Source organism: Phyllobates terribilis, unplaced genomic scaffold (assembly GCF_046119375.1).
Source record: "Phyllobates terribilis strain yellow unplaced genomic scaffold, ASM4611937v1 Scaffold_3__8_contigs__length_932513732, whole genome shotgun sequence".
In the NCBI taxonomy this organism is placed as follows: domain Eukaryota; kingdom Metazoa; phylum Chordata; class Amphibia; order Anura; family Dendrobatidae; genus Phyllobates; species Phyllobates terribilis.
In genome coordinates, this window is record NW_027362763.1 from 119916745 (window position 1) to 119988833 (window position 72089).

The following is a 72089-nucleotide window of genomic DNA, read 5'->3' on the forward strand; positions in this document are numbered from 1 at the left end:
CAACACCCGGGACGGTCACTATGAATACCGCGTGATGCCCTTTGGTCTCTGTAATGCCCCAGCCGTCTTCCAGGAGCTGGTTAACGACATCTTCCGTGATCTCTTGTATTCTTGCGTAGTGGTGTACCTGGATGATATCTTGGTCTTCTCTCCGGATCTGCCCACACACCGGAGGAATGTTCGTCAGGTTCTGCTAAGGCTCCGGCAGAATCGTCTCTACGCAAGACTTGAGAAATGTCTCTTCGAACAGACTTCCCTTCCGTTCCTGGGATATATTATCTCCGAGACTGGTCTTCGGATGGACCCCGAGAAGTTTTCTGCCGTCTTAAAATGGCCCCGGCCAGAGGCGTTGAAGGCGATTCAGCGATTCCTGGGCTTCGCAAATTATTACCGCCTCTTCATCCCTCATTTCTCCTTTCGGACTGCTCCCATCTCCACGCTCACCCGTAAGGGAGCAAATCCCAAGGAATGGACTTCCGAAGCGGAGGAGGCCTTCGTCTCCCTAAAACAAGCTTTCTCCTCCGCCCCTGTGCTGCACCGTCCGGATTGCAACAAGCAGTTCTTCCTGGAGGTTGATGGTTCCTCCTCCGGAGCCGGAGCGGTGCTCACCCAGAAATCCCCATCCGGGAGAATGGTAACCTGTGGCTTCTTCTCCAAGCTCTTCTCCTCATCGAGCGCAACTACTCCATAGGAGATCGTGAGCTGCTTGCCATCAAATTGGCGCTGGAGGAGTGGCGCTACCTGCTGGAAGGGGCTCTGCACCCGGTGATCATCTACACAGATCACAAAAACCTGGCCTCTTTACAAAACGCCCAGAGACTCAATCCGCGTCAGGCCCGGTGGTCTCTGTTCTTTGCCAGTAAGTGTAGGGATAGTCCAGGCGTAAAGGAAAATAAAGTGGCAAATCTACTGTATTACTGAAGCTAGAAACGGAGGGTGCTGTGCCTGATACTGCGTGTGCCAATCGGATGTCCTTGAACTGTCCAGTAAACTTTTGTTGGTTAAAATGAATTGGATATGCACTGAGTTGTGTACGGCTGTTCCTAAATATGTATTTAGTGCCCCAAAGTCGTAGTCTATATGCCTTTAAGATGTAGCAGAGCCAGCAGCTGCCTGATTATGTTTGCACAATGTTAATATTTTAGTTTGCAGATAATGTACACCAGAATTCAGTACATACACACGTGGTCAAAATTGTTGATACTCCTCATTTAATGAAAGAAAAACCCACAATGGTCACAGAAATAACTTGAATCTGACAAAAATAATAATAAATTAAAAATCTATGAAAATGAACAAAATGAAAGTCAGTCATTGCTTTTTAACCCTGCTTCCACAGAATTTTAAAAAAAATGAAACTCATGAAATAGACCTGGACAGAAATGATGGTACCCCTGAAAATAATGTGACAAAAGGGACATGATAAATCAAGTTGTTTCCACTAATTAGCATCACATGTGTCTACAATCTTGTAATCAGTTAGTGGGCCTGTATATAGGGCTACAGATACTCACTGTGCTGTTTGCTGACATGGTGTGTACCACACTCAACATGGACCAGAGGAAGCAAAGGAAAGAGTTGTCTCAGGAGATTAGAAACAAAATTAGAGACAAGCATGTTAAGGGTAAAGGTTATAAGACCATCTCCAAGCAGCTTGATGTTCCTGTGACTACAGTTGCACATATTATTCAGAAATGTAAGATCCATGGGAGTGTAGCCAACCTCCCTGGACATAGCCGCAGGAGGAAAATTGATGACAAATCAAAGAGACGGATAATACGAATGGTAACAAAAGAGCCCAGGATAACTTCTAAAGAGATTAAAGGTGAACTTCAAGCTCAAGGAACATCAGTGTCAGATCGCACCATCCGTCGTTGTTTGATCCAAAGTGGACTTCATGGGAGACGACCAAGGAGAACACCATTGTTGAAAAAAAGTCATAAAAAAGCCAGACTGGAATTTCCCAAACTACATGTTGTCAAGCCACAAAGCCTCTGGGAGAATGTCCTATGGAATGATGAGACAAAAATGGAAGTTTTTGACAAGGCACATCAGCTCTATGTTCACAGACGGAAAAATGAAGCATATCAAGAAAAGAACACTGTCCCTACTGTGAAACATGGAGGAGGCTCTGTTATGTTCTGGGGATGGTTTGCTGCATTTGGCACAGGGTGTCTTGAATCTGTGCAGGGTACAATGAAATCTCAAGACTATCAAGGGATTCTAGAGAGAAATTTGCTGCTCAGTGTCAGAAAGCTTGGTCTCAGTCGCAGGTCATGGGTCTTACAACAGGATAATGACCCAAAACACACAGCTAAAAACACCCAAGAATGGCTAAGAGGAAAACATTGGACTATTCTGAAGTGGCCTTCTATGAGCCCTGACCTAAATCCTATTGAGCATCTTTGGAAAGAGCTGAAACACGCCGTCTGGAAAAGGCAACCTTCAAACACGAGACAACTGGAGCAGTTTGCTCATGAGGAGTGGGCCAAAATACCTGTCGAGAGGTACAGAAGTCTCATTGACAGTTACAGGAATCGTTTGATTGCAGTGATTGCCTCAAAAGGTTGTTCAACAAAATATTAAGTTAAGAAGAACCATCATTTCTGTCCAGGCCGATTTCATGAGTTTATTTTTTTTTAAATTCTGTGGAAGCAGAGTTGGAAAGCAATGTCTGACTTTCATTTGTTCATTTCAAAGATTTTAGTTTATTATTACTAATAACTGACTAATTTCAATCTGTCTTGGAGTTTCCTATAGCTTGTAACATGTCATAGATATAATTACATATATCTTTTCCTCCATGCACTTGCACTTTAGTCTATTTACATGTACGCACGTTCCATATACTTGTTGTGTATTACAGTATTTGGCATTATATGGATATACTATGTATACTGTATATCCATTTGATGTATCGTCACTCATTTTATTATTCCTGCACTTTCTTTACTTTTCTATCATTAATAAATAGGTTTTCCTATAATTCAGTCTCACTCCTGTGCACTTATTTTTTATTATACTTTATTTTTTATTAATTATTTTTTCACTTTCAATATGGGACTTCTAGCACTTATATATCAATATGGTGATCTAATATTTTTATTTGTGTATTCTTCTGAGTGTACATCCTCCTTTTTCCCCTCATTAATAGTATAATTGCCAGACCTGAAATACCAAGCACTTTCCACCTATTGTGTCCCCCATTTCCTTGTAGATTGTAAGCTTGCGAGCAGGGACCTCACTCCTGATGTAACTGTTTAAACTGTCTTACCTTGTATTGAATTTATTGTTTGTATATGTCCCCGCTTAATTGTAAAGTGCTGCGGAATATGTTGGCGCTATATAAATAAAAATTATTATTATTATTATTATTATGTCCACTTTATCACTGGGGTTCTGTTTATATAATATAACTTCTATTTTTTTATCCCCAGTTGGTTATTAATTATCTAATGATTTGCACTGTTTTCATTCTCATACACCTTTCTATGATTATATCAAGGTACGACCATCATGACACTTCCTTGCTTCCTTTATGACTGAAGTATTGATTAATGGCTCTATGCTGGGGAGATCTTATGATGTGCTTATCCTTACTTGGATTTGGTGCATCTCTTTCCATACTGCGATAAGCTTTCCCGTGGTGTGCGCTTTCGGTTGCAGGCCGAATTAGGTTGCCGTGATGACGTGTCCTCCAACGTCACTTCTCCCCTCCTCCCGGGCTGACGCGTCGGCCGGTGGGCGGGGCCTGGTGACATGGTACGCTGCTGCTGCGGCTTCTGGAAGCGCCGATGCAGCCACACGTGAGTACACTGAGCACGGCCCAATATAAGGGAGCTTCCCTGCCCCCTATGTATCCTTCCCCCCGAAGAAGCGGCACGTAAAACGCGCGTTGGGGTTGTCCTTTTTCTCACAGTCACCAGGTTGTATTGCTTCTTCCCTCCACTCCCTATATACCTGCCGTGTTATGATGTCTTATGTTTGCTTTATGCTGAATGGATCTCTCTTGACACTACAGTCTATATTGCATTTTAATCAGAACTCAGCTATATGTCTTCTCGTCATAACTCCTGGTCTTCCTAGGGTTTTTGTGGAAGTGTTACCATATTGAGTTTTAATTTTTTTTGCTTCAAGGTTATATACAGCACTATCTGTGGACTCTGTTTCCTCATATATATTGCATGTGACGCGCCCCCTGGGCCAGTGCTGTTAGGGATACCCGGAGCCGGATCAGATGGGGGTTGTAGTCTCCGAGTGGCTGTGACCCGGTCCGTGCCCAGGGTGTCAAACTCAGTGTGTGGCAGTCCTACAGATGTTATTAGAGTTCTTTGTGTCGACTACGCCACCCGTTGATTTGCGGTCAAAAGGCCGCCGCTGCAGCAGGGTCCACTGAGGCTGGTGATGTGTGTGCAGCTTAGGTAGTATAACCCCCAACGGGAGGGGTATAGCCTCAGGGGGTCAGCCGTGGAGGATGGTGGTTGTGAAGGTGCAGCAAGGAGACTCAGAGGCATAAAATGCAGTTCCAGGGTTTTACTTACTGGTGTTGCTCGGGTCACTGTGTACAGCAGTGACCACCCGAGCCGTACTGCGTCCACCAGGTCCTGGACTCGGTCAACTCCCAGGCAACTCCGGAGTGTGGTCCTGAGCTCCTTTCTGTCTCTCCCTTCTTCTGGCCGTTCCCACCAGGGATCCACCTAAGTCCGGCTCCCTCGGGCCTCTTGTTGGTCAAGCCTCCTCTGGGCTCCCTGACCCTATTCTTGGTCTGCCTTCCGGGTGGATTTAGTGGGTGATCGTGGCAGATCCTGCCCACGACCTCCGGTTCCTGGCTAAGGTGTGCTGTAGCCTCTGCCAGCTTGGGATCCGGTACCCTGTTGCCGACCCTTCACCCTATTAGCTCTCTTATGGGCTCTTGGGTTCCCTCTGCGCCTCTGGGTCTCTCTCTCTTCTCCTCTGCTCTGCTTCTCAGGTTACACTCTGACAGACTGACGTCTCACAGACTGACAACTGACTGACTGACTGACCCTGATCTAAGATGGTGCCCACCTTAAATACTCCCTCTATGTGTGAGCTCAGGTGACCAGCACCCAATGAGCTCCTAACTTTACCCAGGCTGCTCCCCCTATCTGCCCCTACACTACTGGGATGTTCCACCCCCCTCCCACTCCAGCCAGGAACAGACACTGTCGTACCTGCACATTTCTCTAGTGGGAGTACCATCGGTCTGTTCCCCGGAAATGGGATGTGTGTAGTGCATGCAGCCTACTAGCTCAGTTCCACACTCCATCCTTACCCGGGAGTGGAATATCACACCTCTGGGTTGAGGTGCAATACCCCTGTAGCAGCCGAATCCTCAGGGTGCTACATTCCCCCCTGGTAAATCACAGCACGTCCTCGGGCTGTAAAATATAAACATCCAAAACAAACAATTTTTTTTCATAAACATAAACATAGAAAACATCATATAGATATATCAGCAATAAACTTTTCATATAAATAACATTCTTGTTTCTGGTTCCTCCGGTCACGGTGCAACTTGTGACCGGGTAAAGTGCGACAGTCTCTTTTGGAAGAAAACAGTTTCCTATAAAACCGGTAGGGGGCGCTTTAGGAAGCGCAACTATATACAAGGGGAATATGGCCGCTCTCAGTCCTCGGCCAGGTATTAGGAAAGGAATGACCGCTCTCAGTCCTCGGTCAGTGGGAATAGGGACACACAGGTTTCAGTTCAATTTGCTGGTCCCAACGGGGACTATATTTTAACTAGAACAGTTCTTCTACCCTGACGGGTAACTATGTACAGTCTCTCTCTACCGTACTTCAACGACGGCGTCCTCCTGCTCTTTCTTGTTGGTTGGTTTCAGTTTCAGACCCGTCCGGGTCCTCTTGCTCCTCCTCACACCGCAGCTCCTCCTCCGTCAGGCGATGCACATGGAGGGCGTAGGGTCCTTTGGCACACTTGTGCCGGGTGAAGGTGACCTCGTCCCCTACATACAGGTCACGACCTCTGTGTCCCTCCGGCAGATGGCTTTCTACGTCTCTGCGGGTCACAAAGACGTCGCCGGGGGTATGATGGTCTCTAATGAAGCCCCACCCATGCTGCATGTTGAATTTTATCACAGTCCCGGTGGAAGGGGGACCATGAGCTGCACGGGGATTCCTCCTGGTCCGGCTCTTCTGCTCCGCGCTCCTTATCTGCGCTTGCTGTTCCCGGACCCGCCTCTCTCTCCGCTCCCTCTCGAAGACCTCGAGCTGCTGCCGGCAGCACTCTGCACGCTCCGCTGCTGCCGCCCGAGTCTCCTGAGTGAACCCCATGAGGTCTTCTCCAGTGGGGTCCCACTCGAACTGTGCCTCCTCCAGCGGGGGCGAGGTCCTCCTTGCGGGCTTCGGAACCGGAATCAGGGGTTCATCTAGGGGTCTCTCTTTCCGGAGTCGGGGATGGTGAAACTCCGGTGGCCATATGAAGGGCTGCCCATCCGGGCACGTATGCTGGGCGAACAGGTCCTCACCCAGGTGCGGTACTTTAGGTGCTATGGGCGCTGTGGTGGTAGCGGCGCCCGGGTTGACCAGGCCTTGCGACCAGGCTTGGGGCACGCTAAAGAAAAAGGGCACCGTAAGAACGGCGGCGCCCGTGGTTACTCGGCCCTGCGGCCAGGCCGGTGGCTCCGCGGAGGTAGGGGGCGCTGTTGGAATTGCGGCGCCCGGAGGTACTAGGCCTTGCGACCAGGCCGGTGGTATTTCCTGCTTGGCCACGCTCGAGGTCGAGGCGTGTGACGTCACAGGGGTCGCGGCCGCGGTTTCCGGTTGAGGCCTAGTCGGCGGCGGTGACGATGCAGCGACGGGCACGGCAGGGGGAATTTCGGGCTCTGCGACGGGGAGCTGGGGCAGGCACGCGGTTTCCCGGCTCGGGGTAGAGACGTCCCCTTTACCTGCCTCCGTCCGTTCGGCTCCCTTCTCGGCGCCGTCTCCGGCCTTGAGTCCTCCTGCACCATCCTCAGAGGCGGTCTGTCTCCTCGTCTCGGGTGGCGTGCTCCGCTGACGGGTTTCGGTCTGCTGGGCCATCTCTCGGCTCCACTCCGCCAACGTCTCTCGCTGCACCCGGGCCATCCTCCGTGCGAGGCCCTCCAACGCGGTCTGTGCACACTCCCGGTCTCGGGGGAGCTGTGTTAGGATCTCCAGCAGGCCTTCTGGAGTGGCGACCTGCAACAGGCTCCTGACCACTGGGTCGGTGCTGCCTGACTCTCCCTCCATCTCCGGGTAGGCTCTCTCTGGACTCTCTTCCAGACGTCTTGTCTCCGGGTGCGCTCTCTCCAGACTGCTCCAGGCGACACCCATCTTTGCTCTCTTGTTCTGTCTCCGCCCACATTGAGGGTGGTCCCGGGGCAACTTAGTGATTGTCAGTTCCAGGGGCAGTTCTCTCACGCTGATGGACACTTCCAGCATCACAGTCTCTGTTGGTGGGCGCGGTTTCCGCTTTTGGCGCCATTCTTCGACCTGGCCCACGATGGGAGGTGGCCTCTTGCCACCCTCTGGCACGCCCATAATGGCGTCCGCTCTTCCAAGGCGGGAAATCTTTGGAAATGGCGGGAATCGTCTCCCAGTGGCGGGAAACTCCATGGATGGCGGGAAAAAGCTGCAAATGGCGGACAACCGGCGGGAAACGACCTGTGATGGGGCCCGATGGCGGGGACCCTCCGGAACCGGCAGGAGACTTCTTTTTGAGGTAACGGTGTACTTTTCTTCAGGCACGCAGTACCCGGTTGTTGCGGGCACGTTATCCTGCCGACTACGCCAAAGTTGACGTGCCCCCTGGGCCAGTGCTGTTAGGGATACCCGGAGCCGGATCAGATGGGGGTTGTAGTCTCCGAGTGGCTGTGACCCGGTCCGTGCCCAGGGTGTCAAACTCAGTGTGTGGCAGTCCTACAGATGTTATTAGAGTTCTTTGTGTCGACTACGCCACCCGTTGATTTGCGGTCAAAAGGCCACCGCTGCAGCAGGGTCCACTGAGGCTGGTGATGTGTGTGCAGCTTAGGTAGTATAACCCCCAACGGGAGGGGTATAGCCTCAGGGGGTCAGCCGTGGAGGATGGTGGTTGTGAAGGTGCAGCAAGGAGACTCAGAGGCATAAAATGCAGTTCCAGGGTTTTACTTACTGGTGTTGCTCGGGTCACTGTGTACAGCAGTGACCACCCGAGCCGTACTGCGTCCACCAGGTCCTGGACTCGGTCAACTCCCAGGCAACTCCGGAGTGTGGTCCTGAGCTCCTTTCTGTCTCTCCCTTCTTCTGGCCGTTCCCACCAGGGATCCACCTAAGTCCGGCTCCCTCGGGCCTCTTGTTGGTCAAGCCTCCTCTGGGCTCCCTGACCCTATTCTTGGTCTGCCTTCCGGGTGGATTTAGTGGGTGATCGTGGCAGATCCTGCCCACGACCTCCGGTTCCTGGCTAAGGTGTGCTGTAGCCTCTGCCAGCTTGGGATCCGGTACCCTGTTGCCGACCCTTCACCCTATTAGCTCTCTTATGGGCTCTTGGGGTCCCCTCTGCGCCTCTGGGTCTCTCTCTCTTCTCCTCTGCTCTGCTTCTCAGGTTACACTCTGACAGACTGACGTCTCACAGACTGACAACTGACTGACTGACTGACCCTGATCTAAGATGGTGCCCACCTTAAATACTCCCTCTATGTGTGAGCTCAGGTGACCAGCACCCAATGAGCTCCTAACTTTACTCAGGCTGCTCCCCCTATCTGCCCCTACACTACTGGGATGTTCCACCCCCCTCCCACTCCAGCCAGGAACAGACACTGTCGTACCTGCACATTTCTCTAGTGGGAGTACCATCGGTCTGTTCCCCGGAAATGGGATGTGTGTAGTGCATGCAGCCTACTAGCTCAGTTCCACACTCCATCCTTACCCGGGAGTGGAATATCACACCTCTGGGTTGAGGTGCAATACCCCTGTAGCAGCCGAATCCTCAGGGTGCTACACATGCAACACTTTATAGCCTCTACTGATAGTTTATTCTCTTGACAGGTTTTCATACCGTTGAGTTTATTTGGGTCCTCACTATCACTAATTGCTATATTATTATTATTTTTTCTATTTCATGTGATACTTTACAGATTTTTTCTGATTGATTGGATAGGCCTTCTATGCCTTTATATTATCCTTGTATGTGCTGATACCTATTACCTCGCTCATACTCTCGGTCATACTCCCAACCTACAGACTGTGGGATCCTTCTATTTACTTCTCCTTTTTTAGTACTGTGTTTTTTACTGACTGTTTTAATGAATTGAAATAAATATTGATTTTATTGGCATCTATTCTTCATTTATTTTGATTGGATTGCTTTAAGACTGAAGTATTGCATTTAATAGGCCCCTTTACGCCTTTGGATTAAAATGTGATATGTTGCAGTTGTGCAAAGTACTTATGCAAAAGACATGTAAATTATACTTGTGACGAATGCAAACAGTAAATTTAGCACCGTGAACCTTATTTACCATTTTATATAGAAAAACTATTTATTTATTTATTTTTTTAAATATATTTACATACAGTTTGATGTGACTAGTAATAGTTTACAGTTATACAAAGATTATTTTTTATGTGCAAAGGTGCAATATGCATGAATATTGCAATAAGGTCATGTAACATTTTTTGATACAATAAAAATTAAGTTTTGATTTCATTTTTCATTTGTTTATGAACAACCATGTTCACATACAGTATAATAATGCAACAGGTATTCAAATAAAACACTTAAATTAGCTAAAAATCAAGACTTTAATATGTCCGGTCAAAAATGACCAGAACATTATAAGTGTATAGTAGACCCGAACAGAACAGCAGGGTTAAGTCAAAACAATTTGAGCAACTCGGAATTTGTTTTACATTTTTTAGACTTTTTAAGTTTGTGGAAGCAGTGGCACAGAGAACGCGGACTCAGTGGTGCAATAAAACAAGTGGTTTATTAACTATTTACAAAATTATTAAATTATATATCAATGACAATACAGACAGTGTAGAGCGATCTCTGCGCTCTCTCTCTGTCTCTTGCTTGTGGTCACCGTCTGGCCCTGTTTCTGGGCCTGTTTATCTGAACGATGCCCTATAAAATATCAAACGTAGCGCTACAGCACTAACAAGTATGACACCAATAGCTTAGCTGTCGACTAGATATCCTTGATTTTCCCTGACACAGGTAACCACTGTCTGTTACGCTCACTAAACCTTGCGTGGCTCAGTTATACTCCTACTGAGCTTCACACCAAGAACATGTGCTGAGTACAATTACCACTGTAACATCAATATTCACATAAAGTATATGCAACATACATCGTTGTACAGGGTCGGACTGGGGTGTCTGGGGCCCACAGGGAGAACTGACTCTAGGGGCCCACCTACAGCCATATGCAAATATCTGTTATCCGCTATCCCTGTTATAGTGGAGCATTGACTGGCGGCTCCTGCACATCTACTGTGCGACACTAACTGGGATGTAGAATTACGGTAGTTTGCATTAAAGGGGTTCTTTGGTTAAAACAAGTTATCACCGATCCATGGGATCCACAGGATCGGTGATCACTTATTGATCGTTTGGGTCCGAACATTGGAAAACGCGCCTATCAGAAGAATGGGGAAGTTTCATCCCTGACAGGACACTTATCCCCATTTTAAAATGCAGCTTCCAAAAAAGAGCAGCGCTCACAGTCACTGAGGGAATGAATGGATCAGTGGTCACATCTCACCAGTGACATTATACACAGGAGCTCTGTATATAGTGCACAGGTAATACAGTGGTCACCAGTGACATTATACACAGGAGCTCTGTATATAGTGTACAGATAATACAGTGGTCACCAGTGACATTATACACAGGAGCTCTGTATATAGTGTACAGGTAATACAGTGGTCACCAGTGACATTATACACAGGAGCTCTGTATATAGTGTATAGTGTACAGGTAATACAGGGATCACCAGTGACATTATACACAGGAGCTCTGTATATAGTGTACAGTGTACAGGTAATACAGTGACCACCAGTGACATTATACACTGGAGCTCAGTATATAGTGTCAGTGTACAGGTAATACAGGGTTCACCAGTGACATTATACACAGGAGTTCCGTATATAGTGTCAGTGTACAGGTAATACAGTGATCACCAGTGACATTATACACTGGAGCTCTGTATTTAGTGTACAGGTATTACAGTGGTCACCAGTGACATTATACACAGGAGCTCTGTATATAGTGTACAAGTAATACAGTGGTCACCGGTGACATTATACACAGGAGCTCTGTATATAGTGTACAGGTAATACAGTGATCACCAGTGATATTATACACAGGAGCTCAGTATATAGTGTACAAGTAATACAGTGGTCACCAGTGACATTATACACAGGAGCTCTGTATATAGTGTACAGGTAATACAGTGGTCACCAGTGACATTATACACAGGAGCTCTGTATATAGTGTACAGATAATACAGTGGTCACCAGTGACATTATACACAGGAGCTCTGTATATAGTGTACAGGTAATACAGTGGTCACCAGTGACATTATGCACAGGAGCTCTGTACATAGTGTATAGTGTACAGGTAATACAGTTGTCACCAGTGACATTATACACAGGAGCTCTGTATATAGTGTACAGGTAATACAGTGGTCACCAGTGACATTATACACAGGAGCTCTGTACATAGTGTATAGTGTAAGGTAATACAGTGATCACCAGTGACATTATACACAGGAGCTCTGTATATAGTGCACAGGTAATACAGTGGTCACCAGTGACATTATACACAGGAGCTCTGTATATAGTGTACAGATAATACAGTGGTCACCAGTGACATTATACACAGGAGCTCTGTATATAGTGTACAGGTAATACAGTGGTCACCAGTGACATTATACACAGGAGCTCTGTATATAGTGTATAGTGTACAGGTAATACAGGGATCACCAGTGACATTATACACAAGAGCTCTGTATATAGTGTCAGTGTACAGGTAATACAGTGGTCACCAGTGACATACACAGAAGCTCTGTATATTGTGTATACATAATACAGTGATCACCAGTGACATACACAGGAGTTCTGTATATACTATACACACACGTGGTCAGAATTGTTGGTACCCCTCATTTAATGAAAGAAAAACCCACAATGGTCACAGAAATAACTTGAATCTGACAAAAGCAATAATAAATTAAAAATCTATGAAAATGAACAAATGAAAGTCAGACATTGCTTTTCTGCTTCCACTGAATTTTAAAAAAAATTAAACTCATGAAATAGGCCTGGACAGAAATGATGGTACCCCTGAAAATAATGTGACAAAAGGGACATGTTAAATCAAGTTGTGTCCACTAATTAGCATCACAGGTGTCTACAATCTTGTAATCAGTCAGTGGGCTTGTATATAGGGCTACAGATACTCACTGTGTTGTTTGGTGACATGGTGTGTACCACACTCAACATGGACCAGAGGAAGCAAAGGAAAGAGTTGTTTCAGGAGATTAGAAAGAAAATTATAGAAAAGGACGTTAAAAGGTAAAGGTTATAAGACCATCTCCAAGCAGCTTGATGTTCCTGTGACTACAGGTGCACATATTATTCAGAAATTTAAGATCCATGGGACTGTAGCCAACCTCCCTGGACGTGGCCGCAGGAGGAAAATTGATGACAAATCAAAGAGACGGATAATATGAATGGTAACAAAAGAGTCCAGGAAAACTTCTAAAGAGATTAAAGGTGAACTTCAAGCTCAAGGAACATCAGTGTCAGATCGTACTATCCACCGTTGTTTGATCCAAAGTGAACTTCATGTAAGACGACCAAGGAGAACACCATTGTTGAAAAAAAAAATAATAAAAAAGCCAGACTGGAATTTGCCAAACTACATGTTGACAAGCCACAAAGCTTCTGGGAGAATGTACTATGGACAGATGAGACAAAAATGGAAGTTTTTGGCAAGGCACATCAGCTCTATGTTCACAGATGGAAAAATGAAGCATATCAAGAAAAGAACACTGTCCCTACTGTGAAACATGGGGGAGGCTGTTATGTTCTGGGGCTGCTTTGCTGCATCTGGCACTACCAAAGGGATTCTAGAGAGAAATGTGCTGCCCAGTGTCAGAAAGCTTGGTCTCAGTCGCAGGTCATGGATCTTGCAACAGGATAATGACCCAAAACACACAGCTAAAAACACCCAAGAATGGCTAAGAGGAAAACATTGGACTATTCTGAAGTGGCCTTCTATGAGCCCTGACCTAAATCCTATGGAGCATCTTTGGAAAGAGCTGAAACATGCCGTCTGGAGAAGGCAACCTTCACACACAAGACAACTGGAGCAGTTTGCTCATGAGGAGTGGGCCAAAATAGCTGTCGAGAGGTGCAGAAGTCTCATTGACAGTTACAGGAATGGTTTGATTGCAGTGATTGCCTCAAAAGGTTGTTCAACAAAATATTAAGTTAAGAAGAACCATCATTTCTGTCCAGGCCTATTTCATGAGGTTAATTTTTTTTAAAATTCTGTGGAAGCAGAAAAGCAATGTCTGACTTTGATTTGTTCATTTTCAAAAATTAGTAATTTATCAGATTCAAGTTATTTCTGTGACCATTGTGGGTTTTTCTTTCATTAAACGAGGGGTACCAACAATTTTGACCACGTGTGTAGTGTAAGTGTACATGTAATACACTGACTCACCAGTGATGTCTCTAGGTGAAGTCCTTCATCTTCGCTTTTCTTCTTCATCTGGCACAGACAGCCATCACTTCTTCCAGCCAGGAATCATCTCTGCAGAAAATAACACACAGTTATCAATAACTGATCTCTTCTAGAGAATATTCCCACTTTTCCCCCGACTTCTACACTACACCAGTTGAAGAAAAAAAGCAACATAGTGCCGTCCTGCACAGTAACAGGACCCCTCTTTTGTCCCATCCCATGGAAAACAATTTCCTAAAAAGTAAATTATATTACAGAAGTAATAATGTAATAATAATAATTGGAATCTAAAGTAATAATGTTCCCCACTGGTCACCATAAACTAATAAAGTATGTTCCTCAATCTGGCTCCCAAACAGTAATTAAGTCCCTTGTCTAGCCAGGCACCCCCATATGTCCCTTCTGGCCACCATTTGTCTAGTGTGACCCCTCCATATATTTATCCTAGCACACGTGTATCGAGCCTGCCCCCTCCTATATACCCATCCTAGCCCCCCCATGTGGCCAGTCTGCCCTCCCCACATATCCATCCTTGCCTCCATGTTTCCAGCCTGCGCCCCCATATATCCCACCCATATATCCTCCATGTGTCCAGCCTGCCCTCTACATACACATCCTGGCCTCCATGTGTCCAGCCTCCCCCCCTCATAAATCCATACTGTCCTTACCCCCTGCATATATCCATCCTGACACCCCCCATATATCCAGCGTGCCCCTCCATATATTTATGCTAGCCCATGTGTATCGAGCCCGCCCCCCCCACGTATTCATCCTAGCCCCCCATGTGTCCAGTCTGTCCCCCCCCAATATATCCATCCTGGCCTCCATGTTTTCAGCCTGCCCCCCCATATATCCATCCTGGCCTCCATGAGTCCAGCCTGCCCCCCCCCCATATATCCTTCCTGGCCTCCATGAGTCCAGCCTGCCCCCCCATATATCCATCCTGCCCCCCATATATCCATCCTGGCCTCCATGTGTCCAGCCTGCCCACCCCCCTTTGCCTGGGTCCAGCCAGGGTTCCCCCTTGTGTGTCCAGCCAGGGCCCCCCCTTGTGTGTCCAGCCAGGGCTCCCCCTTGTGTGTCCAGCCAGGGCTCCCCCTTGTGTGTCCAGCCAGGGCTCTCCCCCCTTGTGAGTCCAGCCAGGGCTCCCCCCCTTGTGTGTCCAGCCAGGGCTCCCCCTTGTGTGTCCAGCCAGGGCTCCCCCCCTTGTGAGTCCAGCCAGGGCTCCCCCCCTTGTGTGTCCAGCCGGGCCCCCCTTGCGTGTCCAGCCAGGGTTCCCCCTTGTGTGTCCAGCCAGGGACCCCGTTGCGTATCCAGCCAGGGCTCCCCCCTCCTGTGTCCAGCTTGGCCCCCCCCTCATGTGTCCAGCTTGGCCCCCCCTCGTGTGTCCAGCCAGGGTTCCCCCTTGTGTGTCCAGCCAAGGCTCCCCCTCGTGTGTCCAGCCAGGGTTCCCCCCTTGTGTGTCCCGCCAGGGTTCCCCCCTTGTGTGTCCCGCCAGGGTTCCCCCTTGTGTGTCCAGCCAGGGTTCCCCCCTTGTGTGTCCAGTCAGCTACCCCCTTGTGTGTCCAGCCAGGCTACCCCCTTGTGTGTCCAGCCAGGGTTCCCCCCTTGTGTGTACATCCAGGACCACCGCTTTTGTGTCCAGTTGGCTCCCCCCTTGTGTGTCCAGCCAGCCTACCCCCTTGTATGTCCAGCTGGGCTCGCCTTGTGTGTCCAGCCAGGGTTGCCCCTTGTGTGTCCAGGGAGGGTTCCCCCCCTGTGTGTCCAGCCAGGCTGTCCCCTTGTGTGTCTGTCCAGCTGGGCCCCCCCTTGTGTGTCTGTCCAGCTGGGCCCCCCCTTGTGTGTCTGTCCAGCTGGGCCCCCCCTTGTGTGTCCAGCTGGGCCCCCCCTTGTGTGTCCAGCTGGCCCCCGCCTTGTGTGTCCAGCCAGTGGGTCCAGACCATTACACACACACACACACACACACCTCTTACCTTCCTGAGCTCCCGTGCGGTGTCCTCCTTCTCCTGAGTTGCGTGCCTCCTTCACAGCAGGCGCATGACGATGACGTCATACACCTACCGGCGAAGGGAGACACGCAGCTTCAGCTGCTTCACTGGGACGTGCGCCGCGGTGGTTCAGGTAATGAACGCTGCGTGCGCGCGTCCCTGCATACACTGTGCCTGCGCTTTTAAAGGGCCCGTGCCCCTTAAAACCGCAGGATTTTTTTTTGTTCTCTTCTCCCCCCTCTACTCTGCAGCAGGGGGCGGGGCCCACCGGGAAATTTCCCAGTATCCCGCCAGCCCAGACCGACCCTGTCGTTGTATGAATATTGGTATAAATGCACACTAATCTATAATAGTTAAAGATAGACTGGACTGTCAGCCAATGGTGTCTGGGTCGAATCAGTATGGGCCTCCGTCAACCTGCTCTATTTTCCCATGGCAGTCGCCGCCCCAGACCCTAACAGGAGCCCACACTACACTTTCCTGCAAGGATGAAAGTCTCACACTGTGGGCCATAGTCAATTTCTTCTACCACAGACCTTCTGTCCTTGCCTCCAATTTCCAGAGAGAGACAACTCATGCTCCCTTCTGCTCACATAACCGAATTTCTGTCCTTCCAATTGGGTCTACGCTCACACGACCGAATTTCCATTTCTGCAATCGGGTCTGTGCTATCTGCTATCTTTAGCCTCGACAATCAGGATCTCCTAGCCTCTGTAAGTGACTCGCCCAGGGTGATGGGGATGACTCGGTACCCGGGCCTTTCGCCTGACCTTCGGGATGTCACGGTGGTCGGCTCCCGGGCCCGTACTCTGGGGTCAGCTTTTAAAAAGGGATTGGTTTGTTTATTAGTTTTATTAAAGTTCGTGACGCCACCTGTGGTTTCTGGTGAGATTCACCAGCGCTGCGGCAGTCCACTGAGGCCGGTGATAAGGCAGCTTAGATGGTATCGCTTCCCACAGGTGGAGCAGGGCCTCAGGGCAGCGTAGGAGGGGGGATGCAGGGCAGGCGAGACAAATCCAGGTCAGAGCAAGAACAGGGACGGACACGATAGTCACTTCAGTACCTTTTACTGGTGGAAATTCAGACACATCCCAGAGCACTGTAGGGTGAAGGGTGCATATCAGAATCCTCCCCAATGAGCGGGTGTAGGGCCTCCTGTTTCTTGCCTCTGCGTAGTAAGTTTCTGACCTGCCTGGAGCTAGGCCTATCTTTGTCTCTGTCCTGCGCTGGCTGACCTTGTGGTAGGGCCTTTTCTTGGAATACACGCTCCCAGCTTACGGGGCCTATGTGTCTCCTGGCTCTGTTACGTATCAGCACTTTAGCGATCCTGGGACCTGTAGTTCTCCAGGGATTCCGGTTATACCTTACTGGGTCATAGAGATCCCGGTAAGCTCGGATCCGGTGTCCGGTAATGCTTCGGGGTGAGCTAGTTAAGCTCCTTTGCCCCCTATGTACTAACTTCTCCACTCGCCTTCGGCCTTCTCGGGCCCTCACTAGGCTATACACACTAACGGCAGCTTGCCACGCTTCACCGATCTTATGGCGCCAGCACACCTAAGCTCACTATTCAGAGCTACAACTGAGTCTGGACTGTGCTCCACTGCAGGAACTCTCTCAACAGACTTGACTAGGCTGAGCTCAACTCTGTATTCAGGTCTGTGCTTGCTGAACTCTCCAGAGGAACTGAACTGCCTGGCTCCACCTTCCCTTTTTATATCCGTAACGGGCTCCCTCTGCTGGTCTGAGGTGGAAGGTGGAGATGTGTGAATGTTTATGGGGGCCTCTTATGGAGGATTCCATCAATGCACTCTTCCAGGATCTGTGATACCAAGCGCAGCTGGGCGTCACATTCCCCCCTAGCAAAGCTTAGCACTCCCGGTACATTTTATAACAATAAGAAACATTAACAATCTTCCCTCTATGGGAGGCACCAAGCTTAAACGTTGCATAATAATATCAACAAATACAAAGTGTCCTCAGAATTCAAGTCTCTTGTGGTGAGGTTCCCAAACAGGATGTCCATCTCACAGAGTAGAGTACTTGGTGGTTTGAGGGACCTGTCCCAAACCCTCAACGTAGGCCCTGGGGTGGCTGCAGGGCATGGAGATCCCGAGTTGGACCTCCAATAGAGCCACTCCAGACAGGTTTTCCTTCGGTGGTCACCTAAAGGGGCACTCCTGGGAGCGCAATTATATACAATAAATAGTTTTTGGGCTGCACACAGTCCTCAGCCACGAAGTTCTTTATGCAAACAATAAAGGAATTAATCAGGTAAAGTGTCCATGTCACTTGAACTGTTCAATAATAAAGCAAAGCACAAAATAATATACATTAGTACAGTACATTACAATTTAATACCCCAGGGGTAACTATCTACATTTGTCAGAGGTTAGCTATCTTACTGCTTGTACCTGAGAGGGGGTTTACCTCGCGTGCTACGTGTTGATCTGCGTAGTGCGGTGGTCTGTGAGGTATCAATGTCTGTACTATCAATTACCCTACCAGTTCTACGTGTGACTATGTTGTAAAACTGCCTTAACCTCTCTCTGGAACTGGTAAGTCTACCATTGGCTGGGCCTTCTTGCTCTACTCCTGCCGGGGATCCTTCGTCCGGGGATTCTTCTTGAGCTGGCTCTTGTGCGGCACTAGGCTCTTCTGCAGCACTTACAGGTTCAACTTGCTGTGGAGGGTCTTCTGGTTGTTGAAAGAATTGGAGTATTGGAAAGATTACTGCTCCTCCTAGTTGGGGCCAATCTGCTGGGAAGTCTCCTAAGTCAGTATGGATTACTGCTTCTTTAGGCTCCTCCTGGATAATGAAAGGCACTTCTTCTTGGGGTTTCAGTAGATTTGGACATAACTTTAGATGGTCCCTGGATACTGTGGCAGTTGTCCTTCCTCCATCTCGACTAATTATGCAGGTCTTCTTATTATCAAATCTTGACTTCAGCACAGTGTAGGGTTCTTTCTCTCACTGGTCATCAAGTTTGTGGTTCCTTCTTTTCCTTTTCAATACTATTTCACCAGGTGTGAAAGGCTCTGCGGGTGCACGTTTATTGTAGTGGGCCTCTTGCTTATCCCTCACCCAGGTGAGACTGTCCTCGACACAGGCTTGTACCCTTCTGTACTGCTCTTGTCTGGTCATGTCCCAGTCCTCAGTGGTCACATCCGCTTCTGGTTCTACTACACCAAGCTCCAGATCCATAGGCAACTTCCCAGGTCTTGCACGCATAAGATATGCCGGAGTACAATTGGTGGAACTCACGGGTATGTGGTTGTACAGATCCACTAGGTCAGGTAGTAGGTCTGGCCACTGATTTCTCTCCTCAAGTGGTATGATCTTCAGCAGGTCGATGATGATGTTGTTCATCTTTTCACAGAAACCGTTGGTTTGTGGGTGGTACGGTGTAGTTCTTATCTTTTTACACCCGTACAGATGGCACAACTCCTTAAACAATTCAGCCTCAAAGGCCGGGCCTTGGTCCATCAGCACCTGCTCAGGGTATCCATGGAGTCCGCAGAAACACGCCTGGAAGGTCTTTGCTGCTGTCTCCGCCGTCAGGTCCTTGACGGGGGCGACCACCAGGAACCTAGAGTAGTGATCCACCATGGTCAGGGCGTAGGAGTACCCTGACCTGCTGGGTGACAACTTGACATGGTCCAGGGCCACGATCTCCAGGGGTCGAATCGTCTTGATGGGTTGCAGGGGTGCCTTCTGGCTGCTGTAGTCTTTTCTTCTGAGGCCACAGGGTCCACAGTCTTGGCACCACCGCTCAATGGAGCTGCGCATTACTACCCAGTAGAATCGACACTTCAGCAGGGTCTCTAGCTTTTTCCAGCCAAAGTGTCCCGCCTAATCGTGGTAGGCCTCCAACACCATTTCTTGCGGCCCGCCCGGTATTTAATTGTAAATTGGTAATTTGGCAGCTGAGCCATCCATCGTTGTTCCAGTGCTCCTAGCTTGGCTGTTTCAAGATGGGTCAAAGGGTTGCTTTCAGTGAAGGCAGTGAACTTGCTGGAGGCCAGGTAGTGCTTAAATCTTTCAGTGATGGCCCAGACCAAGACCAGGAACTCCAAATTGAAGCTGCTATAGTTCTCTGGGTTCCTCTCGGTCGGGCGGAGCTTCCTGCTTGCGTATGCGATTAACTTCTCCTGGCCATTCTGCTTCTGACTTAAGACAGCTCCCAGCCCTTCGTTGCTGGCATCTGTATACAGCAGGAACGGTTGGCTGTAGTCAGGGTAGGCTAGGATCTCATCGCCTGTCAGGATCTCCTTCATCTCCTGAAATGACTCGACTTGCTCCTTACCCCAGTGGAATGGGGGATTTCTGCCTTTGGGGGACTGCCCTACCAGGAGGTCTTGCAGAGGGGCTGCTTTCTTAGTATAGTCTTTTACAAACCTCTGGTAGTATCCTACTAGTCCCAGGAACTGATGCACCTCCTTGAGGTTCTTCGGCTCCGGCCACTTCTGGATGGCAGCGATCTTCTCCGGGTCTGGTGCTACCCCTTCCGGACTGACAATGTGCCCCAGGTACTGTACCTTTCTCTTGAGCAGGTGGCACTTTGAGGGCTTCAGCTTCATCCCATACCGGGACAGTGAATCAAATACCTCTGCCAGGTGTTTCAAGTGGTCCTCGTACGTTCTGGAGTACACTATCACGTCATCCAGGTATAGTAACACAGTCTCGAAGTTGCGGTGTCCCAGGCAGCACTCCATCAATCTCTGGAACGTTCCAGGGGCATTGCAGAATCCAAACGGCATACTGTTGAACTCGCAGAGTCCCATCGGGGTTGTAAAGGCCGTCTTCTCCCGATCCTCCTCAGCCACAGCTACTTGCCAGTACCCACTAGTGAGGTCAAGGGTGGAAAAGTAATTTGCAGACTTTAAGGCAGCTAGGGACTCCTCTATGTGTGGTAAAGGGTATGCATCTTTATGTGTAATGCGATTTACTTGTCGGTAATCTACACACATTCTCATGCTCCCATCCTTTTTCCTAACTAGCACTAGGGGAGCTGCCCAGGGACTACAACTATCCCTTATTACCCCCGCCATTCTCATGTCGTGCCACATTTCCTTAGCCTTATGGTAGTGAGCTGGTGGTATAGGCCTGTAACGTTCATTGATTGGGGCATGGTCGCCTGTGGGGATATGATGTTGAACCCCCTTAATCCTCCCGAAGTCAAGTGGATGTTTACTGAACACCTGCGAGTATTCTTGAACCACCCGGTGTACACCCTGTTTTTGATGGGCAGAAGTGGTGTCTGTCCCAACATGGAGCTGTTGACACCAATCCTCCACCTGGGTTGCAGGGTCATTATCCTCCACTTCATCTGGTGAGGCTAAGGACTCCGCCTTGTGAATACAATTGTTATTTACAGCATGTAATTTGGCAACAGTGGCATAACGTGGCAATCTGACCTCATCTTCCCCACAGTTGAGAAGACGGACGGGCACCCTCCCATTGCGTACATCTACCACTCCTCTGGTGGTTAAGAGCGTGGGTCTGTGCTCGGAGCAAAGGGGTTCTACTACCGCCTGGTAGCTCTGTCCTCTAAGACCTATAGCAGCTCTACACCAGATGAGCATTTCACTCATTGGGGGGACGACAATGGGTGTGGGGTCCGTTACACGCACATTACCAATTTCACCTTCCGCTAACCTTACTTGCTGTTGGTACATCAGGACTCGGATCTCCTTCTGCAGCGCCCTCCTCTGTCCTGGTCTGGCAGTGTCAGCTATCTGTTGGAGCAAGAACACAACCTCTCCCAAACAGTTACCAACAATGTTTGCTTCGGGGTGAGCTAGTTAAGCTCCTCTGCACCCTATGTACTAACTTCTGCACTCGCCTTCTGCCTTCTCGGGCCCTCACTAGGCTATACACACTAACGGCAGCTTGCCGCGCTTCACCGATCTTATGGCGCCGGCACACCTAAGCTCACTATTCAGAGCTACAACTGAGTCTGGACTGTGCTCCACTGCAGGAACTCTCTCAACAGACTTGACTAGGCTGAGCTCAACTCTGTATTCAGGTCTGTACTTGCTGAACTCTCCAGAGGAACTGAACTGCCTGGCTCCACCTTCCCTTTTTATATCCCTAACGGGCTCCATCTGCTGGTCTGAGGTGGAAGGTGGAGATGTGTGAATGTTTATGGGGGCCTCTTGTGGAGGATTCCATCAATGCACTCTTCCAGGATCTGTGATACCAAGCGCAGCTGGGCGTCACATAAGGACTCTGCACCCCTTGCTTAATCCACATCCAATATTGATCTTGTGTTTCTGGACACACTCATCACCTACGTCAGGCCTAGCTACCACAGGTGACTTGTTACAAGTCGGGGCGACGACTGACTTCCTGGCCTGACCCCTGTGGCTTTTGTATTTTTCTGCTGCAGATCACATGTCCCCTGTGTACCTAGCTCTGCTTTCCTCTCATTCAGCCTGCCTTCTGTCCTTTGGTTCCAATACCCTTTCAGGGTCCTACACCTATATTCCTGATCACTACATGGCAGCATCTGCCCACAAATACCTTACAGCTCATTTCTATTATATGAATCACTCACTCTCCTTACATTCCTCCTCTCTTTAAGCTCATCAGTACTTGGATGAGAAAGGTTACTTATGCTCTAGATGCTCCTTGGCGGTGGTCTCAGAGTCACCAATATCCAAACACACTCCTGTGTCTGCTGTATTACATACTGCCATATGAAATCATCTTCCGCATACCTCCTGGGTGAAACACCAGTGTTGGTACATTCAGATCTGTGAGGTCCCTCCTGACCTGTCTCTTCTGGGACACTGAGGCCCTGAAACACTCTTCCTGTGATTTTGACCTCTACCCTACCCTCTAAGCTAGCCCCGGTCATTCTCTCTTCATCAGACACACATATCGGTAGCATGTAAGGGTGCCGCACTCTCTCTGGTGCGACGTCTTCTCCTTTCGGGGTGTACTCTCCTTGTCACTCGATGAGGAACAGCCTCCGATGCGTAGTCCAATTTTCCCCAAGGGTGCTTCACTTGAACCAAAACTCGATTCCCCAGCTGTAATGGTGCCTCCTGCACAGGAGTTACTACAGGATGCCTTTTCCCTTGGGGCTTCTGTACAATCTTAAGTCTCAGTGTTTCTAACCGCTGTTGGTGTTCCCACACCAAAGTTGTGGTGTTTATCTACGTACTATCTTCCTCTGGATCAAGCTCTAGCTCAGTAACCTTACGGCTGTTACGTCCAAACAGCAACGTGTAAGGCGTGTACCCTGTCGTAGCATGAACCCGGTTACTGTACACCCAGACCAGTTCTGGTACAAATTCAGGCCATTTAATTTTCCTGTGTCACGGTGTAGGGGAATGCTGGTGAGGAAATAGCAGATACGGGCTGGGTGAGCAGGGAAAACTAATCTGTCCCTAGACTGGGAACCCTGAATAGCCCTGACCCCAAAAGTATCTCTGATGGTGAGAAGGTTCGGGTCTCCACCCTAAGCCCTAACTCCTCCACAAGCCCTGCGCTAATTCCCCAAACCTCCCTCCGCAGAACAAAGGTACAGCAATCTCAAAGGAAAGGACTTCAGCAGCACAAACGAACAGCACTGCACAGCACGGCTTCCAGGTATAGAGTGAAACTCTATCAGCTGCACCACCTGGTGGAAGGCGAGGCTACTTAAAGGCTAAGGGGAGGAGACACACAGAAACTCACATCCACCAGGACATGGCAATAGAATTGGCATGAACCCATGCAGTACAAGAGGGAATTTCACAGTTTAAGTTACAGCGGCATCTAGAATAGACCGCAGACACACAGCGCTAGACAGCGTGTGACATCCTGTCATCTTCCTGTTGTCCTCCACAATTCTCAGAATGTAGATAAAGTTCTGTTGAAACGTTCACAGTCCCCATTTCTCTATGGGTGGTAGGGTGTAGTTCTGGAATTCTCAATGTTGTACAGTTGGTGCAATTCATCCATGACTTTTCCATGAAAACAGGCTCCCATCTCAGAGTGAATTCTTTTTGGACACCCGTATACGCAGATGAAGTCATGACAGATGGCACAGGCTGCTGACTCGGCTTTTTGATTCCCGGTGGAAGTCATGACTGCTAACTTATTAAAATGATCCATCATCACCAGACAGTACAGACAACCATTATCGGAGTGGCTGATCTTGAGATAGTCCACCATCAGCACTTCCAAAGGGAAAGAAAACCTCTTCACCTATATAGATGCTCTGTGTTTAGGGGGTTTAGTCATCTCACCCTGATGGGATTTCCGGTAATCTTCTTTCACCACTCGATTTACTTGTAGCCAATACAGAAGCCGTTGTAGCCAGTGGAAAGTTCTCTCTGTTCTGAAATGGGTATCACTCTCATGGACTTCCTTCTTCACTATGGGCTTCATTCCTTGTGAAATCATTAGCAGATTACAATGAGGCAATCTGGGCTACCGCCTAGGGCCAAAGGCACCTGGGGTCCTTTGGCCATATTGTCCTCATTATAATGGTTTTTTTCACCACTGTCGGCAGTGGACATCTCCGGAGAGGGAGCTTTCCTAAAGCTCAGCTGCCAGCAACTCACAATGGTTTGCTGGCATCTACAAGGCTATGTGTGTATGTGCTCTTAGGAATAACAGAAGCTTTGGTCCTTTCCTCCACTTTTGGCTGAGATTTAGAGGATTAATCGGATACATAGAACCGCTGTTCTCCACTTTGGAATCCAACCCTTCAGATATATGGTATATGATGTATAGTATTGATATACCAAAAATATCAGTAATAATCAATTAAATTCTAAAAGACATTAATCAATTTAAAATTTGTATTTATTTAGTTTAATTAAATCTGGCATGGAAGGATGAAGACGTGTTCTTGGAGAAGCCTTCAACTTTAGCAGGTGTTTCTTGCTGGTCAGGAGGCCACGAGTAGATGGTTCAAATCCTTCCATACAGGTACAGCATTGATGGTGGACATGCTGTAGTTTCTTCAGGGCGCTAGATGTGGGGGTTTTCTGTCCTCGAGATGTCTAAGGTGCCCTGGTGACAGCAGGCAAAAATGCAGCTTCCTCTGACAGTGCGAGCAGCCCTGGATAATCCACGCCGGCAGAATGATATCATCCGGCGGAAGATGGAACCTATGAGAAAAGATGTAAAACTAATGTAAGTAATGGGACTCCATATTAGAGGGTCCTACTGTGGTGTCACTGTGGGAGAACATTAGAGGAATCTCATCACACAGAGGGCAGGGATCATTGTCAGTCATCATACATGTGACAATCCCACCACTGACAGATAACATCTGCTCCACATGACTTCTTCTCACTGACATCATACAACAGGGAGATTATTGTCACACTTACCTCGCCTACTTTCCCCCTCTTCTACTTTCTCTGTTTTTTCTTGTCTTCTCAGTTTTAGAAAATATTTTCTTTTCTTCTGAACTGGAGATTCTAATCAAAAAGTCAGAAAAAAATATTAATTATAAACTTCTAAAATATTTTCTTTGTATCTATATAGAGTTATGCAATTGATTAATATGCACCTGTAGCATATCTGTGTGCCGCCATGTGGTGACTCCCCAAGGAAATATGTCCCCTTATTATCATGACATACTTGCAGCAAGCCACTGTGTTATCATATAATCAGTTAGATTAAACTTCAGTGTAACTTTCAAGAGCACCCATCACCAGATCAAAAGTTTCTGAGATTCACTCTTATCTTATGTCTGCTGCTCCCCTGAGTATTCTGATATTTGTTTTGCTAAAATCCACCCTATGGTTTTTTCCATGAGGGTGTGGCTCACAATTTTATATTGCAGAGCAACCTAAAGACACGCCCCAGAGGATCCTGTGAGCACCACCCTCTTGGAAAAGACCATAAACATTAGCACTAAATAAGACCCATAACTCAAAAAACTGAATACTCAGGGGAGCAACGGGAATAAAGTAAGTAATTTTTGAAGCCTTCATGTGCTGATTCACATTATAATTTTGGATTATAGGCTATAATTGGATGGCCTATAAACCTGTACATACCTGACAATGAGGACGAGGATGACTCGTTGTTTTTAGCAGTGAAACACTGATTGTCTCCATTAGTTTTGGAAGAGGAAGACTCTTTCTGCCTGTTTGGTAGAAGAAAGACCAGTAAATTAAAAGTAAAAACAATAGAAAAAATGAAGAACACCTGTTTGTGAGGCCAATTAGGACAACATAGAGGGGATACCCTGCCCACGGCCTCAACTAGTAATATTGGCCTGTCATGAGCTGCAAATGAATGGCTGGTCACAATGATCAGCTGTTATTGCAGTGTTATCACAAGCCAGACGCACAGAGATCAGCAATCATGGGGTGGTGGATGCTGGATTTAGATTTGTGTTACTCGTGTCTTGTATTTGGTTCTGAACATACATCAAAACTAAATCTCATAATAATAATAATCTACTCACATGTCTGAGTGTTTTTCACTGTTCTCTTGGGAACACTGTGGAGGTGACATAGGCTCTACATTGGTCATCATCCCGGTATTGGTGATATTTAGCTAAAACACACAGAGAAAAATAAATTGATTTATTTTTAAGCATTTTTGTAATTATAGGTTTTAGACATACTATTAGCCACATACTTACTTTACAAAACCTTTGATAAGATGATACAAAGTTTTTTATTTCTGGCCAGTCATTGTCCTCTCTTGTGTCCGCCTCATCTGAATTCATGTGTCTGCTACAGCGAGCTACAAAGTACAAGTGTTATCAGAGATAATTAGTATAAGACCAGGTCAGACATTCACCCTGTTATCACTAATAATGATGAGAACTTATCTTCACATAAAATGAAAGACAAGACACACAGCAGTTTTCTGCAGATGACGTCTCATTTTACTTACTGATAAAGTAGCGGGTGTCCTCATCTGACTTTAGCTCAGGAACGAACAGGGGCTTCTGACTTAGAAGGTTGTCAAAGTCTAAGTGATGCAGAAATGGATGCATTTTGATCTCATTTGCTCCTCCTGGAAAAGGAAGACAAGAAAGAATGTGATAGAGTCATTTTTAGAGAAACTGCTCCATATCGGTACAGTTTATGTTAACCTGAACTGAAGATGTAACAGCAGACATGAAGGAAATGTACTGAAAGTCACAGCATGAAAAATGGGGAATGGATAAGTAGGTAGATTACTGAACCTCATGGACACAACCATTTGTCTGGTCACAGACGTGTAATAAGTCATAATACTATTATAATATTACCTGTCCCAAGTCTATCTGCTGGATCTTTTCTGAGCAGCTGAGTGATGATGTCCCGAGCATCAGGTGGAGTAGAGTATTTATGATATGTCAAAATTAATTTATCTGTTATATAGAAACAAATATTACAGGAAATGAAACGTTTTCATTTATTTTTATAAAAAATGTCCTTAATAAGGCTAGAAATTAAACCAGAAAACCAATGAAACCAAATAACAGTGACATCACAAGCATTCAGATTATTTTACTTACCCTCAAGGACACTGCGTAAAATATCTCTTTTTAAAGCCCCTTTAAATGGTGTACATCCATAAAGAAATTTATGTAGAGTGATCCCTACTGACCACCAATCAACGGGCCTTCCATAGCCTTTCCTTTGGATAATTTCTGGGGCCATGTAACTAGGGGTGCCAAAAGTCTGGAAACCAACAGAAGAATGAGATGATAATCAATAAATATAATTGCGTCAAATAACAACAGTGCAAACGTTTTATAGAGAAATTGTCAGAGAAAGAGAAAGAGATGAAATCTGTAAAGTACAAGACCTTGTAAGTAAAGCCTACCTCTTCATCAAGGAACTCGCTGGTGATGTCTTCAGTTGAAGCCTTGTAGATATCTGAGCTTGGTCTCATGAGGCCGAGTTTTGAAACCCCAAAATCGGTGACCTTAATATGTCCTGTTGATGATATCAGGAGGCTGTGAAAGAAAGAAATGGTGTCAGACCCAAGTAATTACCCATAGACTGTATAAAAACTATAATTTTTTTTCCCCTTTATTATACTACTGGGGTCACTTACTTGCCAGGCTTCAGGTCTCTGTGCACCACACCATAACTGTGCAGGTATTCCACAGCAAGTACCGTTTCCGCAATGTACATACGGGCCAGGGGGATTGGTAAAGGACCCCTGCGCTTTATAAGACTGGCACAGTCTCCTCCTATCGGAGAAAGCAAATATGAGAGGTGAGGGTTTGTTTCAATGTAAATTACACATGATGAGGGTGAATATGAAATAAGTGGAAATATTGGGACAAGATGGCCTATATAGAGATATACTGTGTAATGTAGAGCGTATACTGTATACTATATGTTGCCATCCATGTGGGCACATTATGGTCATATATAGGTGCTAGGACTAAACAGACGTGGGCTGGATATTGATACAATGGATGTGTCCTACCTGGTACATACTCCATGACCATACACAGATGAAGTTTAGTAGGGAAAGAGCAGAACATGGAGGCCACAAAGGGACAATCAGCGAATGCTGAGATGTCCCTCTCCAGAAAGGCCAATTCAAGTCTCTTTGGCTTTTTCAGGTTCTCCTTGTCCATTGTCTTCATAGCACAAATCTGGTTTGTGTCTTTATGGCGCACTAAGTGGACGGCCCTGGAGAGGAAGAAAATCCATGATTTATTACAAATTCTTATTAACAGTCCATCTATAGACCTCATCAAATGATCTCCTGTACTAATGGTTAATACTAGATGTGAGGCCATCACTATAAATCCATGTCTAGAAATGCATAAAATAATACTCCATAAATGATTATCAATGGAGGGTCCACATCCACGTCACATCCTAACTGACCTGACAGATAGATGTGGACAGTGATGTGGTCTCCTAATTTCTCTATGGGAATATTACATGGGCAGGACACCGAGGCATCATCATAAGGAGCCCTGGGAAATAAATATTATACCAAAGTAAAGCTCACCCAAAGGCTCCACTGCTGATCAGTTTGATCTGTTTATAGTCGCTCTTACAAGGATTTCTCTCTGGGTTCAATGATCCGATCAAGGCCTAAAAAGGAATAAGAAATGACATTAAGACAGAAAATGCAGGAGAATAAAAGCTCAAGATGCAGGAACGTCTCCCTTCTATATTATGTCCCCACTGATTACACTGTAGAGAACGTAATACAAGCCGGACCCACCACAGACCCCATTATATTATAAAGGGAAATCCCCCATACACATAAATCAATACTGCAGGGAAGGATAAGGGACATCACACAGAGGGGGCAGGAAGAATAACGCCATTATCACACATAATATGTCTGATCTACATGACGAACAGTGATATCCCATTGTCATATGGGATATAATATGGGATGTATAATTCACACCTGTCATCTAATGATATACAGACGTCCCTCTGATACTTACACTGGCAGATTCCTGGATGATTTCTGGTGTCTCACATATTCCACCATCAGTATTTGCCGGCACAGTTATTCCTAAAATAATGAAGAAACGTTATTTATTAAATGTCTATATCAGCACTTAATAACCAAAAGAAAAGGAAGTAAAAAAGTCAAATATCAAAAAACATAACAAATTTTATTGATTAATCAGAACAATTCATGATAAAAAAAATAATAAGAGAATGTGAGACACAGAGAACGCTCTCTCTTTCAAACCAAGAACAACTGATCAAAATCACTTCAAAACCTATTCATAATGGTATTCATACAAGTTTGTGTCTGTTTAGAATGTAGAAGATATAGGAACAATCTGTAGTCCTCAAAATTAATAAGACAAATAAAAAAGAGAAACCTGCACAGTCTGGGAGGGTGGGAAGCAAGACCCCGACATGTGTTTCGCATAGGCTTCTTCCAAGGGGTATTGAAGAAGTTTTGCGTAGGCTTCTTCCAGCGGGTGTGTAAGAAGCCTACATGAAACGCGCATCAGGGGCTCACTCCCCACCCTCCCAGACCATGCAGGTTTCTCCTATTTATTTGTTTATTTATTTATACAGAGGATGAAGAATAAATCAACATATTCTTTGCCGTTCTCAATAACGAAATATTTGAATGTAAAATATTAGATGATCGTTTTACCTTCTATCAGATCGGAGTTTGGCCCTGGCTGACTATTATCAGGGTCAGCAACATTTAGGTTTTGCCCCTCTGCGGAGTCGCCTTTTGATGTTTCCTGATGGATATAAGATATACAATTAATATAACATTTCTCAAACACTAGATTACCATATATATAAAGCAGGAAGGATTAAACCTGGATTTACTTGACAAGTTCAGTATTGGACGGACAATTCACGGCCGCTCTATCAAGTAAATTTACATTAATATTTAAGCGACTTGTATCTACAACTGTTCTCTAATAACTTCTATCAGAACTGCAGCATTTACAAGGAGGAAGATTGTGATGATCGAGTGAGACAGAGGTAGAAATACAAGCTCCGCACCGCTGAGTACAGACTGTCACCACAGAGGATGGAGCCGCAGAGACAGGCTGCCATAAAATATCCTGTGTCTGCCTGGAGCGGAGAGAGGAAGGCCTCTACCATCATAAATCTGACCTTCTGCTATATGACTGGTAATCTGGAGAAGATCAGACAACAAGGACATGAGATGTAGAAGATGATGGATCCTTACCAGACGCTCCAGTGAGTAGGCCGGATACTCCAGTACAAGCAGGACATTTTGGGCCAGCTGTTTGAAAAAGGCCAATTCTCCACTTTGGGATTTTTCTTCAGCCTATAAAGATGAAAATAAACAAGAAATGAAAATAATCAATAAAATTCATGAACATATATGGTATTGCCACGTTTGTTAAAGTCTGATCTGTTAAGATAGGTGTTTATTAATTGTGTTAATTAATTCCCTAACACCGAGAAAAAAAATCAAAACGCTAGATTTACAGGTTTTTTTGCTCACCTCACTTCACTAAAAAAATGTAATAATAAGTAATTAAAGCACCGTATGTACACAAAAATGATATCAATAAAAACCTGAGTTCACTGCGCAAAAAAAGGCTTTACTTAGTTATATCAACAGAAAAATTACAATGTTATGGGTCTCTGAATATAGTGACACAAAGAACCATTTCATCTCAATTGGAATTTTTTTCACCTTGTTTCAATACAATGTATGGTAAATAGGATGGAGCCATTGAAAGCTGCAATTCATCCCAAAAAAACAAGCCCTCACATGTCTATGCCAATGGAGAAATAACAAAGTTATGGCTCTTGAAAGAAAGTGAGGAAAAAATGAGAGCAGAAAAATGAAAAATTCTGTGGTCCATAAAGGGTTAACCAATCCTATTCCCTCCTCCCCCCGCATCCAGGACCTTCCCACCCCTAATTCAACTAACCCTTTAGATCCCACCCTCTCCTTTGTCATGTAGCCTGATTGCCCTGTTTTGACTCCAGGCTATTCTTATCTGGGTATTTGGCACAGGTTAAACTTAAACTTGTATTCCATTATTATTTTCCATTATTATTATATATAATTTGTGCAGATTGTCTGCTACTTACCTGGTGTACTAATGTCCAGATGTTCTGCTGTAAATGCTCAAGATATTCTGAGCTTATACAACCTTGGTGGTATTTGGTCAGGCAATCTCTCACAAGCTCCATAACCAGCCGGTAAGTGAAGCTGAGGACGCCATCGGGTAGTGGTAGCACAAAGTTAGGGTCATAGGTGGTAAGAATCCCCTGGAGTAGTGCTAACACCTGAAGTCTGTCTGGAGGAATTCCAGACATTTCAAGTAATCCAAGCGCGGTTAGTATATGACTAGCTATATGGCTTATCACACCAACAGCAATGACACCGGAATGTCAAAGTGACAACAGGAGTGTAAACACTTGTAGAAGTAGTGATGGTTAATTGTGATGTCATAATGGAATCTTGTGTTCTAATCTTAAAGGGGCATCTTACCTTATAAGGAAGTTGCCTTGCAACCCTTAAGTAGGGAAAAATATAGGCTCAGCATCAGTATCTGTTATACACAATAAAAATTATAGCGTTTTGTATCAATAAGAAATTCCGATTCCAGCGCTAACAGAAATATCTTTCTGTGGGAACAGGGCATGTGGGGCTGGGGCTGCATCCAACCCTGGCATATGAAGCACGCTGGCCCATGTTGCTCTGCCACAACCACTTCCAAAGATGGGGGTCTTTATTACAAATATGACCCTGCCTACCAATGGAGAAAATCAAAATTTACTACTCCCAATAATTCCAGTTTTTAAAGTTGGCAAAATAGGTCTCTTTATAATATTAATAGTAACCTCTTGACCCTCCTTATAATAATAATAGCGCCCATCTGGTTCTCCTGATAATATTAAAGGGAATCTGACAGTGGCATCAACCCTCATAAGCCATCTATATGGGCATTTAGGTCATAGAACGTTGAAGAAACCGATACCTTGATATCTGCCATCTGATGTCTTATTCCACAGAAATCCACATTTTCTTTTATATGTAAATGAGCTGTTAAGATCTATGGGCCGGACATAGATCTCCCTGAGAATCTGCATCCAGAGATTATTTTCAATGGAACAGGTAGTTATCAGTGGGAGACATGTACATCAGGAGAGTAGACGGTCAGTCATTACATGTGTCACACTGGAAATGACTCTTTTCATTTATAATAAGCCCTGGATGCAGATTCTCAGGGAGATCTATGTCCGGCCCATAGATCTTAACAGCTCATTTACATATTAAGAAAAAAAGTAAATTTCTCTGGATTAAGACATTCATCAAATAGTGGCTATCAAGGCATCACTCTATTCAACTTTCTCTGACCTGCATCTTTATGTAGACGGCTTATGAGGGTTGATCTTACTGACAGTTTCCCTTTAATAGTGTGGCTCGGACCTCCTTATAATAATAGTGCCCCTTATGGGCCTCCTTATAATAATGATAATAATGGTGACTACCTGTTCTTTTTTATTAAATTAAAAATAATAATGCTCCGTCAGGCCTCTTTATAATAGTAATATTAATGATAAAAATATTAGATGACCCCACACGGTTTAGGGAAAGTGTCACTGAATGCAGAAGCCGGGTCTAAGCTCCTAATAAACACTACCCACCTCCTGCCCTGCTGTGTTATCACAGGCTTTATTCCCCTTCAAGCCTAAGCAGCAGAATTCCGGTATCTCCTCTTACTGCTCCATTTCACCTGCTGTCAGTAATGCAAAGTGCCTGGGCCCTGTTTTAAAGCCTCTTGCTAACCCCCTCCCACCATGTATCTATAGCATCGGCGTCTCTGCCCCCTGCTGGCGTAGCGCACATGTACATACCGTATCATACGTGTACGTTACGGTAAGCTCGGACCAATGAGAGGAAGCATCCGGCTCTCAATCAGAGGAAGTATCCGGCACCCAATCAGAGGGACAGCTGTAACATCACGTGCCAACATTAGCTGCTGGTCTGAGATTGGCTGGCGGCTGCTTCCTGTGATTGGGCGGAGCTTACAGTAATGTACGGGACGCTACATGTAGGGTACAGCAGCGGAGAGAGACCGGCGGTCGGGCGGAATCCAGCGTGGAGCCACAGAGCACCGATGAGTGTGTGTGTTCTGGCGGGTCTGGCAGTGGCATGGGGTTATTTGGTGGTGGCAGCGTGTTTGGTGGATCCAGCGGCGACCCCAGGAGCGGCTCTGACAATGGCGGCGTCTCTGGCGGTGTGTCCGGCTGTGCTTGGAGCAGCGTTTGCAGTGGCGGGTGCAGCCAGGGTGTCCTGTGCCATCTTGGGACACTCATGTGCTTCCTGCCGGGCACGGCCGCGGTGCCTTATGGGATTCGTTCACTTCGCAAACTGCCAATTATGTAAGTACATAGCCTCCCATTGCTTAGTGTTCTTGACTGTCTTTGTGGGCACACTCTCCTCCGTAGTGTAAAAACAAGGCAGCAGCGCAAGTGCGAATGCTCGCTGGGTTATGTCATCATCTTTGCCAGTGATGGTGCATCGGAGACCAGAGCTGTGGAGTCAAAGTCGGAGTCGTGGAGCCTGAGTCGGTGCCAATTTTGGTGGAGTCGGTATAAAAAGGACTGACTCAGACTCCAAAAATATATAATAAATTGGGTACGGTAGTGCAATGCAATATTTGCAAATTATTATGTTCTACATATCTTGATTATTATAGCAATGATTAAAAGGCTTATGTTCACATGATGCTACAATAAATGTATCACCTAAACATCAGCAATGTATGAAGGAGTCAGAGTCATGGAAATTGAGGAGTCAGTGGTTTGGCTTACCGACTCCACAGCCCTGGAGACAGCCAGGCAAGTGTCGCTGCTGCAGTTGTGTGTGCCTTTCCCAGAATTTCGCGCAGTATCCTAGATGCCAAATTGCAGCATCTGTATCCAGGATCGTGCATCTACCTAATAATGCATGTTGCAGCAGCCTCCAAGATGCATTATCAGTAGGAATAGATATATTCAGATGCTGAATATGGACAAATATTTTCAATTAACACTACCCCACCACTATACTAGAGAAGCAAACAAAACCATCTCAAACTTTTATTTAAAACATTTTATTTACTGGAAAAAGTAATGAGGCAGAGGGCAAAAACATTTAATACAAAAAAAAATAAATTCATATATGTACTCTTTTAAAAACAAAGGAAAGAAATTCTGCATTAATGAGCCTTGTCATTTATTCATAACTCTGTCAATCTTGCACCAATGCCATCCAGACATGACATCCACATTTGGAAATCTCAATCCCCTTTTTTTGCCAAGAAACATCTAAAGGAGTTATTCAAGTCTCCAACGCTTGGTTACCTAAATAGAAAAAAATAAATAATATAATATATATATATATATTAGATGGTGGCCCGCTTCTAACGCATCGGGTATTCTAGAATATATATGTAGGCTGCTGGGGTGTATATAGAGGCTGCTGGAGTATATATAGAGGCTGCTGCCGCTGGGCTGTATATAGAGGCTGCTGGGGTGTATATAGCGGCTGCTGGGCTGTATATAGAGGCTGCTGCTGCTGGGGTGTACTGACCAGAAAATGTGACTGCCTCAGCCAATCACAGACCATAGTTAACCGGATTTACCCAAAGTCCATTTTCCCTAATATGGGTAAATCCAGTTAATTTGTAGCATATAGCACAGTGGGTAACCGAAGTCCATTTTTCCCTAATCTGGTGAACAACTGCAGTATATGATACTACTTAACCGTTTTTACTCAAAATGAAGGGACTTTGTCGTTTTTTAGACCCTGGGTCACTGCCCCCCCGTGCTGGATCTGCCCCCGCAGTGTTCGCTTTCTACCCTCCATCCCACGTGCTGGCTCTTATGCAGCGGGTGAGAGCGGGCAGAGTAGGCGTGAGTGGGTAGAGCAGAGTGAGGGTAGTAGCAGAGAGCGGGGGGACAGTGGGAGACAGGAGAACACAAAGGGAGACAGTAGAGCACAATGGGGTCAGTGGAACACAGCGGCGGAGAGCAGAGAAGGGGTCAGTGGAGCATAGCAAGCAAAGCAGGGTACAGCGGAGTACAGCAGGGGACATTAGAGCAGAGAAGGGGTCAGCGGAGCAGAGTGGGGGACAGCAAAACAGAGAAGGGTTCAGCAGAGCTCAGCGGGGGTTAGCAGAGAAGGGTCAGTGGAGCACAGCGGGGGACTGCAGAGCAGAGAAGGGGTAAGCAGAGCATAATGGGAGACAGCAGAGCACAGTGGGGGACAGCAGAGTAGAGAAGGGGTCAGTGGAGCACAGCGGGGAAAAAGCGGAGCAGAGAAGGGTCAGTGGAGCACAGCGGGGGACACCAGAGGAGGGGTTAGCAGACCACAGAGGGGGACAGCGGAGCAGAAAAGGGGTCAGCGGAGCATAGCTGGGGACAGCGCAGCACAGTGGGGGATAGCGAAGCAGAGAAGGGTCAGTGGAGCACAGTAGGAACAGAGAAGGTCAGTAGAGCAGAGAAGGGGTGTGTGTGTGTGTATATACACATGCGGTGTGTGTATATGTGTTCCCTCACCCGACATCGCCGCAGCGCTGCCTGCACCCACCTCCGTGTAGCCACAGCCTCTAGGAAAGACCGCGGCTTGCGGCCTGTGCACGGAGGTGGCTGCAGGCAGCGCAGTGGCGATGTCGGGCGAAGGGGAATGGGGGAAGGGTCCCAGCGACGGCAGGTCCAGGCGGCGGGTGGGTTCCACTTCTGGTGAGCGTGGTTCAATTCTCGCGGCAACTCGCGGCTGGACTGCGCCTGTCCCTGATTGGTTCTGGCCGGCCGGGATTGGTTCAGCGACGCGGGATTTCGGTTACGGAAGTGGAACCACAAGGCAATTATATAGTGAACACACATTTCACATACAGTGACAGAACTACCCAACTCTGAGACCTTATTGTTCCCACACAGCCTGTCCTTGGGTGGCTCCGTCTGAGATAAGGTGTTATATTCAGCTAGGATACATTTTAAAAAGATTTCTCTCTCCAGTCAGGGTGATGAAGGACTGTATCCCTTATCTGCATTATACACCACAGGGAACCCTGGTTTTACAGATTTCTGCTGCCTTCACCATAGCCCATAGGAGACATAATATATTACCTTATTGTATGATTAGACACTAAAGGCCCCGTCACACTAAGCGATATCGCTAGCGAGATCGCTGCTGTGTCACGGTTTTGGTGACTCACCAGCGATGTCGCTATGTGTGACACTTTGCAGCGATCAGGCCCCTGCTGTGAGGTCGCTGATCGTTGCAAAGTGTCCTGGACCATTTTTTGGTCGTTGGCCTCCTGCTGGCCAGCACACATCGCTGTGTGTGACCAGCGGGACCAACGATCTGGCTGGTAACCATGGTAAATATCGGGTTACTAGGGGCACGCGCGCACTTAGTAACCCGCTGTTTACCATAGATACCACTCTGCTACAGTGAGCGGAGGCTCCAGCGCACCGTAGCAGAGTGGTATCCATGGTAAACAGCGGGTTACTAGGGGCACACGCGCACTTAGTAACCCGAAGTTTACCATAGTTACCAGCCTGCTCCTGCTTAAGCAGCAGGCTGGGAACGGGAGCAGGACATCGTGGAACGATTCTTTCCACGATATCGCTGCTCCCCTCATCGCTGGTGAGCCTGCCTGTTTGACAGCTCACCAGCGATGTATTAGCGATGCAGCAACGATCCCTGACAGGTCGTATCGTTGTCGGGATCGCTGCTGCATCGCTTAGTGTGACGGGGCCTTAACATGTCCCTGTGGACATTACAGCTGTGTTAAAAAAACAAACAAAAAAATGAGATAAGGCGACACTCTCACCCTTCCTGGGGATGGATGGCACAGTGAGCACCATTTATGGCCTCCCTCCAGGCAGGAGCAGAACCTGCAGGGGGGGCGAGTATAGGAGCAGTGAAAAAAGAAAAAAAACATCACATGGACTGTGAATGCCAGTTTGAAAAAAGAAATATGAAGCATTTCCCACCTTTGGTCCCTAGAGGGAGGGCTTACAATGTTTCTAGTTTGAAAGAAAAAAAAATGTGATGCTTCTCCCCTTTTGGTCTTTAGAGGGGGGCTTGCAATGTTAAAAATTTATAGCACACCCCCTGTAACTGATGAACTATAAATTCAGTGGCCTGAACACAGAGCATTGTCAGAAGGTTCCGGTAAATCCAGGTAACTGCTAGCATAGTACACAGCAAGGCAATCTGATAAACCACTATCCACTAGAGAATGAAATCCACCCAATGTACAGAGTCACTGCTGCCCCAAGAAAGATTGAAGAAAACAACCAGCGTGTATTTGTTGTTTTAGGAAATAGGCTGTGAGACTTTTTTTTTTTTTTACAGGCTAGGTTTTATTTTTACATGGTGTTTTTTAATACAGATCCCATGGTGTTGTGGATCCGCCGGCTGCTGGGCGTAAGTATGTACCTTACCTACCAGTGTCTTACATCTGCCAATATGTATAACATTTTTTATTCACTTCTGGGTGTCTATGGGTAAATTACCTTACTTGATGCAATACGCAGTCACACTGTGACAGTGATACCACATGGAACGGTGTGAAGTCTACCATTTTGTCATGTCTGCAGCTTTTTGAGCGCTTTATGAATGTGTAAGGCCGTATTCCCTTTGACAGTAGTTGCACGGTGCATCACCAGTCTTATACTGCTTTTTTTAGAACATATACCACGAGGACATACCTGACCTGCCCAGTTTGCTCTAAAGTATCAGAGCGACTGGACAAACATCTACACGGAGTGTGCATGACCCAGAATTCTGCCGAGGAGAGGAAAGCCGCTACTGCTGATGCAAGGGCCAGAGTTAGAAAATCACATCCAAAGGGACAAGCATAGACGAGGAGGACATTATGTCTCTTCAAACATTGGCCAACGTAATCCCTTTCCTTGAGGATAGAGGGTTCCTCATAGTCCGGAAGCCAACTGCGGCCAGGTAGGCTCCACTTTTTCCTATCAATCTTTTGGCTATATCACATGACTTTGTATGTTTAATATATTAGTGTTGAATGATCTGATCGGCCCAACTTCAGGATGGATCAGGCGCTTTTTTGGCTGACTGGGTTTAAGGTTAGGGCCAATCACCGATTGTCGGTCAGATTGGGTCGATGCTTTTGACCCCATCTAACCCAGGATGGCTCATCACCATTTGATATGCATGTCCGTTAATCAGGTGGCTTTTTATAAATTTACAGTACTGTCCAATGTGAGGAGCAGACTGCAGGTGCCAGCAGCACTGCCCCTGCGGTGGAATATGAAGTGGTCCAGGAGAGCGAGATGTCCGAGAGTGTGTAAGTGTCTGCCAGTCAGCCAGTCTGTGTCAGTCAGTCTGCGTCAGTCAGTCTGTCTGTCTAACTCACACATAATGCTTTCTTTCCTCGCAGTGCCAGTGCCGTGCATCCCTCTGCTCAGTCAACTCAAGAATCTCCTTCAAGAGAAGAAGACTACCAGAGATCGCCTGTACAGAGAGTTTATTGCTTAGTCTTTTCATTAGGATACACCCAGCATTCAGTTATCCGGTGAACCACTGCACCATATGCTACTACTTAACCGGAATTACTCAAAATGAAGGGACTTTGTCGTTTTTTAGACCCAGGGTCACTCCCACTGTCAGAGGTGCGGGCATTCAGGTGTCTGATGCCCGTCCCAGCTGGCCAGGGGAGATACCACCACCAGCAGCCGCGTCCCAGCTGGCCAGGGGGGAGACACCACCACCAGCAGCCGCGTCCCAGCTGGCCAGGGGAGATACCACCACCAGCAGCCGCGTCCCAGCTGGCCAGGGGGGACACCACCACCAGCAGCCGCGTCCCAGCTGGCCGAGGGGGAAACCACCATCAGCAGCCGCGTCCCAGTTGGCCATGGGGGGACACCACCACCAGCAGCCGCGTCCCAGCTGGCCGGGGGGGGGGGGACACCACCACCAGCAGCCGAGTCCCAGCTGGCCAGTGGGGGGGAAACCACCACCAGCAGCCGCATCCCAGCTGGCCAGGGGGGGAAACCACCACCAGCAGCCGCGTCCCAGCTGGCCAGGGGGGGAAACCACCACCAGCAGCCGCGTCCCAGCTGGCCAGGGGGGGACACCACCACCAGCAGCCGCATCCCAGCTGGCCAGGGGGGGGAAACCACCACCAGCAGCCGCGTCCCAGCTGGCCAGGGGGGGGAAACCACCACCAGCAGCCGCGTCCCAGCTGGCAAGGGAGGGACACCACCACCAGCAGCCGCGTCCCAGCTGGCAAGGGAGGGACACCACCACCAGCAGCCGCGTCCCAGCTGGCCAGGGGGGAGACGGCCTTTGCTGGCTCACGCCATACACACATATACATATATACTCAAACCAAGGAAGAAGAGGATAGCCGGGTTGCGTTATCATGGAGGCTGGAGAGCCGCGTCTCCACAATGCTTCATTATCTAACTGAAGAAAAAAAAAAAAGGGAAATTAATTTGCAATAATATAAATAAATATATAATATATTATGATACAATATATAATATATATATAAGACCACCAGCAGCCGCGTCCCAGCTGGCCAGGGGGGACACCACCACCAGCAGCCGCGTCCCAGCTGGCCAGTTGGGACATACACATAAAGAAACACACATACACAGGGAGTAAGGCACACAGGAGGAAGACAGCACACAAGGGGGAAGAGCTCCTATCGGAACGTCACCCCCCTCCCGATGCGATAGCATCGGGCTTCCAACTAGTATAATATATATATATATATATATATATATATATATATATATATATATATATACACACTAGATGGTTGACCGATTCTAACGCATCGGGTATTCTAGAATATGTATGCGGTACACCGGGCGCAATCAGCACAGCAGTTTTTACATTTGGCGCCAATATCGCTGATTGCTCCCGGCCGCGACCAATCAGCACAGAGGTTTTTAAATTTGGCGCCAATATAGCTGACTGGTCGCTGCCGACGGCCGCGGCGCTGCTTGTGCGGGTACTTCCGCTGCGAGCAGCTGGAAGATGACCGGCTGCTCGCAGCAGAAGCATCCCGAATGGTGGCGCCGCTGCCCGGTCCTACCTTCACTCTTACAGTCGGGAGATCAGCGGTCCTAGCCGCTGATCTCCCAACGGTAGCCGCATGGAGGTCAGCGGCGCCGCCGGTCGGGGTAGTTCTGCTGCGATCAGCCGGTCATCTCCCGGCTGCATAGCCGCTGACCTCCGTGCGGCAGATGAGCCGCTAACGGCCGCCATCTTTTTTCTGAAATCCCGCGTCGCTTATTGGCTGCGGCCGGACCAATCAGCGACGCGGGATTTCCTGGAAAGACAATTATATATATTAGATTTTATTTATGAAGATTTAGGAATAATGCAATACATGCGGGCGGGCGTGCGGCGGTGTAGGTGTGCAGTGGTGTGTATGAGCGGTGGCTGTGTGCCCCGATGGCTGTGTCACCCTGTGGCTGTGTCACCTTGTGGCTTTGTACTCCTGTAGCTATGTCCTTCTGTCTCTGGCTGTCTCCCCCGTGTGCGCTCTCTGTCTGTGCCTGTCCCCCTGTCTCTGGCTGTCCCCCTGTCTCTGGCTGTCCCCCATGTCCCCTTGTCTCTGGCTGTCCCCCATGTCCCCCTGTGTATCTGGCTGTCCCCCATGTCCCCCTGTCTCTGGCTGTCCCCCAGTGTCTGGCTGTCCCCCATGTCCCCCAGTGTCTGGCTGTCCTCCATGTCCCCCTGTCTCTGGCTGTCCCCCATGTCCCCCTGTCTCTGGCTGTCCCCCATGTCCCCCTGTGTCTCTGGCTGTCCCCCATGTCCCCCTGTCTCTGGCTGTCCCCCATGTCCCCCTGTCTCTGGCTGTCCCCCATATCCCCCTGTCTCTGGCTGTCCCCCATATCCCCCTGTCTCTGGCTGTCCCCCTGTCTCTGGCTGTCCCCCATGTCCCCCTGTGTCTGGCTGTCCCCCATGTCCCCCTGTCTCTTTCTGTCCCCCATGTCCCCCTGTGTCTCTGGCTGTCTCCCATGTCCCCCTGTGTCTCTGGCTGTCCCCCATGTCCCCCTGTGTCTCTGGCTGTCTCCCATGTCCCCCTGTGTCTCTGGCTGTCCTCCATGTCCCCCTGTGTCTCTGGCTGTCCCCCATGTCCCCCTGTCTCTGGCTGTCCCCCATGTCCCCGTCTCTGGCTGTCCCCCATGTCCCCCTGTGTCTCTGGCTGTCTCCCATTTCCCCCTGTGTCTCTGGCTGTCCCCCATGTCCCCCTGTGTCTCTGGCTGTCCCCCATGTCCCCCTGTGTCTCTGGCTGTCCCCCATGTCCCCCTGTGTCTCTGGCTGTCCCCCATGTCCCCCTGTGTCTCTGGCTGTCCCCCATGTCCCCCTGTCTCTGGCTGTCTCCCATGTCCCCGTGTCTCTGGCTGTCCCCCATGTCCCCCTGTGTCTGGCTGTCCCCCATGTCCCCCTGTGTCTCTGGCTGTCCCCCATGTCCCCCTGTGTCTCTGGCTGTCCCCCATGTCCCCCTGTGTCTCTGGCTGTCCCCCATGTCCCCCTGTGTCTCTGGCTGTCCCCCATGTCCCCCTGTCTCTGGCTGTCCCCCATGTCCCCCTGTCTCTGGCTGTCCCCCTGTGTGTCCCCCTGTGGCTCTGCTGCAGGCACCACCCCCTGTCCTCTGCTCCTGTCCTGTGTGGCCCTGTGTCCCCCTGTTCTGGTCCTTTGCCCCAGTCCTGTTGGGACATAGGATCGTTGAGTGTACCTCAGTTAAGGATGACAGCAGCCTGCGGGCATCCTCTGCTCTTTGAAGAAAATGGCAGACACGGCACTAGAGACAGCCTCCGCCTCTCCGGGAAGGGAGAGTTCTGTTCTCCCGCGGAGGCTCTTGGGAGTTGTAGTTCTCCAGGCGCTGTCACTGCCTCTTCTGGCCTGGGCGTGGACTACATCTCCCAGCATGCTGTGCGGCTTCGGCCTCAGACAGACAGCTGGCTTCCCAGAGCGTCACGTCCCCCCGCCCCCCAGCCATTCACACAGGGACGGGGAAAGGAGGAAACAGAGCAGGCTGGAACATTGAGCCCGCGCCTCCCTCTCCCCCTCCCCCCACGGCCATTCTACATTGTGCTCCGGACGGGGCCACAAGCAGATCACCCTGTCCCTGCCTCTGATGCCACACTGTACACTGCCCCCCACATTGAGCCCGCAGCCCGTGCGCGTCCCCTACCGGCCGTTAACATTGTACATTGCACAATGAGTGACAAGCCAGCCGGCTCCGAGTCAAACACCCTGACTCCGCCCCCGCCGTGCAACATCCCCGTTTTACGCGATTTGAGGGTCTTTTGAAGTATTTTTTTTGCGGCGGCCATCATCCGGGGGAGGGGCTGATGATACCACACGCACTTAAAATTCAATCTGCAACAAAAAAGTCACTGACCCCGTTTTTCACATGAAATTCGCAAAATAAAAATAAGCGTACGTGCGGACGCGCCTCCGTTCAGCGCAGCGTCCGTTATCACGCTCATCGCATGAATTACGGAAAAAAAACGTAAACTTTCTCTTTTTTTGGGCGCACTTTTTTTTCCACCCTATTGGGCTAGCTAAAGGCGAAACTGTCCATGGACAGCCCGCCACCTGCTGCTCGTTCACCGCATTGCATCTCCTAACCCAGATAATGGTGTTTGAGGGTTCCGTGGTCTGCTGCACCACCTGCCTGGGGTCGGCAGATCGCATGGCCCTAATCCGGTTAATTTGTGCACTTTGTGATTTTGGGGTGATCTTTTTCGTGCAAATAGGGCGTAGTCGCAGAGGCGCGGGAGAGGCGGCATATCATTCGGCCGGTCTCGGCGGTGGGGCACGCACCGGTCTCGCGACCGCCGGGGCGACGGAACGGCCGCAGCGGCCCAAAGAAGCGCCACGGCGAGGGGGAAAAAAAATCCGCAAAAGCGGAGATGCTGCCCTCCCGGGCGTCGCCCCAGGGCCCGGCGTACCGATTTTCAAGGCAATCCGCCAAAATTTCCGTTTTTCCTGAGTCAGGCTGTAACCCTTCAGGTGGGAATGCTGCACTCGGAGAGGATCTCCTTTCATGTGCTATCCGGACTCTCTCACTCCCTTTTGCTAGGTCTTGCCTGGCTACAGAGACATGAACCCATCCTGAATTGGTGATCTGGTGAGGTGCTCCGTTGGGGGCAGGATTGTCATGAGACTTGCCTGGTTCCGGTTCGTCTGGCTCGACCTCCGGCTAATCTACCTGGTCTGCCGGCACACTACTGGTCCTATGCGGACGTCTTCGACAAGAAGGAAGCTGAGACACTACCACCTCATAGGCTGTATGATTGCCCTATCGACCTGGTACCCGTTGCTTCTCCTCCCCGCGGGCGTATCTACCCCTTGTCGCTGGCTGAGACCCGGGCCATCACTGAGTACATCGAGGAGAATCTTGCTAGGGGATTCATCCAGAAATCTACTTCCCCGGCTGGAGCAGGATTCTTCTTCATTAAAAAGAAAGACGGCTCGCTTCGGCCGTGTATTGAATACAGGGGTCTTAACCAGATTAACATCAAGAATATGTACCCCCTGCCTCTAATCTCGGAGCTGTTCGAGTGCCTTAAAGGCGCAAGGGTCATCACCAGGCTCGATCTTCGTGGGGCATACAATTTGGTCCGGATCCGCCAGGAAGACGAGTGGAAGACGGCATTCAACACCCGGGACGGTCACTATGAATACCGCGTGATGCCCTTTGGTCTCTGTAATGCCCCAGCCGTCTTCCAGGAGCTGGTTAACGACATCTTCCGTGATCTCTTGTATTCTTGCGTAGTGGTGTACCTGGATGATATCTTGGTCTTCTCTCCGGATCTGCCCACACACCGGAGGAATGTTCGTCAGGTTCTGCTAAGGCTCCGGCAGAATCGTCTCTACGCAAGACTTGAGAAATGTCTCTTCGAACAGACTTCCCTTCCGTTCCTGGGATATATTATCTCCGAGACTGGTCTTCGGATGGACCCCGAGAAGTTTTCTGCCGTCTTAAAATGGCCCCGACCGGAGGCGTTGAAGGCGATTCAGCGATTCCTGGGCTTCGCAAATTATTACCGCCTCTTCATCCCTCATTTCTCCTTTCGGACTGCTCCCATCTCCACGCTCACCCGTAAGGGAGCAAATCCCAAGGAATGGACTTCCGAAGCGGAGGAGGCCTTCGTCTCCCTAAAACAAGCTTTCTCCTCCGCCCCTGTGCTGCACCGTCCGGATTGCAACAAGCAGTTCTTCCTGGAGGTTGATGGTTCCTCCTCCGGAGCCGGAGCGGTGCTCACCCAGAAATCCCCATCCGGGAGAATGGTAACCTGTGGCTTCTTCTCCAAGCTCTTCTCCTCATCGAGCGCAACTACTCCATAGGAGATCGTGAGCTGCTTGCCATCAAATTGGCGCTGGAGGAGTGGCGCTACCTGCTGGAAGGGGCTCTGCACCCGGTGATCATCTACACAGATCACAAAAACCTGGCCTCTTTACAAAACGCCCAGAGACTCAATCCGCGTCAGGCCCGGTGGTCTCTGTTCTTTGCCAGTAAGTGTAGGCATAGTCCAGGCGGAAAGGAAAATAAAGTGGCAAATCTACTGTATTACTGAAGCTAGAAACGGAGGGTGCTGTGCCTGATACTGCGTGTGCCAATCGGATGTCCTTGAACTGTCCAGTAAACTTTTGTTGGTTAAAATGAATTGGATGTGCACTGAGTTGTGTACGGCTGTTCCTAAATATGTATTTAGTGCCCCAAAGTCGTAGTCTATATGCCTTTAAGATGTAGCAGAGCCAGCAGCTGCCTGATTATGTTTGCACAATGTTAATATTTTAGTTTGCAGATAATGTACACGAGAATTCAGTACATACACACGTGGTCAAAATTGTTGATACTCCTCATTTAATGAAAGAAAAACCCACAATGGTCACAGAAATAACTTGAATCTGACAAAAATAATAATAAATTAAAAATCTATGAAAATGAACAAAATGAAAGTCAGTCATTGCTTTTTAACCCTGCTTCCACAGAATTTTAAAAAAAATGAAACTCATGAAATAGACCTGGACAGAAATGATGGTACCCCTGAAAATAATGTGACAAAAGGGACATGATAAATCAAGTTGTGTCCACTAATTAGCATCACATGTGTCTACAATCTTGTAATCAGTTAGTGGGCCTGTATATAGGGCTACAGATACTCACTGTGCTGTTTGGTGACATGGTGTGTACCACACTCAACATGGACCAGAGGAAGCAAAGGAAAGAGTTGTCTCAGGAGATTAGAAACAAAATTAGAGACAAGCATGTTAAGGGTAAAGGTTATGAGACCATCTCCAAGCAGCTTGATGTTCCTGTGACTACAGTTGCACATATTATTCAGAAATGTAAGATCCATGGGAGTGTAGCCAACCTCCCTGGACATAGCCACAGGAGGAAAATTGATGACAAATCAAAGAGACGGATAATACGAATGGTAACAAAAGAGCCCAGGATAACTTCTAAAGAGATTAAAGGTGAACTTCAAGCTCAAGGAACATCAGTGTCAGATCGCACCATCCGTCGTTGTTTGATCCAAAGTGGACTTCATGGGAGACGACCAAGGAGAACACCATTGTTGAAAAAAAGTCATAAAAAAGCCAGACTGGAATTTCCCAAACTACATGTTGTCAAGCCACAAAGCCTCTGGGAGAATGTCCTATGGAATGATGAGACAAAAATGGAAGTTTCTGGCAAGGCACATCAGCCATGTTCACAGACGGAAAAATGAAGCATATCAAGAAAAGAACACTGTCCCTACTGTGAAACATGGAGGAGGCTCTGTTATGTTCTGGGGATGGTTTGCTGCATTTGGCACAGGGTGTCTTGAATCTGTGCAGGGTACAATGAAATCTCAAGACTATCAAGGGATTCTAGAGAGAAATTTGCTGCTCAGTGTCAGAAAGCTTGGTCTCAGTCGCAGGTCATGGGTCTTACAACAGGATAATGACCCAAAACACACAGCTAAAAACACCCAAGAATGGCTAAGAGGAAAACATTGGACTATTCTGAAGTGGCCTTCTATGAGCCCTGACCTAAATCCTATTGAGCATCTTTGGAAAGAGCTGAAACACGCCGTCTGGAAAAGGCAACCTTCAAACACGAGACAACTGGAGCAGTTTGCTCATGAGGAGTGGGCCAAAATACCTGTCGAGAGGTACAGAAGTCTCATTGACAGTTACAGGAATCGTTTGATTGCAGTGATTGCCTCAAAAGGTTGTTCAACAAAATATTAAGTTAAGAAGAACCATCATTTCTGTCCAGGCCGATTTCATGAGTTTATTTTTTTTTAAATTCTGTGGAAGCAGAGTTGGAAAGCAATGTCTGACTTTCATTTGTTCATTTCAAAGATTTTAGTTTATTATTACTAATAACTGACTAATTTCAATCTGTCTTGGAGTTTCCTATAGCTTGTAACATGTCATAGATATAATTACATATATCTTTTCCCCCATGCACTTGCACTTTAGTCTATTTACATGTACGCACGTTCCATATACTTGTTGTGTATTACAGTATTTGGCATTATATGGATATACTATGTATACTGTATATCCATTTGATGTATCGTCACTCATTTTATTATTCCTGCACTTTCTTTACTTTTCTATCATTAATAAATAGGTTTTCCTATAATTCAGTCTCACTCCTGTGCACTTATTTTTTATTATACTTTATTTTTTATTAATTATTTTTTCACTTTCAATATGGGACTTCTAGCACTTATATATCAATATGGTGATCTAATATTTTTATTTGTGTATTCTTCTGAGTGTACATCCTCCTTTTTCCCCTCATTAATAGTATAATTGCCAGACCTGAAATACCAAGCACTTTCCACCTATTGTGTCCCCCATTTCCTTGTAGATTGTAAGCTTGCGAGCAGGGACCTCACTCCTGATGTAACTGTTTAAACTGTCTTACCTTGTATTGAATTTATTGTTTGTATATGTCCCCGCTTAATTGTAAAGTGCTGCGGAATATGTTGGCGCTATATAAATAAAAATTATTATTATTATTATGTCCACTTTATCACTGGGGTTCTGTTTATATAATATAACTTCTATTTTTTTATCCCCAGTTGGTTATTAATTATCTAATGATTTGCACTGTTTTCATTCTCATACACCTTTCTATGATTATATCAAGGGACGACCATCATGACACTTCCTTGCTTCCTTTATGACTGAAGTATTGATTAATGGCTCTATGCTGGGGAGATCTTATGATGTGCTTATCCTTACTTGGATTTGGTGCATCTCTTTCCATACTGCGATAAGCTTTCCCGTGGTGTGCGCTTTCGGTTGCAGGCCGAATTAGGTTGCCGTGATGACGTGTCCTCCAACGTCACTTCTCCCCTCCTCCCGGGCTGACGCGTCGGCCGGTGGGCGGGGCCTGGTGACATGGTACGCTGCTGCTGCGGCTTCTGGAAGCGCCGATGCAGCCACACGTGAGTACACTGAGCACGGCCCAATATAAGGGAGCTTCCCTGCCCCCTATGTATCCTTCCCCCCGAAGAAGCGGCACGTAAAACGCGCGTTGGGGTTGTCCTTTTTCTCACAGTCACCAGGTTGTATTGCTTCTTCCCTCCACTCCCTATATACCTGCCGTGTTATGATGTCTTATGTTTGCTTTATGCTGAATGGATCTCTCTTGACACTACAGTCTATATTGCATTTTAATCAGAACTCAGCTATATGTCTTCTCGTCATAACTCCTGGTCTTCCTAGGGTTTTTGTGGAAGTGTTACCATATTGAGTTTTAATTTTTTTTGCTTCAAGGTTATATACAGCACTATCTGTGGACTCTGTTTCCTCATATATATTGCATGCAACACTTTATAGCCTCTACTGATAGTTTATTCTCTTGACAGGTTTTCATACCGTTGAGTTTATTTGTGTGACTCTATACCTTGGGTCCTCACTATCACTAATTGCTATATTATTATTATTTTTTCTATTTCATGTTACACTTTACAGATTTTTTCTGATTGATTGGATAGGCCTTCTATGCCTTTATATTATCCTTGTATGTGCTGATACCTATTACCTCGCTCATACTCTCGGTCATACTCCCAACCTACAGACTGTGGGATCCTTCTATTTACTTCTCCTTTTTTAGTACTGTGTTTTTTACTGACTGTTTTAATGAATTGAAATAAATATTGATTTTATTGGCATCTATTCTTCATTTATTTTGATTGGATTGCTTTAAGACTGAAGTATTGCATTTAATAGGCCCCTTTACGCCTTTGGATTAAAATGTGATATGTTGCAGTTGTGCAAAGTACTTATGCAAAAGACATGTAAATTATACTTGTGACGAATGCAAACAGTAAATTTAGTACCGTGAACCTTATTTACCATTTTATATAGAAAAACTGAACTTTTTATTTATTTATTTATTTATTTTTTTAAATATATTTACATACAGTTTGATGTGACTAGTAATAGTTTACAGTTATATAAAGATTATTTTTTATGTGCAAAGGTGCAATATGCATGAATATTGCAATAAGGTCATGTAACATTTTTTGATACAATAAAAATTAAGTTTTGATTTCATTTTTCATTTGTTTATGAACAACCATGTTCACATACAGTATAATAATGCAACAGGTATTCAAATAAAACACTTAAATTAGCTAAAAATCAAGACTTTAATATGTCCGGTCAAAAATGACCGGAACATTATAAGTGTATAGTAGACCCGAACAGAACAGCAGGGTTAAGTCAAAACAATTTGAGCAACTCGGAATTTGTTTTACATTTTTTAGACTTTTTAAGTTTGTGGAAGCAGTGGCACAGAGAACGCGGACTCAGTGGTACAATAAAACAAGTTGTTTATTAACTATTTACAAAATTATTAAATTATATATCAATGACAATACAGACAGTGTAGAGCGATCTCTGCGCTCTCTCTCTGTCTCTTGCTTGTGGTCACCGTCTGGCCCTGTTTCTGGGCCTGTTTATCTGAACGATGCCCTATAAAATATCAAACGTAGCGCTACAGCACTAACAAGTATGACACCAATAGCTTAGCTGTCGACTAGATATCCTTGATTTTCCCTGACACAGGTAACCACTGTCTGTTACGCTCACTAAACCTTGCGTGGCTCAGTTATACTCCTACTGAGCTTCACACCAAGAACATGTGCTGAGTACAATTACCACTGTAACATCAATATTCACATAAAGTATATGCAACATACATCGTTGTACAGGGTCGGACTGGGGTGTCTGGGGCCCACAGGGAGAACTGACTCTAGGGGCCCACCTACAGCCATATGCAAATATCTGTTATCCGCTATCCCTGTTATAGTGGAGCATTGACTGGCGGCTCCTGCACATCTACTGTGCGACACTAACTGGGATGTAGAATTACGGTAGTTTGCATTAAAGGGGTTCTTTGGTTAAAACAAGTTATCACCGATCCATGGGATCCACAGGATCGGTGATCACTTATTGATCGTTTGGGTCCGAACATTGGAAAACGCACCTATCAGAAGAATGGGGAAGTTTCATCCCTGACAGGACACTTATCCCCATTTTAAAATGCAGCTTCCAAAAAAGAGCAGCGCTCACAGTCACTGAGGGAATGAATGGATCAGTGGTCACATCTCACCAGTGACATTATACACAGGAGCTCTGTATATAGTGCACAGGTAATACAGTGGTCACCAGTGACATTATACACAGGAGCTCTGTATATAGTGTACAGATAATACAGTGGTCACCAGTGACATTATACACAGGAGCTCTGTATATAGTGTACAGGTAATACAGTGGTCACCAGTGACATTATACACAGGAGCTCTGTATATAGTGTATAGTGTACAGGTAATACAGGGATCACCAGTGACATTATACACAGGAGCTCTGTATATAGTGTACAGTGTACAGGTAATACAGTGACCACCAGTGACATTATACACTGGAGCTCAGTATATAGTGTCAGTGTACAGGTAATACAGGGTTCACCAGTGACATTATACACAGGAGTTCCGTATATAGTGTCAGTGTACAGGTAATACAGTGATCACCAGTGACATTATACACTGGAGCTCTGTATTTAGTGTACAGGTATTACAGTGGTCACCAGTGACATTATACACAGGAGCTCTGTATATAGTGTACAAGTAATACAGTGGTCACCGGTGACATTATACACAGCAGCTCTGTATATAGTGTACAGGTAATACAGTGATCACCAGTGATATTATACACAGGAGCTCAGTATATAGTGTACAAGTAATACAGTGGTCACCAGTGACATTATACACAGGAGCTCTGTATATAGTGTACAGGTAATACAGTGGTCACCAGTGACATTATACACAGGAGCTCTGTATATAGTGTACAGATAATACAGTGGTCACCAGTGACATTATACACAGGAGCTCTGTATATAGTGTACAGGTAATACAGTGGTCACCAGTGACATTATGCACAGGAGCTCTGTACATAGTGTATAGTGTACAGGTAATACAGTTGTCACCAGTGACTTTATACACAGGAGCTCTGTATATAGTGTACAGGTAATACAGTGGTCACCAGTGACATTATACACAGGAGCTCTGTACATAGTGTATAGTGTAAGGTAATACAGTGATCACCAGTGACATTATACACAGGAGCTCTGTATATAGTGCACAGGTAATACAGTGGTCACCAGTGACATTATACACAGGAGCTCTGTATATAGTGTACAGATAATACAGTGGTCACCAGTGACATTATACACAGGAGCTCTGTATATAGTGTACAGGTAATACAGTGGTCACCAGTGACATTATACACAGGAGCTCTGTATATAGTGTATAGTGTACAGGTAATACAGGGATCACCAGTGACATTATACACAGGAGCTCTGTATATAGTGTCAGTGTACAGGTAATACAGTGGTCACCAGTGACATACACAGAAGCTCTGTATATTGTGTATACATAATACAGTGATCACCAGTGACATACACAGGAGTTCTGTATATAGTATACACACACGTGGTCAGAATTGTTGGTACCCCTCAATTAATGAAAGAAAAACCCACAATGGTCACAGAAATAACTTGAATCTGACAAAAGTAATAATAAATTAAAAATCTATGAAAATAAACAAATGAAAGTCAGACATTGCTTTTCTGCTTCCACTGAATTTTAAAAAAAATGAAACTCATGAAATAGGCCTGGACAGAAATGATGGTACCCCTGAAAATAATGTGACAAAAGGGACATGTTAAATCAAGTTGTGTCCACTAATTAGCATCACAGGTGTCTACAATCTTGTAATCAGTCAGTGGGCTTGTATATAGGGCTACAGATACTCACTGTGTTGTTTGGTGACATGGTGTGTACCACACTCAACATGGACCAGAGGAAGCAAAGGAAAGAGTTGTTTCAGGAGATTAGAAAGAAAATTATAGAAAAGCATGTTAAAAGGTAAAGGTTATAAGACCATCTCCAAGCAGCTTGATGTTCCTGTGACTACAGGTGCACATATTATTCAGAAATTTAAGATCCATGGGACTGTAGCCAACCTCCCTGGACGTGGCCGCAGGAGGAAAATTGATGACAAATCAAAGAGATGGATAATATGAATGGTAAGAAAAGAGTCCAGGAAAACTTCTAAAGAGATTAAAGGTGAACTTCAAGCTCAAGGAACATCAGTGTCAGATCGTACTATCCACCGTTGTTTGATCCAAAGTGAACTTCATGTAAGACGACCAAGGAGAACACCATTGTTGAAAAAAAAAATAATAAAAAAGCCAGACTGTAATTTGCCAAACTACATGTTGACAAGCCACAAAGCTTCTGGGAGAATGTACTATGGACAGATGAGACAAAAATGGAAGTTTTTGGCAAGGCACATCAGCTCTATGTTCACAGATGGAAAAATGAAGCATATCAAGAAAAGAACACTGTCCCTACTGTGAAACATGGGGGAGGCTGTTATGTTCTGGGGCTGCTTTGCTGCATCTGGCACTACCAAAGGGATTCTATAGAGAAATGTGCTGCCCAGTGTCAGAAAGCTTGGTCTCAGTCGCAGGTCATGGGTCTTGCAACAGGATAATGACCCAAAACACACAGCTAAAAACACCCAAGAATGGCTAAGAGGAAAACATTGGACTATTCTGAAGTGGCCTTCTATGAGCCCTGACCTAAATCCTATGGAGCATCTTTGGAAAGAGCTGAAACATGCCGTCTGGAGAAGGCAACCTTCACACACAAGACAACTGGAGCAGTTTGCTCATGAGGAGTGGGCCAAAATAGCTGTCGAGAGGTGCAGAAGTCTCATTGACAGTTACAGGAATGGTTTGATTGCAGTGATTGCCTCAAAAGGTTGTTCAACAAAATATTAAGTTAAGAAGAACCATCATTTCTGTCCAGGCCTATTTCATGAGGTTAATTTTTTTTAAAATTCTGTGGAAGCAGAAAAGCAATGTCTGACTTTTATTTGTTCATTTTCAAAAATTAGTAATTTATCAGATTCAAGTTATTTCTGTGACCATTGTGGGTTTTTCTTTCATTAAACGAGGGGTACCAACAATTTTGACCACGTGTGTAGTGTAAGTGTACATGTAATACACTGACTCACCAGTGATGTCTCTAGGTGAAGTCCTTCATCTTCGCTTTTCTTCTTCATCTGGCACAGACAGCCATCACTTCTTCCAGCCAGGAATCATCTCTGCAGAAAATAACACACAGTTATCAATAACTGATCTCTTCTAGAGAATATTCCCACTTTTCCCCCCGACTTCTACACTACACCAGTTGAAGAAAAAAGCAACATAGTGCCGTCCTGCACAGTAACAGGACCCCTCTTTTGTCCCATCCCATGGAAAACAATTTCCTAAAAAGTAAATTATATTACAGAAGTAATAATGTAATAATAATAATTGGAATCTAAAGTAATAATGTTCCCCACTGGTCACCATAAACTAATAAAGTATGTTCCTCAATCTGGCTCCCAAACAGTAATTAAGTCCCTTGTCTAGCCAGGCACCCCCATATGTCCCTTCTGGCCACCATTTGTCTAGTGTGACCCCTCCATATATTTATCCTAGCACACGTGTATCGAGCCTGCCCCCTCCTATATACCCATCCTAGCCCCCCCATGTGGCCAGTCTGCCCTCCCCACATATCCATCCTTGCCTCCATGTTTCCACCCATATATCCTCCATGTGTCCAGCCTGCCCTCTACATACACATCCTGGCCTCCATGTGTCCAGCCTCCCCCCCTCATAAATCCATACTGCCCTTACCCCCTGCATATATCCATCCTGACACCCCCCATATATCCAGCGTGCCCCTCCATATATTTATGCTAGCCCATGTGTATCGAGCCCCCCCCCACGTATTCATCCTAGCCCCCCATGTGTCCAGTCTGTCCCCCCCCCATATATCCATCCTGGCCTCCATGTTTTCAGCCTGCCCCCCCCATATATCCATCCTGGCCTCCATGAGTCCAGCCTGCCCCCCCCCATATATCCTTTCTGGCCTCAATGTGTCCAGCCTGCCCACCCCCCTTTGCCTGGGTCCAGCCAGGGTTCCCCCTTGTGTGTCCAGCCAGGGCCCCCCCTTGTGTGTCCAGCCAGGGCTCCCCCTTGTGTGTCCAGCCAGGGATCCCCCTTGTGTGGCCAGCCAGGGCTCCCCCCCTTGTGAGTCCAGCCAGGGCTCCCCCCATTGTGTGTCCAGCCGGGCCCCCCCTTGCGTGTCCAGCCAGGGTTCCCCCTTGTGTGTCCAGCCAGGGACCCCGTTGCGTATCCAGCCAGGGCTCCCCCCTCCTGTGTCCAGCTTGGCCCCCCCCTCATGTGTCCAGCTTGGCCCCCCTCGTGTGTCCAGCCAGGGTTCCCCCTTGTGTGTCCAGCCAAGGCCCCCCCTCGTGTGTCCAGCCAGGGTTCCCCCCTCTTGTGTCCCGCCAGGGTTCCCCCCTTGTGTGTCCCGCCAGGGTTCCCCCCTTGTGTGTCCCGCCAGGGTTCCCCCTTGTGTGTCCAGCCAGGGTTCCCCCCTTGTGTGTCCAGTCAGCTACCCCCTTGTGTGTCCAGCCAGGCTACCCCCTTGTGTGTCCAGCCAGGGTTCCCCCCTTGTGTGTCCATCCTGGACCACCGCTTTTGTGTCCAGTTGGCTCCCCCCTTGTGTGTCCAGCCAGCCTACCCCCTTGTATGTCCAGCTGGGCTCGCCTTGTGTGTCCAGCCAGGGTTGCCCCTTGTGTGTCCAGGGAGGGTTCCCCCCCTGTGTGTCCAGCCAGGCTACCCCCTTGTGTGTCTGTCCAGCTGGGCCCCCCCTTGTGTGTCTGTCCAGCTGGGCCCCCCCTTGTGTGTCTGTCCAGCTGGGCCCCCCCTTGTGTGTCCAGCTGGGCCCCCCCTTGTGTGTCCAGCTGGCCCCCCGCCTTGTGTGTCCAGCCAGTGGGTCCAGACCATTACACACACACACACACCTCTTACCTTCCTGAGCTCCCGTGCGGTGTCCTCCTTCTCCTGAGTTGCGCGCCTCCTTCACAGCAGGCGCATGACGATGACGTCATACACCTACCGGCGAAGGGAGACACGCAGCTTCAGCTGCTTCACTGGGACGTGCGCCGCGGTGGTTCAGGTAATGAACGCTGCGTGCGCGCGTCCCTGCATACACTGTGCCTGCGCTTTTAAAGGGCCCGTGCCCCTTAAAACCGCAGGATTTTTTTTTGTTCTCTTCTCCCCCCTCTACTCTGCAGCAGGGGGCGGGGCCCACCGGGAAATTTCCCGGTATCCCGCCAGCCCAGACCGGCCCTGTCGTATGAATATTGGTATAAATGCACACTAATCTATAATAGTTAAAGATAGACTGGACTGTCAGCCAATGGTGTCTGGGTCGAATCAGTATGGGCCTCCGTCAACCTGCTCTATTTTCCCATGGCAGTCGCCGCCCCAGACCCTAACAGGAGCCCACACTACACTTTCCTGCAAGGATGAAAGTCTCACACTGTGGGCCATAGTCAATTTCTTCTACCACAGACCTTCTGTCCTTGCCTCCAATTTCCAGAGAGAGACAACTCATGCTCCCTTCTGCTCACATAACCGAATTTCTGTCCTTCCAATTGGGTCTACGCTCACACGACCGAATTTCCATTTCTGCAATCGGGTCTGTGCTATCTGCTATCTTTAGCCTCGACAATCAGGATCTCCTAGCCTCTGTAAGTGACTCGCCCAGGGTGATGGGGATGACTCGGTACCCGGGCCTTTCGCCTGACCTTCGGGATGTCACGGGGTCAGCTTTTAAAAAGGGATTGGTTTGTTTATTAGTTTTATTAAAGTTCGTGACGCCACCTGTGGTTTCTGGTGAGATTCACCAGCGCTGCGGCAGTCCACTGAGGCCGGTGATAAGGCAGCTTAGATGGTATCGCTTCCCACAGGTGGAGCAGGGCCTCAGGGCAGCGTAGGAGGGGGGATGTAGGGCAGGCGAGACAAATCCAGGTCAGAGCAAGAACAGGGACGGACACGATAGTCACTTCAGTACCTTTTACTGGTGGAAATTCAGACACATCCCAGAGCACTGTAGGGTGAAGGGTGCATATCAGAATCCTCCCCAATGAGCGGGTGTAGGGCCTCCTGTTTCTTGCCTCTGCGTAGTAAGTTTCTGACCTGCCTGGAGCTAGGCCTAACTTTGTCTCTGTCCTGCGCTGGCTGACCTTGTGGTAGGGCCTTTTCTTGGAATACACGCTCCCAGCTTACGGGGCCTATGTGTCTCCTGGCTCTGTTACGTATCAGCACTTTAGCGATCCTGGGACCTGTAGTTCTCCAGGGATTCCGGTTATACCTTACTGGGTCATAGAGATCCCGGTAAGCTCGGATCCGGTGTCCGGTAATGCTTCGGGGTGAGCTAGTTAAGCTCCTTTGCCCCCTATGTACTAACTTCTCCACTCGCCTTCGGCCTTCTCGGGCCCTCACTAGGCTATACACACTAACGGCAGCTTGCCACGCTTCACCGATCTTATGGCGCCGGCACACCTAAGCTCTCTATTCAGAGCTACAACTGAGTCTGGACTGTGCTCCACTGCAGGAACTCTCTCAACAGACTTGACTAGGCTGCGCTCAACTCTGTATTCAGGTCTGTGCTTGCTGAACTCTCCAGAGGAACTGAACTGCCTGGCTCCACCTTCCCTTTTTATATCCGTAACGGGCTCCCTCTGCTGGTCTGAGGTGGAAGGTGGAGATGTGTGAATATTTATGGGGGCCTCTTGTGGAGGATTCCATCAATGCACTCTTCCAGGATCTGTGATACCAAGCGCAGCTGGGCGTCACATTCCCCCCTAGCAAAGCTTAGCACTCCCGGTACATTTTATAACAATAAGAAACATTAACAATCTTCCCTTTATGGGAGGCACCAAGCTTAAACGTTGCATAATAATATCAACAAATACAAAGTGTCCTCAGAATTCAAGTCTCTTGTGGTGAGGTTCCCAAACAGGATGTCCATCTCACAGAGTAGAGTACTTGGTGGTTTGAGGGACCTGTCCCAAACCCTCAACATAGGCCCTGGGGTGGCTGCAGGGCATGGAGATCCCGAGTTGGACCTCCAATAGAGCCACTCCAGACAGGTTTTCCTTCGGTGGTCACCTAAAGGGGCACTCCTGGGAGCGCAATTATATACAATAAATAGTTTTTGGGCTGCACACAGTCCTCAGCCACGAAGTTCTTTATGCAAACAATAAAGGAATTAATCAGGTAAAGTGTCCATGTCACTTGAACTGTTCAATAATAAAGCAAAGCACAAAATAATATACATTAGTACAGTACATTACAATTTAATACCCCAGGGGTAACTATCTACATTTGTCAGAGGTTAGCTATCTTACTGCTTGTACCTGAGAGGGGGTTTACCTCGCGTGCTACGTGTTGATCTGCGTAGTGCGGTGGTCTGTGAGGTATCAATGTCTGTACTATCAATTACCCTACCAGTTCTACGTGTGACTATGTTGTAAAACTGCCTTAACCTCTCTCTGGAACTGGTAAGTCTACCATTGGCTGGGCCTTCTTGCTCTACTCCTGCCGGGGATCCTTCGTCCGGGGATTCTTCTTGAGCTGGCTCTTGTGCGGCACTAGGCTCTTCTGCAGCACTTACAGGTTCAACTTGCTGTGGAGGGTCTTCTGGTTGTTGAAAGAATTGGAGTATTGGAAAGATTACTGCTCCTCCTAGTTGGGGCCAATCTGCTGGGAAGTCTCCTAAGTCAGTATGGATTACTGCTTCTTTAGGCTCCTCCTGGATAATGAAAGGCACTTCTTCTTGGGGTTTCAGTAGATTTGGACATAACTTTAGATGGTCCCTGGATACTGTGGCAGTTGTCCTTCCTCCATCTCGACTAATTATGCAGGTCTTCTTATTATCAAATCTTGACTTCAGCACAGTGTAGGGTTCTTTCTCTCACTGGTCATCAAGTTTGTGGTTCCTTCTTTTCCTTTTCAATACTATTTCACCAGGTGTGAAAGGCTCTGCGGGTGCACGTTTATTGTAGTGGGCCTCTTGCTTATCCCTCACCCAGGTGAGACTGTCCTCGACACAGGCTTGTACCCTTCTGTACTGCTCTTGTCTGGTCATGTCCCAGTCCTCAGTGGTCACATCCACTTCTGGTTCTACTACACCAAGCTCCAGATCCATAGGCAACTTCCCAGGTCTTGCACGCATAAGATATGCCGGAGTACAATTGGTGGAACTCACGGGTATGTGGTTGTACAGATCCACTAGGTCAGGTAGTAGGTCTGGCCACTGATTTCTCTCCTCAAGTGGTATGATCTTCAGCAGGTCGATGATGATGTTGTTCATCTTTTCACAGAAACCGTTGGTTTGTGGGTGGTACGGTGTAGTTCTTATCTTTTTACACCCGTACAGATGGCACAACTCCTTAAACAATTCAGCCTCAAAGGCCGGGCCTTGGTCCATCAGCACCTGCTCAGGGTATCCATGGAGTCCGCAGAAACACGCCTGGAAGGTCTTTGCTGCTGTCTCCGCCGTCAGGTCCTTGACGGGGGCGACCACCAGGAACCTAGAGTAGTGATCCACCATGGTCAGGGCGTAGGAGTACCCTGACCTGCTGGGTGACAACTTGACATGGTCCAGGGCCACGATCTCCAGGGGTCGAATCGTCTTGATGGGTTGCAGGGGTGCCTTCTGGCTGCTGTAGTCTTTTCTTCTGAGGCCACAGGGTCCACAGTCTTGGCACCACCGCTCAATGGAGCTGCGCATTACTACCCAGTAGAATCAACACTTCTGCAGGGTCTCTAGCTTTTTCCAGCCAAAGTGTCCCGCCTAATCGTGGTAGGCCTCCAACACCATTTCTTGCGGCCCGCCCGGTATTTAATTGTAAATTGGTAATTTGGCAGCTGAGCCATCCATCGTTGTTCCAGTGCTCCTAGCTTGGCTGTTTCAAGATGGGTCAAAGGGTTGTTATCAGTGAAGGCAGTGAACTTGCTGGAGGCCAGGTAGTGCTTAAATCTTTCAGTGATGGCCCAGACCAAGGCCAGGAACTCCAAATTGAAGCTGCTATAGTTCTCTGGGTTCCTCTCGGTCGGGCGGAGCTTCCTGCTTGCGTATGCGATTAACTTCTCCTGGCCATTCTGCTTCTGACTTAAGACAGCTCCCAGCCCTTCGTTGCTGGCATCTGTATACAGCAGGAACGGTTGGCTGTAGTCAGGGTAGGCTAGGATCTCATCGCCTGTCAGGATCTCCTTCATCTCCTGAAATGACTCGACTTGCTCCTTACCCCAGTGGAATGGGGGATTTCTGCCTTTGGGGGACTGCCCTACCAGGAGGTCTTGCAGAGGGGCTGCTTTCTTAGTATAGTCTTTTACAAACCTCTGGTAGTATCCTACTAGTCCCAGGAACTGATGCACCTCCTTGAGGTTCTTCGGCTCCGGCCACTTCTGGATGGCAGCGATCTTCTCCGGGTCTGGTGCTACCCCTTCCGGACTGTCAATGTGCCCCAGGTACTGTACCTTTCTCTTGAGCAGGTGGCACTTTGAGGGCTTCAGCTTCATCCCATACCGGGACAGTGAATCAAATACCTCTGCCAGGTGTTTCAAGTGGTCCTCGTACGTTCTGGAGTACACTATCACGTCATCCAGGTATAGTAACACAGTCTCGAAGTTGCGGTGTCCCAGGCAGCATTCCATCAATCTCTGGAACGTTCCAGGGGCATTGCAGAATCCAAACGGCATACTGTTGAACTCGCAGAGTCCCATCGGGGTTGTAAAGGCCGTCTTCTCCCGATCCTCCTCAGCCACAGCTACTTGCCAGTACCCACTAGTGAGGTCAAGGGTGGAAAAGTAATTTGCAGACTTTAAGGCAGCTAGGGACTCCTCTATGTGTGGTAAAGGGTATGCATCTTTATGTGTAATGCTATTTACTTGTCGGTAATCTACACACATTCTCATGCTCCCATCCTTTTTCCTAACTAGCACTAGGGGAGCTGCCCAGGGACTACAACTATCCCTTATTACCCCCGCCTTTCTCATGTCGTGCCACATTTCCTTAGCCTTCTGGTAGTGAGCTGGTGGTATAGGCCTGTAACGTTCATTGATTGGGGCATGGTCGCCTGTGGGGATATGATGTTGAACCCCCTTAATCCTCCCGAAGTCAAGTGGATGTTTACTGAACACCTGCGAGTATTCTTGAACCACCCGGTGTACACCCTGTTTTTGATGGGCAGAAGTGGTGTCTGTCCCAACATGGAGCTGTTGACACCAATCCTCCACCTGGGTTGCAGGGTCATTATCCTCCACTTCATCTGGTGAGGCTAAGGACTCCGCCTTGTGAATACAATTGTTATTTACAGCATGTAATTTGGCAACAGTGGCATAACGTGGCAATCTGACCTCATCTTCCCCACAGTTGAGAAGATGGACGGGCACCCTCCCATTGCGTACATCTACCACTCCTCTGGTGGTTAAGAGCGTGGGTCTGTGCTCGGAGCAAAGGAGTTCTACTACCGCCTGGTAGCTCTGTCCTCTAAGACCTATAGCAGCTCTACACCAGATGAGCATTTCACTCATTGGGGGGACGACAATGGGTGTGGGGTCCGTTACACGCACATTACCAATTTCACCTTCCGCTAACCTTAGTTGCTGTTGGTACATCAGGACTCGGATCTCCTTCTGCAGCGCCCTCCTCTGTCCTGGTCTGGCAGTGTCAGCTATCTGTTGGAGCAAGAACACAACCTCTCCCAAACAGTTACCAACAATGTTTGCTTCGGGGTGAGCTAGTTAAGCTCCTCTGCCCCCTATGTACTAACTTCTCCACTCCCCTTCTGCCTTCTCGGGCCCTCACTAGGCTATACACACTAACGGCAGCTTGCCGCGCTTCACCGATCTTATGGCGCCGGCACACCTAAGCTCACTATTCAGAGCTACAACTGAGTCTGGACTGTGCTCCACTGCAGGAACTCTCTCAACAGACTTGACTAGGCTGAGCTCAACTCTGTATTCAGGTCTGTACTTGCTGAACTCTCCAGAGGAACTGAACTGCCTGGCTCCACCTTCCCTTTTTATATCCCTAACGGGCTCCCTCTGCTGGTCTGAGGTGGAAGGTGGAGATGTGTGAATGTTTATGGGGGCCTCTTGTGGAGGATTCCATCAATGCACTCTTCCAGGATCTGTGATACTAAGCGCAGCTGGGCGTCACATAAGAACTCTGCACCCCTTGCTTAATCCACATCCAATATTGATCTTGTGTTTCTGGACACACTCATCACCTACGTCAGGCCTAGCTACCACAGGTGACTTGTTACAAGTCGGGGCGACGACTGACTTCCTGGCCTGACCCCTGTGGCTTTTGTATTTTTCTGCTGCAGATCACATGTCCCCTGTGTACCTAGCTCTGCTTTCCTCTCATTCAGCCTGCCTTCTGTCCTTTGGTTCCAATACCCTTTCAGGGTCCTACACCTATATTCCTGATCACTATATGGCAGAATCTGCCCACAAATACCTTACAGCTCATTTCTATTATATGAATCACTCACTCTCCTTACATTCCTCCTCTCTTTAAGCTCATCAGTACTTGGATGAGAAAGGTTACTTATGCTCTAGATGCTCCTTGGCGGTGGTCTCAGAGTCACCAATATCCAAACACACTCCTGTGTCTGCTGTATTACATACTGCCATATGAAATCATCTTCCGCATACCTCCTGGGTGAAACACCAGTGTTGGTACATTCAGATCTGTGAGGTCCCTCCTGACCTGTCTCTTCTGGGACACTGAGGCCCTGAAACACTCTTCCTGTGATTTTGACCTCTACCCTACCCTCTAAGCTAGCCCCGGTCATTCTCTCTTCATCAGACACACATATCGGTAGCATGTAAGGGTGCCGCACTCTCTCTGGTGCGACGTCTTCTCCTTTTGGGGTGTACTCTCCTTGTCACTCGATGAGGAACAGCCTCCGATGCGTAGTCCAATTTTCCCCAAGGGTGCTTCACTTGAACCAAAACTCGATTCCCCAGCTGTAATGGTGCCTCCTGCACAGGAGTTACTACAGGATGCCTTTTCCCCTGGGGCTTCTGTACAATCTTAAGTCTCAGTGTTTCTAACCGATGTTGGTGTTCCCACACCAAAGTTGTGGTGTTTATCTACGTACTATCTTCCTCTGGATCAAGCTCTAGCTCAGTAACCTTACGGCTGTTACGTCCAAACAGCAACGTGTAAGGCGTGTACCCTGTCGTAGCATGAACCCGGTTACTGTACACCCAGACCAGTTCTGGTACAAATTCAGGCCATTTCATTTTCCTGTGTCACGGTGTAGGGGAATGCTGGTGAGGAAATAGCAGATACGGGCTGGGTGAGCAGGGAAAACTAATCTGTCCCTAGACTGGGAACCCTGAATAGCCCTGACCCCAAAAGTATCTCTGATGGTGAGAAGGTTCGGGTCTCCACCCTAAGCCCTAACTCCTCCACAAGACCTGCGCTAATTCCCCAAACCTCCCTCCGCAGAACAAAGGTACAGCAATCTCAAAGGAAAGGACTTCAGCAGCACAAACGAACAGCACTGCACAGCACGGCTTCCAGGTATAGAGTGAAACTCTATCAGCTGCACCACCTGGTGGAAGGCGAGGCTACTTAAAGGCTAAGGGGAGGAGACACACAGAAACTCACATCCACCAGGACATGGCAATAGAATTGGCATGAACCCATGCAGTACAAGAGGGAATTTCACAGTTTAAGTTACAGCGGCATCTAGAATAGACCGCAGACACACAGCGCTAGACAGCGTGTGACATCCTGTCATCTTCCTGTTGTCCTCCACAATTCTCAGAATGTAGATAAAGTTCTGTTGAAACGTTCACAGTCCCCATTTCTCTATGGGTGGTAGGGTGAAGTTCTGGAATTCTCAATGTTGTACAGTTGGTGCAATTCATCCATGACTTTTCCATGAAAACAGGCTCCCATCTCAGAGTGAATTCTTTTTGGACACCCGTATACGCAGATGAAGTCATGACAGATGGCACAGGCTGCTGACTCGGCTTTTTGATTCCCGGTGGGAGTCATGACTGCTAACTTATTAAAATGATCCATCATCACCAGACAGTACAGACAACCATTATCGGAGTGGCTGATCTTGAGATAGTCCACCATCAGCACTTCCAAAGGGAAAGAAAACCTCTTTACCTATATAGATGCTCTGTGTTTAGGGGGTTTAGTCATCTCACCCTGATGGGATTTCCGGTAATCTTCTTTCACCACTCGATTTACTTGTGGCCAATACAGAAGCCGTTGTAGCCAGTGGAAAGTTCTCTCTGTTCTGAAATGGGTATCACTTTCATGGACTTCCTTCTTCACTATGGGCTTCATTCCTTGTGAAATCATTAGCAGATTACAATGAGGCAATCTGGGCTACCGCCTAGGGCCAAAGGCACCGGGGGTCCTTTGGCCATATTGTCCTCATTATAATGTTTTTTTTCACCACTGTCGGCAGTGGACATCTCCGGAGAGGGAGCTTTCCTAAAGCTCAGCTGCCAGCAACTCACAATGGTTTGCTGGCATCTACAAGGCTATGTGTGTATGTGCTCTTAGGAATAACAGAAGCTTTGGTCCTCTCCTCCACTTTTGGCTGAGATTTAGAGGATTAATCGGAGACATAGAACCGCTGTTCTCCACTTTGGAATCCAACCCTTCAGATATATGGTATATGATGTATAGTATTGATATACCAAAAATATCAGTAATAATCAATTAAATTCTAAAAGACATTAATCAATTTAAAATTTGTATTTATTTAGTTTAATTAAATCTGGCATGGAAGGATGAAGACGTGTTCTTGGAGAAGCCTTCAACTTTAGCAGGTGTTTCTTGCTGGTCAGGAGGCCACGAGTAGATGGTTCAAATCCTTCCATACAGGTACAGCATTGATGGTGGACATGCTGTAGTTTCTTCAGGGCGCTAGATGTGGGGGTTTTCTGTCCTCGAGATGTCTAAGGTGCCCTGGTGACAGCAGGCAAAAATGCAGCTTCCTCTGACAGTGCGAGCAGCCCTGGATAATCCACGCCGGCAGAATGATATCATCCGGCGGAAGATGGAACCTATGAGAAAAGATGTAAAACTAATGTAAGTAATGGGACTCCATATTAGAGGGTACTACTGTGGTGTCACTGTGGGAGAACATTAGAGGAATCTCATCACACAGAGGGCAGGGATCATTGTCAGTCATCATACATGTGACAATCCCACCACTGACAGATAACATCTGCTCCACATGACTTCTTCTCACTGACATCATACAACAGGGAGATTATTGTCACACTTACCTCGCCTACTTTCCCCCTCTTCTACTTTCTCTGTTTTTTCTTGTCTTCTCAGTTTTAGAAAATATTTTCTTTTCTTCTGAACTGGAGATTCTAATCAAAAAGTCAGAAAAAAATATTAATTATAAACTTCTAAAATATTTTCTTTGTATCTATATAGAGTTATGCAATTGATTAATATGCACCTGTAGCATTTCTGTGTGCCGCCATGTGGTGACTCCCCAAGGAAATATGTCCCCTTATTATCATGACATACTTGCAGCAAGCCACTGTGTTATCATATAATCAGTTAGATTAAACTTCAGTGTAACTTTCAAGAGCACCCATCACCAGATCAAAAGTTTCTGATATTCACTCTTATCTTATGTCTGCTGCTCCCCTGAGTATTCTGATATTTGTTTTCCTAAAATCCACCCTATGGTTTTTTCCATGAGGGTGTGGCTCACAATTTTATATTGCAAAGCAACCTAAAGACACGCCCCAGGGGATCCTGTGAGCACCGCCCTCTTGGAAAAGACCATAAACATTAGCACTAAATAAGACCCATAACTCAAAAAACTGAATACTCAGGGGAGCAACGGGAATAAAGTAAGTAATTTTTGAAGCCTTCATGTGCTGATTCACATTATAATTTTGGATTATAGGCTATAGTTGGATGGCCTATAAACCTGTACATACCTGACAATGAGGACGAGGATGACTCGTTGTTTTTAGCAGTGAAACACTGATTGTCTCCATTAGTTTTGGAAGAGGAAGACTCTTTCTGCCTGTTTGGTAGAAGAAAGACCAGTAAATTAAAAGTAAAAACAATAGAAAAAATGAAGAACACCTGTTTGTGAGGCCAATTAGGACAACATAGAGGGGATACCCTGCCCACGGCCTCAACTAGTAATATTGGCCTGTCATGAGCTGGAAATGAATGGCTGGTCACAATGATCAGCTGTTATTGCAGTGTTATCACAAGCCAGACGCACAGAGATCAGCAATCATGGGGTGGTGGATGCTGGATTTAGATTTGTGTTACTCGTGTCTTGTATTTGGTTCTGAACATACATCAAAACTAAATCTCATAATAATAATAATCTACTCACATGTCTGAGTGTTTTTCACTGTTCTCTTGGGAACACTGTGGAGGTGACATAGGCTCTACATTGGTCATCATCCCGGTATTGGTGATATTTAGCTAAAACACACAGAGAAAAATAAATTGATTTATTTTTAAGCATTTTTGTAATTATAGGTTTTAGACATACTATTAGCCACATACTTACTTTACAAAACCTTTGATAAGATGATACAAAGTTTTTTATTTCTGGCCAGTCATTGTCCTCTCTTGTGTCCGCCTCATCTGAATTCATGTGTCTGCTACAACGAGCTACAAAGTACAAGTGTTATCAGAGATAATTAGTATAAGACCCGGTCAGACATTCACCCTGTTATCACTAATAATGATGAGAACTTATCTTCACATAAAATGAAAGACAAGACACACAGCAGTTTTCTGCAGATGACGTCTCATTTTACTTACTGATAAAGTAGCGGGTGTCCTCATCTGACTTTAGCTCAGGAACGAACAGGGGCTTCTGACTTAGAAGGTTGTCAAAGTCTAAGTGATGCAGAAATGGATGCATTTTGATCTCATTTGCTCCTCCTGGAAAAGGAAGACAAGAAAGAATGTGATAGAGTCATTTTTAGAGAAACTGCTCCATATCGGTACAGTTTATGTTAACCTGAACTGAAGATGTAACAGCAGACATGAAGGAAATGTACTGAAAGTCACAGCATGAAAAATGGGGAATGGATAAGTAGGTAGATTACTGAACCTCATGGACACAACCATTTGTCTGGTCACAGACGTGTAATAAGTCATAATACTATTATAATATTACCTGTCCCAAGTCTATCTGCTGGATCTTTTCTGAGCAGCTGAGTGATGATGTCCCGAGCATCAGGTGGAGTAGAGTATTTATGATATGTCAAAATTAATTTATCTGTTATATAGAAACAAATATTACAGGAAATGAAACGTTTTCATTTATTTTTATAAAAAATGTCCTTAATAAGGCTAGAAATTAAACCAGAAAACCAATGAAACCAAATAACAGTGACATCACAAGCATTCAGATTATTTTACTTACCCTCAAGGACACTGCGTAAAATATCTCTTTTTAAAGCCCCTTTAAATGGTGTACATCCATAAAGAAATTTATGTAGAGTGATCCCTACTGACCACCAATCAACGGGCCTTCCATAGCCTTTCCTTTGGATAATTTCTGGGGCCATGTAACTAGGGGTGCCAAAAGTCTGGAAACCAACAGAAGAATGAGATGATAATCAATAAATATAATTGCGTCAAATAACATCAGTGCAAACGTTTTATAGAGAAATTGTCAGAGAAAGAGAAAGAGATGAAATCTGTAAAGTACAAGACCTTGTAAGTAAAGCCTACCTCTTCATCAAGGAACTCGCTGGTGATGTCCTCAGTTGAAGCCTTGTAGATATCTGAGCTTGGTCTCATGAGGCCGAGTTTTGAAACCCCAAAATCGGTGACCTTAATATGTCCTGTTGATGATATCAGGAGGCTGTGAAAGAAAGAAATGGTGTCAGACCCAAGTAATTACCCATAGACTGTATAAAAACTATAATTTTTTTTCCCCTTTATTATACTACTGGGGTCACTTACTTGCCAGGCTTCAGGTCTCTGTGCACCACACCATAACTGTGCAGGTATTCCACAGCAAGTACCGTTTCCGCAATGTACATACGGGCCAGGGGGACTGGTAAAGGACCCCTGCGCTTTATAAGACTGGCACAGTCTCCTCCTATCGGAGAAAGCAAATATGAGAGGTGAGGGTTTGTTTCAAAGTAAATTACACATGATGAGGGTGAATATGAAATAAGTGGATATATTGGGACAAGATGGCCTATATAGAGATATACTGTGTAATGTAGAGCGTATACTGTATACTATATGTTGCCATCCATGTGGGCACATTATGGTCATATATAGGTGCTAGGACTAAACAGACGTGGGCTGGATATAGATACAATGGATGTGTCCTACCTGGTACATACTCCATGACCATACACAGATGAAGTTTAGTAGGGAAAGAGCAGAACATGGAGGCCACAAAGGGACAATCAGCGAATGCTGAGATGTCCCTCTCCAGAAAGGCCAATTCAAGTCTCTTTGGCTTTTTCAGGTTCTCCTTGTCCATTGTCTTCATAGCACAAATCTGGTTTGTGTCTTTATGGCGCACTAAGTGGACGGCCCTGGAGAGGAAGAAAATCCATGATTTATTACAAATTCTTATTAACAGTCCATCTATAGACCTCATCAAATGATCTCCTGTACTAATGGTTAATACTAGATGTGAGGCCATCACTATAAATCCATGTCTAGAAATGCATAAAATAATACTCCATAAATGATTATCAATGGAGGGTCCACATCCACGTCACATCCTAACTGACCTGACAGATAGATGTGGACAGTGATGTGGTCTCCTAATTTCTCTATGGGAATATTACATGGGCAGGACACCGAGGCATCATCATAAGGAGCCCTGGGAAATAAATATTATACCAAAGTAAAGCTCACCCAAAGGCTCCACTGCTGATCAGTTTGATCTGTTTATAGTCGCTCTTACAAGGATTTCTCTCTGGGTTCAATGATCCGATCAAGGCCTAAAAAGGAATAAGAAATGACATTAAGACAGAAAATGCAGGAGAATAAAAGCTCAAGATGCAGGAACGTCTCCCTTCTATATTATGTCCCCACTGATTACACTGTAGAGAACGTAATACAAGCCGGACCCACCACAGACCCCATTATATTATAAAGGGAAATCCCCCATACACATAAATCAATACTGCAGGGAAGGATAAGGGACATCACACAGAGGGGGCAGGAAGAATAACGCCATTATCACACATAATATGTCTGATCTACATGACGAACAGTGATATCCCATTGTCATATGGGATATAATATGGGATGTATAATTCACACCCGTCATCTGATGATATACAGACGTCCCTCTGATACTTACACTGGCAGATTCCTGGATGATTTCTGGTGTCTCACATATTCCACCATCAGTATTTGCCGGCACAGTTATTCCTAAAATAATGAAGAAACGTTATTTATTAAATGTCTATATCAGCACTTAATAACCAAAAGAAAAGGAAGTAAAAAAGTCAAATATCAAAAAACATAACAAATTTTATTGATTAATCAGAACAATTCATGATAAAAAAAATAATAAGAGAATGTGAGACACAGAGAACGCTCTCTCTTTCAAACCAAGAACAACTGATCAAAATCACTTCAAAACCTATTCATAATGGTATTCATACAAGTTTGTGTCTGTTTAGAATGTAGAAGATATAGGAACAATCTGTAGTCCTCAAAATTAATAAGACAAATAAAAAAGAGAAACCTGCACAGTCTGGGAGGGTGGGAAGCAAGACCCCGACAAGTGTTTCGCATAGGCTTCTTCCAAGGGGTATTGAAGAAGTTTTGCGTAGGCTTCTTCCAGCGGGTGTGTAAGAAGCCTACATGAAACGCGCATCAGGGGCTCACTCCCCACCCTCCCAGACCATGCAGGTTTCTCCTATTTATTTGTTTATTTATTTATACAGAGGATGAAGAATAAATCAACATATTCTTTGCCGTTCTCAATAACGAAATATTTGAATGTAAAATATTAGATGATCGTTTTACCTTCTATCAGATTGGAGTTTGGCCCTGGCTGACTATTATCAGGGTCAGCAACATTTAGGTTTTGCCCCTCTGCGGAGTCGCCTTTTGATGTTTCCTGATGGATATAAGATATACAATTAATATAACATTTCTCAAACACTAGATTACCATATATATAAAGCAGGAAGGATTAAACCTGGATTTACTTGACAAGTTCAGTATTGGACGGACAATTCACGGCCGCTCTATCAAGTAAATTTACATTAATATTTAAGCGACTTGTATCTACAACTGTTCTCTAATAACTTCTATCAGAACTGCAGCATTTACAAGGAGGAAGATTGTGATGATCGAGTGAGACAGAGGTAGAAATACAAGCTCCGCACCGCTGAGTACAGACTGTCACCACAGAGGATGGAGCCGCAGAGACAGGCTGCCATAAAATATCCTGTGTCTGCCTGGAGCGGAGAGAGGAAGGCCTCTACCATCATAAATCTGACCTTCTGCTATATGACTGGTAATCTGGAGAAGATCAGACAACAAGGACATGAGATGTAGAAGATGACAGATCCTTACCAGGCGCTCCAGTGAGTAGGCCGGATACTCCAGTACAAGCAGGACATTTTGGGCCAGCTGTTTGAAAAAGGCCAATTCTCCACTTTGGGATTTTTCTTCAGCCTATAAAGATGAAAATAAACAAGAAATGAAAATAATCAATAAAATTCATGAACATATATGGTATTGCCACGTTTGTTAAAGTCTGATCTGTTAAGATAGGTGTTTATTAATTGTGTTAATTAATTCCCTAACACCGAGAAAAAAAATCAAAACGCTAGATTTACAGGTTTTTTTGCTCACCTCACTTCACTAAAAAAATGTAATAATAAGTAATTAAAGCACCGTATGTACACAAAAATGATATCAATAAAAACCTGAGTTCACTGCGCAAAAAAAGGCTTTACTTAGTTATATCAACAGAAAAATTACAATGTTATGGGTCTCTGAATATAGTGACACAAAGAACCATTTCATCTCAATTGGAATTTTTTTCACCTTGTTTCAATACAATGTATGGTAAATAGGATGGAGCCATTGAAAGCTGCAATTCATCCCAAAAAAACAAGCCCTCACATGTCTATGCCAATGGAGAAATAACAAAGTTATGGCTCTTGAAAGAAAGTGAGGAAAAAATGAGAGCAGAAAAATGAAAAATTCTGTGGTCCATAAAGGGTTAACCAATCCTATTCCCTCCTCCCCCCGCATCCAGGACCTTCCCACCCCTAATTCAACTAACCCTTTAGATCCCACCCTCTCCTTTGTCATGTAGCCTGATTGCCCTGTTTTGACTCAGGCTATTCTTATCTGGGTATTTGGCACAGGTTAAACTTAAACTTGTATTCCATTATTATTTTCCATTATTATTATATATAATTTGTGCAGATTGTCTGCTACTTACCTGGTGTACTAATGTCCAGATGTTCTGCTGTAAATGCTCAAGATATTCTGAGCTTATACAACCTTGGTGGTATTTGGTCAGGCAATCTCTCACAAGCTCCATAACCAGCCGGTAAGTGAAGCTGAGGATGCCATCGGGTAGTGGTAGCACAAAGTCAGGGTCATAGGTGGTAAGAATCCCCTGGAGTAGTGCTAACACCTGAAGTCTGTCTGGAGGAATTCCAGACATTTCAAGTAATCCAAGCGCGGTTAGTATATGACTAGCTATATGGCTTATCACACCAACAGCAATGACACCGGAATGTCAAAGTGACAACAGGAGTGTAAACACTTGTAGAAGTAGTGATGGTTAATTGTGATGTCATAATGGAATCTTGTGTTCTAATCTTAAAGGGGCATCTTACCTTATAAGGAAGTTGCCTTGCAACCCTTAAGTAGGGAAAAATATAGGCTCAGCATCAGTATCTGTTATACACAATAAAAATTATAGCGTTTTGTATCAATAAGAAATTCCGATTCCAGCGCTAACAGAAATATCTTTCTGTGGGAACAGGGCATGTGGGGCTGGGGCTGCATCCAACCCTGGCATATGAAGCACGCTGGCCCATGTTGCTCTGCCACAACCACTTCCAAAGATGGGGGTCTTTATTACAAATATGACCCTGCCTACCAATGGAGAAAATCAAAATTTACTACTCCCAATAATTCCAGTTTTTAAAGTTGGCAAAATAGGTCTCTTTATAATATTAATAGTAACCTCTTGACCCTCCTTATAATAATAATAGCGCCCATCTGGTTCTCCTGATAATATTAAAGGGAATCTGACAGTGGCATCAACCCTCATAAGCCATCTATATGGGCATTTAGGTCATAGAACGTTGAAGAAACCGATACCTTGATATCTGCCATCTGATGTCTTATTCCACAGAAATCCACATTTTCTTTTATATGTAAATGAGCTGTTAAGATCTATGGGCCGGACATAGATCTCCCTGAGAATCTGCATCCAGAGATTATTTTCAATGGAACAGGTAGTTATCAGTGGGAGACATGTACATCAGGAGAGTAGACGGTCAGTCATTACATGTGTCACACTGGAAATGACTCTTTTCATTTATAATAAGCCCTGGATGCAGATTCTCAGGGAGATCTATGTCCGGCCCATAGATCTTAACAGCTCATTTACATATTAAGAAAAAAAGTAAATTTCTCTGGATTAAGACATTCATCAAATAGTGGCTATCAAGGCATCACTCTATTCAACTTTCTCTGACCTGCATCTTTATGTAGACGGCTTAGGAGGGTTGATCTTACTGACAGTTTCCCTTTAATAGTGTGGCTCGGACCTCCTTATAATAATAGTGCCCCTTATGGGCCTCCTTATAATAATGATAATAATGGTGACTACCTGTTCTTTTTTATTAAATTAAAAATAATAATGCTCCGTCAGGCCTCTTTATAATAGTAATATTAATGATAAAAATATTAGATGACCCCACACGGTTTAGGGAAAGTGTCACTGAATGCAGAAGCCGGGTCTAAGCTTCTAATAAACACTACCCACCTCCTGCCCTGCTGTGTTATCACAGGCTTTATTCCCCTTCAAGCCTAAGCAGCAGAATTCCGGTATCTCCTCTTACTGCTCCATTTCACCTGCTGTCAGTAATGCAAAGTGCCTGGGCCCTGTTTTAAAGCCTCTTGCTAACCCCCTCCCACCATGTATCTATAGCATCGGCGTCTCTGCCCCCTGCTGGCATAGCGCACATGTACATACCGTATCATACGTGTACGTTACGGTAAGCTCGGACCAATGAGAGGAAGCATCCGGCTCTCAATCAGAGGAAGTATCCGGCACCCAATCAGAGGGACAGCTGTAACATCACGTGCCAACGTTAGCTGCTGGTCTGAGATTGGCTGGCGGCTGCTTCCTGTGATTGGGCGGAGCTTACAGTAATGTACGGGACGCTACATGTAGGGTACAGCAGCGGAGAGAGACCGGCGGTCGGGCGGAATCCAGCGTGGAGCCACAGAGCACCGAT